Source organism: Mobula hypostoma, chromosome 29 (assembly GCF_963921235.1).
Source record: "Mobula hypostoma chromosome 29, sMobHyp1.1, whole genome shotgun sequence".
Lineage (NCBI taxonomy): Eukaryota > Metazoa > Chordata > Chondrichthyes > Myliobatiformes > Myliobatidae > Mobula > Mobula hypostoma.
This window is the reverse complement of record NC_086125.1, coordinates 14496304-14568392: the sequence shown is the minus strand read 5'-3', so window position 1 is coordinate 14568392 and position 72089 is coordinate 14496304. Positions and strand designations below refer to the sequence as shown.

The window sequence follows — 72089 nt, the reverse complement described above, 5'->3', positions numbered from 1 at the left end:
GAACTTGTAGGTCCTCACTACTTCTACGTCCTCACTACTTCTACATCCTCACCATCACTAGTAAGAGGGAGCAGTGCAGGTTTAGTCTTCCTAAAGTCCATCACCATCTCCTTTGTCTTAGAGATGATGAGCTGCAGATGATTCAGCTTGCACCATTTGACAAAGTCCTCCACCAGGGCCCTGTATTCATCCTCCTGTCCTCCCCTTATACACCCAACTATTGCTGAGACATCAGAGAATTTCTGCAGATGACACGACTCAGTATTGTATCTAAAGTTCGAGGTATACAGGGTAAACAGGAAGGGAGCCAATACGGTCCCCTGTGGGACCCCAGTGCTGCCTAGAGCCATGTCTGACACACAACTCTGAAGCTGCAGAAACTGTGGTCTGCTAGTCAGGTAGTCCATTATCGACAACGCACTAATCCCTCCACAATCTCTTCAGTCACCTCTTTCAGAACCCTGGGGTGTACTCCATCCAAGTGACTTTTCTACCTTCAGACCTTTCAGTTTCCCAAGCACCTTCTTGCTAGTAACAACAATTGCGCTCACTTCTGCCCCCTTACACTCTGGAAGTTCTGGCATACAATACTACTAGTGTTTTCCAAAGTGAAGATGGATACAAAATACTTATTTAGTTAAACCAGTATTTTCTTGTCCCCCCACTACTACCTCTCCAGTGTCATTTTCCAGCAATCTGATATCTACCAGCACCTCTATTACTCTCTAACCTCTGTATATCCTTTTTGAAATTATTGGTTAGCTTACTTTCATATTTCATCTTTTCCCTCCTTATGGCTATTTTAGTTGCCTTCTGTTGGTTTCTAAAAGTGTCTTAAACCTTTAACTTCCAACTCTTTTTTGCTCTATTATATGCCCTCTCTTTAGCTTTTACATTATTTTTGACTTCCTTTGTCAGCCACGGTTGTGTTGTCCTGCCTTTTGAATATTCTTCTTCTTTGGGATGTATCTATCCTGCAACTTTTGAATCCCTCTAGCCCTTGCTGTTTTGCCGTTACCTCTGCTAATTCTGGCCAACTGCTCTCACTTGCCTCTGTAATTCCCGTTACTCCGCTGTAAAACTGATACATCTGACTTTTGCTTCTCCCTTTCAAATTGCAGGGTGAAGTCCATCATATTATGATCACTGTTTCTTAAGGGTTCCTTTACCTTCAGCTCCCTAATCAAATCTGGTTGATCATACAACAACCAATCCAGAATAGCTGATTCCCGGTGGGCTTAACTACACTCACAACACACTGGAGGAACTCAGCAGGTCGGGTAGCATCCGTGGAAAAGATCGGTTGACATTTCGGGCCGGAACCCTTCGTCAAGACTGTAGAGGGAAGGGGCAGAGGCCCTATAAAGGCTTAACTACAAGTTGCTCTGAAAAGCCATCTTGTAGCCATTCTATTAATTCTCTTGGGATCCAGCACCAACCTGATTTCCCCAATCCATCTGCATATTGAAACCCTCCGTGACCAACATAACATTACTCTTTTGACAAGTGTTTTCTACCTCCCATTGTAATTTGTGGCCTATTTCCTGGATACTGTTTGGAGGCCAGTAAATAACTCCCATCGGAGTCTTTTTACCCTTGCAGTTTCTTAATTCTATCAGAATCAGGTTTATTAACATCAGCATGTGGCATGAAATTTGTTAACAGCAGCAGCAGTTCAATGCAATATATAATATAGAAGAAAAAATATATTATTATTATTATTATAATAAATAAATAAAGTACTGTGTACGCATATTGAATAGATTAAAAATTGTCCAAAAAACAGAAATAATATATATGTATTTAAAAAGTGAGGTAGTGTCCAAGGGTTCAATGTCCATTTAGGAATCGGATGCCAGAGGGGAAGAAGCCGTTCCTGAATCACTGAGTGTGTGCCTTCAGGCTTCTGTACCTCCTACCTGATGGTAACAGTGAGAAAAGGGCATGCCCTGGGTGCTGGTGGTCCTTAATAATGGACGCTGCCTTTCTGAGACACCACTCCCTGAAGATGTCCTGGGTACTTTGTAGCCTCTTCTACCCACAAGGATTCTACAACTTTCGATCCTATGTCACCTCTTTCTAAGGATTTAATTTCATTTTTTACCAACTGAGCTGCCCACCCCCTCTGCCTACCTGTCTGTCCCTTTGATAGAATGTGTATCCTTGGATGTTAAGCTCCCATCTATGGCCTTCTTTCAGCCACGACTCAGTGATGCCCACAACATCATATCTACCAGTCTTTAACTGTGCTACAAGATTTTATTCTCCCATTTAGTCCCACTCCCCCGCCTTCTTACCATAACCTTTGATGCCCTGGCTACTCAGATACCTATCAATCTCTGCCTTAAATACACCCAATGACTTGGCCTCCACTGCTGCCCATGGCAACAATTTCCATAGATTCACCACCCTCTGATTAAAAAAATTTCTTCGCATCTCTGTTCTGAATGGGCACCCTTCGATCCTTAAGTCATGCCCTCTCGTACTAGACTCCCCCATCATGGGAAACAACTTTGCCACATCCACTCTGTCCATGCCTTTCAACATTCGAAATGTTTCTATGAGGTCCCCCCTCATTCTTCTAAACTCCAAGGAATACAGTCCAAGAGCGGACAAGCGTTCCTCAAATGTTAACCATCTCATTCCCGGAATCATTCTAGTGAATCTTCTCTGTACTCTCTCCTTATTCCTATTCCTTATTCCAGATGCTGCATACATTCAGATATAATACCTTCAGGCCTGTATTCTTCACCCTTTTCGATTTTGCCCCCATGTTACACTGCAACTCATCCCAATGGCTGCAATTTTGCCCCATCATCTGCCTGTCCTTTGTGACTCCCACTTCATACAACATCTAGTTATTTCTGCACTGCCCCATCCTCAGCCCCAGCACTCCAGTTCCCAACCCCCTACCAAATTAACTTAAACACTCCCGACAGCTCTAGAAAACCCCACCCACAGGAATATTGGATCCCCTGGGTTCCAGGTGTAACCCATCCCTTTTGTATTGGCCATACCTGTCCAGAAGAGATCCCTTTGACCCAGAAATCTGAACTCCCGCCCCGGTACCAGTTCCTCAGCCGCACATTCATCTGACAACTCATCCTATTCTTACCCTTACTGACACGTGGCACAGGCAGCAATCCAGAGATTACCACACCGGAGGTCCTGCTTTCCAGCTTTCTGCCTATTCTCTCCACAGGACCTTCTCCCCTTTCCTACCCCTATCATTGGTGCCAATATGTACCAAGACTTCTCGCTACTCACCCTCCTTTAGAATGCTGTGGATCCGAAACGCACCTGAGCCTGGCACTTGAGAAGCAGCATACCATCCACAGAGGCCCGTGTCTACTACTCCACCCATGGAATCCCCTATCACTGTCGCAGTCCTCTTCTCCTCCCTTCCCTCCTGAGCCATAGAGGCAGAGACCCAGTCGCTGCAGCTCCGTCCCCTCGACAGTGTCCTAAGTGGTCTACTTGTTATTGAGGGGAACGGCCAAGGAGCTACTCTTCCTGTGTTAGCTGTGAGGAGGATGCTAAGAGGATGCAGGGTGACTTGGATAGGTTAGGTGAGTGGGCAAATTCATGGCAGATGCAATTTAATGTGGATAAACGTGAGGTTATCCACTTTGGTGGCAAAAACAGGAAAACAGATTATTATCTGAATGGTGGCCGATTAGGAAAAGGGGTGGTGCAACGAGACCTGGGTGTCATTATACACCAGTCATTGAAAGTGGGCATGCAGGTACAGCAGGCGGTGAAAAAGACGAATGGTATGCTGGCATTCATAGCAAGAGGATTCGAGTACAGGAGCAGGGAGGTACTACTGCAGTTGTACAAGGCCTTGGTGAGACCACACCTGGAGTATTGTGTGCAGTTTTGGTCCCCTAATCTGAGGAAAGACATTCTTGCCATAGAGGGAGTACAAAGAAGGTTCACCAGATTGATTCCTGGGATGGCAGGACTTTCATATGATGAAAGACTGGATCGACTAGGCTTATACTCGCCGGAATTTAGAAGATTGAGGGGGGATCATATTGAAACGTATAAAACTCTAAAGGGATTAGACAGGCTAGATGCAGGAAGATTGTTTCCAATGTTGGGGAAGTCCAGAACGAGGCGTCACAGTTTAAGGATAAAGGGGAAGCCTTTTAGGACTGAGATTAGGAAAAAACTTCTTCACACAGAGAGTGGTGAATCTGTGGAATTCTCTGCCACAGGAAACAGTTCGGCCAGTTCATTGGCTATATTTAAGAGGGAGTTAGATATGGCCCTTGTGGCTAAAGGGATCAGGGGGTATGGAGAGAAGGCAGGTACAGGTTTCTGAGTTGGATAATCAGCCACGATCATACTGAATGGCAGTGCAGGCTCGAAGGGCCGAATGGCCTACTCCTGCACCTACTTTCTATGTTTCTATGTTTCCCTGGCTGCCCATTTCCTTTCCCTCTCCAGACAGTCACCCAGTTACCTGCCTCCTGCAACTGTTTTGGTGACTATTTCCCTGTAGCTCCTATCTATCACCTGCTCAGTTTTCCGTTTGAGCCGAGCAATATCGAGCTGCAGCTCCATTTCCTTGTCATCTCCTCTGGGGAGCTGCAGCCCGATGCATTTTGTGCAGATATGGTTATCCGGGAAGCTGGGGATCCCCCAGAATTCTTACGTCTCACACAAACCCCCTAAAGCCACTCTCACTGCACTAACAGACAAAGAATGATGAAGCTGAAAGCCCATGAAAACTCCCTTTTAAATCTCTCACCCTGACTTGTGTGCAGCCTCCTCTGCCGCCAGAAAAAGCCGAAATCCCGTGATCACTCCTTTTTAAATCTCTTGCCCCAACCTACGCATAGCTTCCTCTCTCAATTCGATTTGTACTGTCAGAAGAAGTCTAAAGTCCACAAAAGCTCCTTTTTAAATCTTTTGTGTCTTCTCTTGATTCAAATAGGCACCAGAAAAAATTCCTTCTTAAATCTTTTCCCTCTCTCCCTGAACCTCTGCCCTTGATTCGCCAACCCTGGGAAAAAGACTGGTTGTGTTCTCCCTATCTATGCCGCTCACAGTATTAAGGCATCCGTTAGTCTTGCGAGACCATGGATCTGCGCCTGGAAAGTCTTCACTCTCCAGGGCACAGGCCTGGGCAAGGTTGTATGGAAGACCGGCAGTTGCCCATGCTGCAAGTCTCCCCTCTCCACGACACCAATGTTGTCCAAGGGAAGGGTAAGGGCCGATACAGCTTGGCACCAGTGTCGTCGCAGAGCACTGTGTGGTTAAGTGCCTTGCTCAAGATAACAGCACGCTGCCTCGGCTGGGGCTCGAACTCACGACCTTCAGGTCGCTAGTCGAGTGCCTTAACCACTTGGCCTCGTGTCCACGGTATTATACACCACTGTAAGATCACCTCAGTCTCCTGTACTCTAAGGAATAAAGTCCTAACTGCCTGACCTCTCCGTATAACTGAGTCCCACAAGGCCCAACAATACCTTTGTAAAGTGATTCTGCACTCTTTCCAGTCTGATAATATTGTGGCGAGCGCTCGGTCCTTGACAATGGACGAGAAAAGCTCGTTTATCTCAACTGACATCTTTATTACGACAAGCACAAAAACAGACCAAGTGTTATGACCCAGGGAGAGAACTCACTCAATCATACACAGACAGGGAAGATGATTATTACACACCCTGGTTACGGTCAGAGTGACTCACAAGCAAACATGCAAATCACTGTATAACCAGAGCTAAAGTGTAACAATAAGTGAACTTGAACATCCCACCATAATCCCACAAAAGCATTTTAAAACAAGAACAATAAATAGCGCTGGCCACTAGGAATGCTGGGATGGACTGTCGACCACACCATCCCCACCCCCCCCGGAGAACCACGCGACCCCCACCCTGCGGCGTCAGCCATCCCCAGCAACCCCAGAGTCCACACAAGGTCCAAAAGCCCCAGAGGTGGTCGATGCCGCTGGCTGGGGGCACTGTGGGGTGTTGTAGCCCCTCCAGGGAGATGCACTGTTTAGTGAGGCTGGAGGCAGGGCAGCCAGGGTGTCACTTCCTTCCTTCAGCCTCGCTGGGCCGATGGTCGAGGGCCGAGACAGTGCCTGCCGGTCACAGTGCAGCACAACTGCCTCCCGCACCCAGTATGCCACATCAGAGATGTGGTTGAGCACCTCGCCCAGCCCCTTCCAATGACTTGCAAGCTTGGGGGATAGTCCATTCTTCGGGGTGGGGAGTAGAGCCATACTGGGCCCCCACCAGGTACTGCTGTATTGGTGCCCTAGAATGGTGGCCCAGCCCCTTCTGGGGCATGCCAATGTCGCGTCAGCGCACGAACAGCTCCATGCCCTACCTGTACCCAGGCCAATAGAAGCGTTCACACAGCTTGCCCAACTTCTTTGAGACCCCAAAAAGGCCAGCCCTCCCCCCCGAAAACCGGTGCACCGACAGCAGCCCCTGGGGGACCAGCAGCTGCAGGAGATGACTGTCATTGCTGGAAAATGGCCACCGCCAGAACCCCAGCCCAACGTGTATCTCCAGCATGCCCCACTGAGGGTATAGGGCTTTGGTCTCTGGATTCGGGGCGGACCCACCCGGGTCAGCGCTGATCCCCTCACCCAGGTCAGCGCGGGATCCCCCCCACCCGGGTCGCGCTGGATCCCCCCACCCGGGTCGCGCTGGATCCCCCCCCACCCGGGTCGGCGCGGGATCCCCCCACCCGGGTCGGCGCGGGACGGCCCACCTGCTGGCTGCACCGTTAAGGTCAATGGCGGGAGATCCACCTGAAGCGACTCCTCCGCCGCTGGCCCTGGTTCCGCTGCATTGCGTTGGGCCGCTGCAGGATGTGCTGCCATGCGGCGGGCCTCCATGAGACTGGTGGTGGCTCTTGCTATCCCCGCCGGGTCCGCCTGCTGGAGCTGCCCTGCCGAGAGCCACGGCTTCAGCACCGAGGTAGAGTGTCGCACCCCGGGTACATCCACGCGGGCCCCCCAGCGAGACAGCAGGTCCAGGCGAGTGATGCGGGACTCCCAGATGTCGACTGGCCACACCTGGTGATCCTCCGTGTTTCTCCCCACTGGGATGCGCGGCCTCCTATTCCCTCTCATCGCCAGTGACCGTAGCCAGCTGGGCCGCTGTCAGTCTTCACCAAGGCGGAGAAGACTGGTCTGTGCTGGGGAGGACACCCGGATGGATGGTGGTGATGGCTGACCCCCGTGACCATTGCCCCTGGCCATGCAATCTACACATAAGCCTTGCTCTTCGCTCAAATGACCCACCCGCAGAGGCGAGGACGGAGGAATTCTGTTGGAGGTCTTCGACGGTGCCACCCACTTGGTGTTGCCCGCTGGCTGCGCCAGGCTGTGACATGGCACTGGTACGGGGCAGTCCCAGGCCTCGCGGCCTGCCTCGCCACTCCAGTAGCAAAGATTTCTCCGCAGCAGGGCGGATGAGGTGCTGGTCGGGCCTGTCTCATGGGCTCCTCCTCGTCAGTTTCCTCCCCCGCCCCGGCGACACAAGCCCGGGCTCAGTGTGCAGGGCGGTGCTGGAACTCCTTGGGGGGGGCTAAAATTGCTTCTGCCTTCTCCGTCTCGGCCAGCACCTCAACCATCAAGGACGGTGATGTCAGGCGAACGTGCGCCGAAGGCGCTCCTGCGCCAGTGTCTTTACAAAGGGGTAAAGGGCAAGCTCTTCACTGGGGGCAGCTGCACCGAGCACAGTGGCAAAGATCTGCTGTGAATGCCCCCAGGCTTTCTCCCACACAGCGAGACCTGCTTCCCAGTTCTTCCCTCGTTACTTCCTCCACTGGCCTCCGCCCGAAGCATTGCTCCAGCGTCACTATGTGGGCCCTGTAGTCACGCTGCTCAGATCGAGGGAGGCCCACAGGGCATCCTCCTCCAGCGCCGGGCAAGGTACACCGCCATCTCGGTGGGGCTCCCTCACCCCCCACCCCCCACATCATTGTGCCTTGTGGGAGGTAAGGCTCCATTGTACCTGGGGAGCTTCAGGGTGGACCTTATGGCCTGAACTGCCGAGGCCCCTTGGTGTTCCTGTTGCTCTGGCAGCGTCGGGGTTGCCTGCCATGTTGCCCATCCCCTCCATGGCCGTGGTATCTTGGGTGGACCACGAGGGAGGTGGGTGATGCACTCCGCAGTCAGTGCCCCTGGGTACGCTGGCTCCGTTGGGGTTCCCTGGGAAGGCACGATGCTGTTCCCTTCAGATTGGCGTCACGTCTTGGGGAGCCCGGCCCAGGGGGAGGTGTACTGCTCGGCCCCTTGACTTATTCCCTGGGTCTTAGGGCGCTCCATCCGACATCGTAGCTCTTCAACCACGCCGTCAATTTCTAATCCCACTCCTGACACCAGTATGGCGAGCATTCGGTCCATAACGACAGATGAGAAAAGATCGTTTATCTCAACTGGCGTCTTTATTGTGACAAGCACAGAAAGAGTCCAAGTGCAATGATTTGGGGAGAGAACCCACTCGGTCACATATAGGCGGGAGAGGTGATTACTACACACCCGGTTACAGTCTGGATGAATCACAAACACGTACGCGCATAACTGTATAACACGAGTTAAACTGTAACAATAAATCGCTTCATTATTGTCTCTTGAAATTCTTCTTTTCCAGGTAACCATGAAATCTAGAAAGAAAAGAAAGATAGCACGATCATCAACCCCAAAATCCCTCCTCCTGCACAAAAAAATAAACAAAAATGGAACAGGCACCTTATCCCCCAAATAACACCTCCCACACAAAAAACAAACAAAACGGAACAGGCACATTGACCGCCAAATCCCCCTCCCCACACAAAAAAAAAACACAAGAAAGATTGGGTGAAAAACACGGAATCTAAAGAACTATCATTTTCTGTCCCAAACAACAGGAATTCTGCAGATGCTGGAAATTCAAGCAACACACATCAAAGTTGCTGGTGAACGCAGCAGGCCAGGCAGCATCTCTAGGAAGAGGTGCAGTCGACGTTTCGGGCCGAGACCTTTCGTCAGGACTAACTGAAGGAAGAGTGAGTAAGGGATTTGAAAGCTGGAGCGGGAGGGGGAGATGCAAAATGATAGGAGAAGACAGGAGGGGGAGGGATAGAGCCAAGAGCTGGACAGGTGATAGGCAGAAGGGGATACGAGAGGATCATGGGACAGGAGGTCCGGGAAGAAAGGGGGGGGGGTGACCCAGAGGATGGGCAAGAGGTATATTCAGAGGGACAGAGGGAGAAAAAGGAGAGTGAGAGAAAGAATGTGTGTATAATAATAAGTAACAGATGGGGTACGAGGGGGAGGTGGGGCATTAGCAGAAGTTAGAGAAGTCGATGTTCATGCCATCAGGTCCCATGTAGTTTCCTGTGGACAGTCTCCATTCATTACACTGCAGGCTGCTTCACCACAGGTTGTTGGTGCTTCTCTCCACGCCTTGCGCTGCATCGGGCGGAAACCTTGCCATTTCTTTCACATTTCTGTCTGTTTCTTACGAGGCCGAGCACGCTCAACGCAGCACGGGTGGAAAGCAAGCAAGGAGCCGGCCGGATTCGAACCCGGGACTGCTCATCCTGAAGTCCGGTGTGGATGCCGCGACACCACCAGCCAGCCTCTACCATACATAGAGATGTTCAAATTTTATGCCTTCAGGCTTCAGTGAGCTTCTTATCAGAGAGCGATCTGCACAGAGTGGGTATAGGAACCAAGCTGAACTATTGCTCATTCCTAAATCTAACAATGGGTCAGGAATATAATATTAAAGGAAACCATTCTAAATGCACTCAAGTTCCTGATCAGATTGGATTTGATTGGATTGATTAGACTGGAATCGGATAGGGGGTTGAGCTGGGAGCCAGGATAATCAGCAGGATTTGTCCAGAGACCTAACATATGGCGAGGCTGATACCTCAATTTGCTGGTGATGTCAGTGTGGGTGGCTCAGTCAAAACTGTGTGTTGCAGCAAGAAGTTGCAGGATGACTGGGGTAGATATTGAAGCTGTTAAGGTGGGTGTGGGCACATGGAAATATCAAGGCAGCACTTTGGGTGGATGAGTTCATCAAAAGACCAGGACCAAGAAAAGCAAGGTAGATATCACCTGTGATCTCGCTGCATGATGGAACAAACTTGAAGGGCTGAACGGACTCCTATTTCTAAGCTTCATTTTGAAGTCCCGCAGATGTGGGACGGGGCCCATTGCTCGGCGGGTATCAAAGCATTGGTTCTCCGTGCCGAGCATTAAAGCCAATTTCATGCAAATGAAACCACAATTTAATTTTTTAAAAGGAAGGAGGCAAGGTGGAGAGACTGAGTGAGGGGAAAGAATGAACACTGCTAATCTGTGAGCTTTGTTTTGTGGTTAGAGTGTACCACAGATGATTTTATGTCTGCCTACATCCTACCACAGCTATATCTAAACAGATCAAACGCGTTGAGTCATTGGGAGGTATGTCAGTGTACAGATCTCACCGATCTTAATCACCTCATTTTATTTTTGATAAATCAGTGTCACGAACATGAATCTGTGCAAAAACAAGCCCCAGGAAGCTGAAGAGAATTGGTGAGTGCTGAGAATATCTTGGTGAGACATAGAAGCCTTAGAAAATGTCATGGGTAATGAGCTAGCTCGCAGTGTTAAAAAAAACCAAACTTCCTGCAGACTCACTGTCCCAAAAGACAAGCATCACTGCTTGTCACGGCCCCTCCAGAAATGTCCCTGATCCTCCCCTTGACTGATCACATAGGATTTATTTATAGCTTTCCCGTCTTTCAACAGCCTGTGTTCAGAAAATTTTAAATTTCAAACTGCTCTCTCATTGACACACTTCCCAATTGTCTTCCATCTGTGATTGAAACCTGATTTCTTGTATTATTCTCGCCGAAGTTCATAGCCACTGGCTCCACCGCGAGAGCTCATTTCCTGTTTTCCTGATTGAACCTTGCTCCTCCTAACCTCGTTCTCCCATCACTGACCACGTCCTGTACACTCCCTCCCTCTGACCAATGCTCTCCCCAATACTCCCTCTCTCTCACTTGCCCCATCACTGACCACCCCACTCTTTCACCCATCTATGCATACTCATCATTCTCTCTCTCACTCTCACTCCATTCCCCTCTCTTTCCCTCTCACCCTCTCTCCTCTCTCTTTCCTCTCTCTCTCTTCTCTCTTTTTCTCTCTCTCATACCTTTTCTCTCCCCCTCTCTCCCTCTCATACCCCTCTCTCTCCCCCTCTCTCCGCTTTCTCTCTCTCCTCTCTCTTTCCCTCCCTCCCTCCACTCGTTCACTGTTTCTGTACATAACCCCCCTCCTCAGTACCTGCCCATGAAAGGTAACCCTCCTCGTAGCATAAGCAGTGTGGTTCTGCAGGACTCATTTTTGGTCTCCATGATTCCAAAGGAATGTCCAAGTGATTTGGGCTCAGCTGAGAAAACCCACTGAAGATGTCTGCTGCGGGACTGGCAGAGTGGTTCGCAGCGATAAAGCAACTCTCGTCTGCAGGAAGGTGTCAGCTGGCCATGGAAGCACCGAAAGGAATTCAGTCCAAAGATGGTACATTTGGAGAAGGCAATGAAATACAGAATAAGTGTGTTGGAAGAAGATGATCTCGGTGAGTTTTGCACCATTTTTGGACTGAATTCCATCTGGTACATTTTTATGTTCCAGCTGGCACCTTCCTGCTTCCTCGCCTTCCATCAATCATACTGAAGGCAGCACTCTGGTCACGAAAGTGGTTCAGAATGCTGGACTTTATCACGTGAAGCCTGAAATGGAAGAGCAGTGAGACTTTACACAACACAGGCCACGGGTAGAGAACAGTCCAAGAAAGATGTGACAACACACTGGGAAGGTATGAGGGGGCTACCATGGTTTGCCAGTTCTGCATAGTTTTAGCTGTGAGGAGAACGATCCAGACTGGGGTTTACTTTGAAATACACACAAGGCTGATGGGAGATTTGATTGACATGTAGAAAATGCTAACAGGCCCCAACGACTGAACAGGACTCACTATTTCCTTTGGCAGAGAGGGGTGAAGATTTAAGGTATTATAAGGATTAGAGAGGGGCTCAGGGATCTGGAAATCTGATTGGGTGTAAGAGAAATCCTGAACACATTTGACATGGGCCTGGACAAGTACTTGAAAAGATGTCATCTTCAGGGCTGCAGACCCAATTGTTGACCATTCATCAATGTAACCAGGTTAGGAAACTCACTACACAACTCTTAATTAATCAAAGATCGCACTTTATTGTCTCTGCACAAACAACAACATAACTATGTAGACCCTAGGCCAACAACTTAGAACTGGTAATCTACCAAAATGGGGTATCTCTCATTGACTAGACAATTCATCCTTTCTTCTCCAAGCCCCTGGCATGGGCATTCTTCCTTACAATGGTTAATCCACAGAGCTGTTGTGCCTTTGCATTTGAAGCTCCTTTTTTTAAACCCTTCTTACCAGCTTAAATGATGCACTTCATTCCTGTTAGCTCAAGATCATCTAACAAAATTATATCACCTTCTCATTAGCTCTCGTCCAAGCCAGCATTCATTTATTGCCCTCTTCCTCAAGTGAGAACTGGTAATTTATGGGTCTTTATTGTAAACCAGTAACCAGCCTGAACCACTCAGGGCAGACACAGACATCACCATTCACAAACCTGCAGGTCATATCATACCAAAGAACACCTCACAAATAACTCCTTATTTGAAAATGATCTCCAGTCTGGCAGATTTGGAACATCATCGTGTCTATTTTAAAACACTGATTCAGCCAAGAAAAACCAAGTTCACAAAATAGAGGATGCAGAGCAGCTTCACAAAATGGCAGCCTCCATTCTTTTGACCTCATAGCAAGAACAAAGACAAATGGTTTGTCTTCTTCCACTGTCCTTCACCCATTTGAGTTCAATGTTTTTTTTCCATATTTTAATTCCCTGATGGCCAGCATAAGAATGGGTAAGGTAAATGACCAAACTGTTAACCCAGAGGAGCAGACTAATTCAGAGACCCAAGTTCCAATCTCACCACAGCAACCTTAAATGAAAATTCAGTTAATTTGGAATTTGTCAAAGTTATTAGGAATGTTGATTGTAAAACAACCAGGTTGTTAGAAAAACCCATAATGTTTATTCATGTACTTTTGATGTGAAATCCAACATCATTGCTCTCTCTGGCCTGTTTGTGACTTCAGAGCCATTGAACCATAGGAAATGACTGAGCACATCAGTCAGCTCAAGGGCCCTTCAGGAAGGACAACACGAAACACAAAAAAAAGCGGAATGTAGTTTAAAAAGAGATTAAACAAAACTCAATTTTTGAAAAAAGATCTAGTGTGTGTGCATGCGTGTGAGTGCGCGCGTGCCTGAATTTGTGTGCAAGTGTGTTGCATGTGTGTATGGGTCTGGTGCGTGTACATGTGTTTATGCACATGTGTTGCATGGGTGTGTGTTTTTGTGTGTGCAGTTCAGTATAAGTGCCAGTACAGCGTACAACTGTGGATGAAATATTGTGTGGGATCCAGGCAAGGAGTACAAGAACAAGGAAGATGTAGTACTGAAGTACTGTCTTTAAATCTTGGTCAGGAAAGATGCAACAGATTCAAAGCTGCTGCTGAAATGAGTCCAGTGGTAGGGGACCAGTTCTCTGGATGGAGTGGAGAGCCTGGGGTTAACCTCCTTGAACCAGGAGGTTGGGAGACAATATTGAGGTATTTTACACATTGATGTAATTATAAAGAAGGAATGCCAGTTGCCATATTTCATTAGGAGTAGGAGCCGTATTTCCTGGCGGAGCAGACTTGATAGGCCGAATGACCTGCTTCTGCTCCTATATCTTATGGTCTTATGGTCTTTAAGGAGATTTGGTATGTCACTAAAGACTCTGGCGAATTTGTACAGATACACCACAAAGAACATTCTGATTGGAAACACCAATGTCCTTGAATGGAAAAACCTACAAAAAATAGTGGACAGAGCCCAGCCCATCGTGGGTAAAGCCCTCCCCACCATTGAGCACATCTACATGGAGCACCGTCGCAGGGACGCAGCATCCATCATCAGAGACGCCCACCAACCAGGCCATGCTCTCTTCTTGCTGCACTCACACCGCCAAGTTCAGGAACAATTATTACCCCTCAAGCATCAGTCTCTTGATCCAGAGGGGATAACCTCACTCAACCTCCCTCGCCTCAGCACTGAACTGTCCCGCAACCTCTGCACTCATTTTCAAGGACTCTTCATCTCATGTTTTTGATATTTATTTATTGCTTATTCATTTATAATTATTATTTTAATTGTATTTACTCTAAATGTCTGCATTTAGTGAAAATTAATCTCAGGGTTGCATATGTTTCATATATTTAATTTGATTTAAATTTATTTTGAACTTAGAGCTTTAAACACCAATCATAATTGGACCCTATCCTTCCATGCCTTGCCTAGTCAGGTGTCTGTCTAAATGCCTCTTAAATGTTGTCATTTTCTCTGATCATTAGATCTTCCACCAGCTTTCTAAATGGACAATGAACCGTCCCATGAATACTACCTCAATAATTTTGTTTTCTTCTTTTTTTATTTCATTTTTTAAAATACATTTCTTATTTTAAAATAGCTTTTTCTTAAGTTATGGGTTAAGCACCCCTTATCCGAAAATCCAAAATCTGAAAACCTCCGAAATTTGATATTATTTGAGTGCTGACATGATGTCGCCAATGAAAAATTCCACAAGGCACTGGGAAGGTTCCCAGAGGATGCACGGCTCCCTGCGCACCGCAGACAGTTCTGAGAAGTGACCTCACATATGTAATCAACAGAAGTTAATAAAAATAGAAAAAAACACTGCATAAACTGAAAGATGAAGATCTCAATCGCGTTTCATCAGCGCCAGAGTGAACATATGCTGCCTCACAATACGCTAATCATGAAATAAGCTAAGATTTATCACGACACACTTGAGGGTAAATTGAGGGTAATTGTGAATATTCAGCAGGCTGCTTGCATAAATTTAAGAAAAGGCACCGCGTTAATTTTTAAAATGTCTGCTGATCGTGAAAAACTAGCTCCAGAACAAGTCTACAATGATGATTGTTTTTTATAGTTTACATAATGGTATTAAATTTTTAAAGCATTTGCTGATGAAAAGCTAGCACCAGAACAAGTCTACAATGCTGATTGTTTTTATATCTTACATAAAACCATAAAAAAGTGAAACTTAAATACTGCAACCTGTTAATCTAAACATGACATCATAGGAGGAGTCTGAAACCTGCCGTTGTTTGTTGTTAAACAGCTGATTCAGGTATTCTCCGATGCTGCAAAACTGCTTTTGTTACTCTGCATGCATTATATTCTCATTATGTTAATGGTATGTAATAATTGTTACTGTTAAGTACATATGTGTGATGAACAAGTGCAAGAAAAAGACTGCTTACCAGTAGCACATGAATTTAGAGTCAGAAATGATGGCATTCCCAAGCTATTTTATTATATATTCCAAGATCTGAAAATTAGAAAATCCAAAGCGTTTCCGGCCTCAAGCTTTTCAGATAACATGTATTGTGTGTTAAAAGGTACTGCTACCACAAAAGAACAAAGTTCAAAATTCTCATTTTGACACCTCTGTCATGGGAAAAGAATTTTGACTACCCACTTACTTGTACCTCTCATAATCTTCTACTTAATCTGTAACCCGTACGTTCCTTCCTGTTTGCCTGTGGGTTTCCTCCCACAGTCTAAAGTCATAGCGTTTAGTAGGTTAATAGGTTACTGTAAATTGTCCCATGATCAGGTTAGGGTTAACTCGGTGGGTTACCGGGCCGCACGACTCAAAGGGCCAGAAGTATCTGTTCTGCACTGCATCTCTAAGTAAGAAAGTAAATAAAAAATTATTCTTCTATCAGGCCTCCCGTGCACCAGGGAAAACAAACCCAGCCTATCCAATCTCTCCCCTTAACCAAAATGCACCATGCAGGTGAATTCCCAGTACAGCTTCTCCAGTGACATAACATTCTTTCTATAGTGCAGTGACCAGAACTGCACACAGTACTCCAAATGCAGTCTAACTATTTTTATGCAAGGCAGCTTTGGGAGAGTTGATCCAGTGGGAGGTTTGTATTGAAATAAATAGATTTGGGAGATTGAAGCAGAGTAGAAGTGTTGCTGTCACACTGAAGACAAGACAGGGCGTTTTGGGGAGGTGGGGTGTCAGAACAGTGTTGCAGTAGAGGAGTGTTTGTGTGTTGCTGGTGGAATACATGTAGATCCGTCTCATGCTGGGTTGGGGCTTCGAGGCCATCCCATGTCAGATCAGGCTGGAACGACAGCAGCAGTTGGGAGCACCGTGGGCGGGATCAGTCCCTTGCCGGTGCAGAGTTGAAGGGTGCTGGGCCAGTTCTCTGGTGGGACGACGTAGACGCGTTGTGGACAGGTCCAGGTAGAGTTCACAGTCAAAGCCAAGTTCACTGTCATATGCACAAGTACAGGTACCCAGAGATGTAGTGAAAAACTTACATGCAGCAGCATCACATGTACACAGCATCAAATATGCAACTTCCCTAAGAGAATATAAGTATAAATCGTACACTATTTTTACAAGAAAGAGCATAATTAGGACAAAAAAGCATCAAAGTCCATTGTAATGCAAAGTGATCATAATGTTGCTATACTGAGATAATGGTTGGGGTCGTGCCAGTTGTTCCCGAACCGAACAGGTGAAGGCAAGTAGCCTTGGTAGTGTGGGACTTCCAGCTTCTGTACCTTCTGCCCAAAGGTAACTGCAGGAAGATGGCATAATCTGAACGGTGGGGGTATTTGATGATGAATATTAGCTTGTTGAGGCCGCATCTCATGTATTTACCACCGATGCTGGGGGCTGTGCCCGTGATATATTGGGCCGGTATAGCACTGGGCTGTTGGAACAGCGTTGTAGGTTTGCTGCAACGCTGGATCGACCGGGAGCAAAGGTGGGGTGGGGAAGGTTCTGTTAAATGGGCTGTGTGGCTATTGTTGGTGTGCTGATGCAGGAATTCATGTCAGGTCGTGAGTGTCAAGGGAGTCGGTGTTGGGATGAGTTCGCTGCTACGTTGAGGGATATTGGTGTTTTGTTCTGGCCTAGTCAGTGCATTGTGGGGGCTCAGTGTATTATTGGGGGGGGGGGCAATGCATCTATACACATGGTATGTCCTTCCCTACAGCTGGGAATCCACAGAACGTGAAACACCGGCCTCCGAGTGCAAGATATGACCCCCTCTGGTATGGGTTGGGAATATGGTTCCTTCTCACATATTCACCCTCCTTGAGCAACTGGATCCTCAGACTCGTCACCTGCAGAGCGCGGTCAGGTCGGTGTGGCAAGACAGTCTCCTCCGCAATCACCACCAGCAGAAGTGCATCGCAGGCTACGTGCTGAGCCCACTGTGACACTCACTTTACACCTACGACTGCGAAACTCCAATGCTATATTTCAGTTTGCTGACCACACCGCTGCTGTTGGCTGAATCAAAGGTGGTGATGAATCAGCATAGAGGAGGGAGATTAAAAGTCTGGTTCAATGGTGCCACAACAACAACCTCTCACTCAATGTTGGCAAAACCAAAGAGCCAATTATACAGGAGGAAGAAACCTGGAGGAGGTCCGTGAGCTCAATCCTGCTCAGGGATCAGGGATAGAGAGAGTCAGTAGCTATCAATTCTTTGGAGTTATCATATCGGAGGATCTGCCCTGGGTCACAAGACAGGAACCGCAGCACCTGTATTTTCTGAGAAGTTTTCATTGATTTGACAAACTTCTATAGGTGAACAGTGGAGAGTATCCTGACTGGTTGCATTACGGCCTGGTATGGAAACATCAATGTCCAGGAATAGAAAATCCTACAAAAATATAGTGGATACAGCCCAGACCATCAAGGGTAAAGCCGTCAGCTCCATTGAGCACATTTTCAAGGATCCCACAAGAAAGCAACATCCATCACCAAGGACCCCCCACCATCCTCTCTTCTCACTATTACCGTCGGGCAGGAGGTACAGGAGCCCGAGGTCCCACGCCACCAGGTTCAAGAACAGTTATCAACCTACAACCATCAGACTCCTGAACCAACAGATAACTTCACTCATCTCAACGCTGAAGTTATTCCACCAACTACCGAATCACTTCCAAAGACTCAGCAACTCATGTGCTGAATATTCTTTGTGCTGTTTGTCTTCTTTTGCACTTTGGTTGTTTGTCAGTCTTTGTGTATAGAGTCGTAGAATCATAGAACAGACCCTTTGGACCAATAGTCTATGCCAAACCATTTAAACTGCCTAGCCCATCGACCTGAACCAGGACCACAGCTCTCCATACCCCTACCATCCATGTACCTATCCAAACTTCTCTTAAACATTGAAACCCAGCTCACAGGCACCACTTGCCCTGGCAGTTTATTCTGCACTCTCACCACCCGCAGAGTGAAGGTTTCCCTTCACAGAGAGGATGTTTCCTATGACAGGAGACTTTAAGGCCAGAGTATGCAGCCTCAGAATAGAGGGCTGTCCTTTTAGCACGGGGATGAGGAAGAATTTCTTTAGCCAGAGATTTGGTGAATCTGTTGAATTATTTACTACAGGCAACTGTGCAGACCAAGTCTTTATGTATATTTAAGGTGGAGGTTGATAGATTCTTGAAGGGATATGGGGAGAAGGCAAGAGATTGGGGCTAAGAGGAAAATTGGATGGGCCATGATGAAATAGTGGAGCAGACTCAATGGGCCAAATGGCCTAATTCTGCTTCTCTATCTTATGGTCTTATATTCCCCTTAAACCTTTCACCTTTCACTCTTAACCCATGAACCCTAATTGTAAACCACACAACCTTAATGGAAAAAACATGCTTGCATTTACCCTATCTATACCCCTCATAATTTTGTAAACCTCTGACAAATCTCCTCTCAATCTTCTACGTTCTAAAGAGTACAATACAGTGCTAACGTGTTCAATCTTTCCTTATAACTCAGGTTCTCCAGACCTGGCAACATCCTTGTACAAACGTAAGTTTTCTCTGTACTCTTTCAACCTTGTTTACATTTTTCTTGGAAGTAGGTGATCAAAACTACACACAATACTCCAAATTAAGCCTCACCAATGTCTTATACAACTTCAACATAACATCCCATCTCCTGTACTCAATACATTGATCTATGAATGCCAGTGTACTAAAAGCTTTCTTTATGACCCTATCTACATGTGACGCAACTTTCAACGAATTATGGACTTCTATTCCAAGATCCCTTTGTTCCACCACACTCCTCAGTGCCCTACCATTCACTGTGTAAGACCTACCCTGGTTGGTCCAACCAAAATGCAGCACCTCATACCTGTCTGCATTGAGTTCCGTCTGCCATTTTCTGCTCATTTTTCCAGTTGGTGCAGATTCTGTTGCGGGCTCTGATAGTCTTACTTGCCCCAGTCTTGGTGTCAGCCACAAATTTGCTGATCCAGTTAACCACATTATCATCCGATTCATTGATATAGATGGCAGACAACAATGGACCCAGCACAGATCCCTGTGGCACTCCACGAGTCACTGGCCTCCAGTCAGAGAGGCAACCATCTACTACCACAATCTGGTTTCTCCCACAAACCCAATGTCTAATCCAACTTACCGTCTCATCTTGAATGCTGAGTGACTGAACCTTCCTGACCAATCTCCCATGTAGAACCTCATCAAATGTCTTGCTAAGGTCCATGCAGACAACTTCCAATGCCTTGCCTTTATCAACTTTGTCGGTAACTTCCTTGAAAACTTCTGTAAGGTTGGTTAGACATGACCTACTACACACGAAGCCACGCTGACTATCCTTAATCAGTCCCTGTCTATACAGATACTCATATATCCGGTCCCTTAGAGTACCTCCCAGTAAGTTTTCCACTACTGATGTCAGGCTCACTGATCTATAATTTCCTGGTTTATATTTGGAGCTTTTCTTAAACAACGGAACAACATTAGCTATCTTCCAATCCTCTGGTACCTCACCTGTTGACAAGGACAATTTAAAATCTGTGCCAGGGCCCCTGCAATTTCTGCACTTGCCTCCCACAAGGTCCGAGGGAATGTCTTTACAGGCCCTAGGGATTTATCCACCCTAATTTGCCTCAAGATGCCAAACACCTCCTTCACTGTAATCTGTATAGGGTTCATGATCTCGCTGCTGCTTTTCCCGAGTAAATAAAGATGCAAAAAATCCATTTAGGATCTCCCCTACCTCTTTCGGCTCCATGCATAGAGCACCATTCTGATTATCCAGAGGATTGATTATGTCCCTTGCAATCCTTTTGCTCTTAATATATCTGTAGAATCCCTTAGGATTCTCCTTCACCTTGTCTGCTATAGCAACCTCATGCCTTCTTTTAGCCCTCCTGATTTCTTACGTGTTCTCTTGCATTTTTTTTATTCCATAAAAATTCTTTTGTTCATACCTGTCTATATCTGCTATGCATCTCCTATATTCTTTTCTTAACCAGAGGCTATTATCTTTTCTTTTTATTCTGACAGGCATATACAAGATCTGTACTCTCAAAATTTCACTTTTGAAGCCCTTGCCTTCCCAAGTACACCTTTACCTGAAAAAGCCTTTCCCAATCCACACTTGCCAGATGCTTTCTGATACCATAAGAACTGGCCTTTCTCAAATTTAGAATCTCAACCCATGGACCAGACCTGTCTTATTGCATAATTACTTTGAGACTAATGGAATCATGATCATTAGATGCAAAGTATCTCCCTACGCAAACTTCAGTCTCCTGCCCTGTCTAATTCCCTAAAAGGAGATCCAGTATTGCATGCTATCTCATTGGAACTTCTATGAACTGACTAAGGAAACTTTCCTGAACACATTAGTCAAACTCTATCCCATCTCGTATGGGTGTTCCAGTCAAATGTGGAAAGTTAAAATCACCTACAACAGTCTTATATTTCTTACAACAGTCTGCGATTTCTCTACAAATCAGATCTTCTAAAATCTCACAGACTTTTGGTTGCTCTATAATATAGCTCCTTAACGTAGTCATACCATTCTTATTCCTCAGTTCCAACCATAAAGCCTCGCTAGATGAGTTCTTCAACATGTCCAGACTGAGCACTGCCATGACATGTTCCCCGTCTAGTAATGCCACCCCTGCCCTTTAAATCCTCCCGCTCTGTCACGTCCAAAACAACGGAACCTCGGAATATCGAGCTGCAAGTCCTGCTCCTCCTGCCACCAAGTCTCACTTGTTCTGGCACTCTGGTTCCCATCCCCCAGCAAGTTTAGTTTAAACCCCACCTCCCCCTCCCCAACCAATGCAGCACCAGCGAATATTTCCCCTAGGTTATTAGTCCCCCTCCAGTCCAGTAACAAACCATGACCTCTGTACATGCCCCACCTTCCCTTGAAGAGAGCCCAGTGACCCAAAAATTTGATACTCTCCCTCCTACACCAACTTCTTAGCCTCATGTTAAACTGTATGGAAAGCTTTTCATAAATTCTATCCTATTTCTTTATCTTCTTGTAAACGCGTTCAAGAGAATGAATCTCAAGGTAGTACGCGGTGACAAATACATATTTGGTCAATAAATTTACTTTGACTTTGACATTGATTTTGACACAGTCTAAACTAAAACCATTGTGTTTTGTCCCTCGTCTGATTTGGAGAGTTTACGAAGACGCAGTGGTAACCAGACAACATCACCTCGTAGCAGCTCGATCCAGACGTGGGGGCTGCTTTGTCTGTCACTGTGCTATTTCCCTCCCTCACAAGAAACAGATCATAGGCTGGAAAGTGTCAGACACAGGAGTCTGTGATGATAGAGTCAAGCTGTGGTACCTCCAGAGCTGGAGAAGCTACCAACAGTGAGTCAAAGTGGATTGGTTTCTAACTGAATACAAATCAACAGGAAATGGTGTCAGCGGAGACCAGCCATCTGCAGGTTCTGAACATTTTCTTTGTTATCAAATTTTGTGCCTGCAGCACTCTTTTACTGATCTTGCCAGTTCCTTACCCCCGTATCCAACTTCCCACCTTCTTTGATCAATGTCCTCATCAAATCCCAAAACCCCCATCTCGAAGACCTCATCAATTTCCCACTGGTATCACTGACTTTTTTTCATTCTCTTTTCTAACAACTCTCTACAATCCGTCCAAATTCCCAAACACAATTCCCTATTCTCCCTCTGTTCTCCTGATCAATTCCTTACTTTCACTCTCCAACCTCTAATCCACTCTCTTATCTGCCTCGAACATCTAATCAAATTCTCTGCCAGCCTTCTCATTAACTCTTATCTATATAATTCTGATCAAGTGCCTGCTCTAGGACTGTTAGCATTTTCTCAAATTTATCTGCTCTCTATACTCTTTACCCTGCTCAGCGTTTCCCCACGTTTCTGTCTGACCTTCTGCCAGAAGATCAGAGAAATGTGGGGAAAAGTCGATGCCGATGGAGAGTATAGGAAGACAGAGTGGTCACTTCTCAAGTGGAATAAATCACAATAGCCTGAAGTGATGGCAGCGAAACTACACCTCACCCCTCCCAACTCCTGGTCCTGGGTCCTGGGTCAAGATGGGTGTCCGATGTCTCTAATGTAATTGCCCCAGTCCTCTGCAATGTATTCTACAACCTGCAGAGAGTAGCTGCTGATAACTGTGCGCCTTGAGGGTGGCAGGGAATGTACCAGCAGGTAAAAAACTAAAAGGGATTATAGACTGAGATTAAATTTAACACATCTAGCAGGAATGACTCACAAGTTTAACTTGTTACAGGGCCACACTAATAAAAGATGTTGCATTAATACTAAGCTGGTTAAAGAAATGTATTTGCTCTGCTAACATCAAGCCACAACCTTGTGCAGTGAATTTAATGTGAACTCAGAAATAATAGGGAGATTGCCTTCAGTGTTCAATCTGTGAAACTAAGGTTAATCAGCCAGAAAGATCTAGAGATTCACAGCTCTCAGAATGTCTCACTGGAAGCTGCAGAGACTTTAACACTAACAGGGGTGTGGAGCATGACTTTTTCCCAGCAAGATTTTCCCCAGCACATTCGCTCTGGGTTTCAGTGTTAGGTCAGCTGACTCATGATGCCAAAACCTCCAACAGCTTCCCACCTCCTGGTCTGAGAAAAACTTACTCAAAATGTCAACAGCGCATAAGGCCATAGTCGCAAAGTGTTGAGGCCTGTGCTAATTTGGTTCTGATTTTCTGAGCGTGAGTCTCACTATAGAAACAGCCCCTCCTCTGCTCGGCGTTGGCCCACTGTGACTGACTGAGAAGGGAAACTGTGGTTTCAGAGAGGGCCGGCGCTGGGAGCAACAGTCTTCCCTTCTCCCTGCTCGGCGGCCAATGCACAGAGCTCGGCTCAGGCTGCTCAACAACGCCCGTTATGTTCCAACTGGACTCCCTGCCTCACCCAGGATGAACGGCGTTCACTTTCACTGTAAGTAGACGTACACGCGAAAATTTGTTTGGCGTCTGAGGTATTTCTGAGAACTGGTGTACATGCGACAGGCTGCGTTATTTATGGTCTGCTGTGGCTCAGCCTGCTCGTTCGGTGATCAGGCTAGAGGCGAGAACAGGCACGGCGCAAAGACAGAGGCTCACACTGGGGCGCGATGCATAAGACACTAACCCTCACGGGGACACAGCGCGTAGTCACTGATCCTCAAAGGGGCATGGTATGTGGATTCTCACAATTCACTAGAGGATTGTCTCTCGCTGAGACACATACACGAACACTGGCCGTCACTGGGGCACAGTGCACAGTCACTGACTGCCCACAGACATGGTGTGTAGACTCTGACATTTACTGAAGGATTGACTCTCTCTAGAACACTGTACACTGTTATTAATTCTCTCTGGGACGCTTGCTGGTGCACGTATGTTTTTCATTACACCTGTGCGTACGCGTGCATTTCAAAATAAACTCGACTTTGACTTTGACTTTGTACACAGTCACAGACTCACACTGAACTCTCCTTGGCAAGTCAGGACGTTACATGTTTCCCGAGGAGAAGAAGCCGTGGGAAACTCCCCACAGTGACAGAGACTGGCATAGACTGCTCTCCTGCGCACACTGACAAGGTGGTCCATTCACAGGATTTGGGTCTGCGTGCAGGGCAGTTCATCTCGGTCATTTTTCTCCAGTGTCTCGAAATGCTCACCAGGGACCTCCACTGCTGTGAGTCTGTCATTAGGTTTGAGGTCTTAGTGTTTGAACTCAGTCGTCTCCAGCAGGTGGCTGTGTGGTGCAGGGAAGGCAAATGACGGGTTTTCGTCAGAAATGAAGAAGAGTCTCGGCCCGAAACATCAACACATTGCTCTTTTCCATAGATGCTGCCTGACCTGCTGAGTTCCTCCAGCATTTTGTGTGTGTTGCGTGGATTTCCAGCATCTGCAGATTTTCTTGTGTTTGTGAAAGGTTTTGGTTTTGCTGAGGGTAGCTCCTGAGGAATGAAAAGAAATTCATGGGTTCTGGGGGTGACAAGAAGACCATAAAACCATAAGATATAGGATGAGAATTAGGCCATTTGGCCCATCAAGTCTCTCTGCCATTTAGGATTTAATTTTCCTATCAACCCCATAATCTTTGCTGCCATGACTAAGCAAGAGCCTATCACCCTCCACTTTAAATATACCCAATGACTTGGGATCCACAGGCATATGTGGCAATGGATTTGACACTGGCTAAACAAATTCTTCCCCATCAGTGTTCTAGAGGAATGTCCTATTCTGAGACTGTGCTCTCTGCTCCTAGACACTCCCATAATTAGAAATATCTGCTGTACTTCCACTCTATCTAGACGTTCAATATTTGGTATCTTTCACTTAGATCTCCCACTCATTCTTCTAAACTCCACGAATGATGCAGAAATCGACCTTTGGGCTCCTGTTGTGAGGAAGGGGAGGAAAGAAGCTTTTGCCTTTTGAGCACTCATTTCAAGTCCTGGTCTTTGGCGAAGGAGTCAACAATGTTGGAGCTTGGCTTCTGTGTCTCTTTCTGGGGGAAAGGTGCTCTGGGATCCAGGGTGGATTTAACAGAGAGTGAACAATTAGTTCCCTGTCCACGCTGTTGGTGAAGCAAGAGGGAGCTGGGCTGCTGACCTGCAGTGGGCACAGCTGCGGAGACGGTGGGAGCACAGACACAGCCTCGTTCAATCTGAGTCTCCCCGGTGCCCGGACCGGTGGTGGACACGCTGGTGAGGGTCACAGCCTGGTGGCAGCAGAATGGGAACAGAAATCAGCCCAGAGTGCGATTACAATTCCCCACCAGCCCACTGGAGTTTGGTGGGGTGGGTAAACACTTTCCCCAGTGGTAGGAGCTGCTCTCCACCTTTTGTTGTATGCATTGTGCAGTGAAGCTCATGTCACTGTCCTTGTTTGTGAGGGGATCATGAGAGTATGGTTTACCCACGTGAATACTGTGCACGTGTACTGACTCGCACTGGAAAACAGTACAGAGGCACTGGTCCCAAATGGAAAGTGGTGTACTCCCCACTGGATACGGCACACAGGCACTGCCTTGTAAGAGATCAGTGCACAAGCAGAGCCCAACGGAGTCGCAGACACTCACTTTCACTGGGGCTTGCAACACTGGAACAATGACTCTGGGGGAAGAACAATGGCAATGAGTCAGAATCAGAACCAGGTTTAATATCACCAGCGTACGTTGTGCAATTTGTAGACTTTGCAGCAGCAGTACAATGCAATACGTAATAATATAGAGAAAACATGAATTACAGTAAATACATATACAGCTAAATTAAATTAGTAGTGCAAAAATGGAAATAAAAAAGTAGTGAGGTAGTGTTCATGGGTTCATTGTCCATTCAGAAATCAGATGGTGGAGGGGAAGAAGCTGTTCCTGAATCGTTGAGTATGTGCCTTCAGAGTCCTGTACCTCCTTCCTGATGGTAGCAATGAGAACAAGGCATGGCCTGGACGATTGGGGTCCTTAATGATGGACCCCGTTTTTTGAGACATCACTCCTTGACGATGTCCTGGATACTGTGGAGGCTAGTGTCCGGAATGGAGCTGACTGTTTACAACTCTCTGCAGCTTACTTCAGTACTGTGGAGTAGCACCGCCAGTCTCCATACCAGAGGGTGACACAGCCAGTTAGAATGCTCTCCGCAGTACACCTGTAGAAATTTGCGAGCGTTTTAGGTGACATACCAAGTCTCCTCAAACTCCTCATGAAATATAGCCGCTGTTGTGCCTTCTTTGTCGCTGCATCGATATGTTGGGTCCAGGTTAGATCCTCAGAGATGTTCACGCCCAGGAACTTGAAACTGCTCACTCTTTCCACTTCTGATCCCGCTATAAGGACTGGTGTGTGTTCCCTCTTCTCACCCTTTCTGAAGTCCATACTCAAACTGATATGGTAATGGACAGTGATGTTCATGAGTACCAACTCACTCTTGTTTAAAAAGATATACATCATTTTTAGAAATACATTCAGGAACTGCAGTGCAATTGGTACACTTCTCCCTACATTCATTGTACCCATAAGCTAGTTTGCTGACTTAGAGGGAATCAATGCAACTCATGTTTCCTATTAAACAATGCACCCATAACCTGGTCAAATACAGCACCAGGACAGCCTACAGCCCCAAAGCATATATATATATATATGTGTGTATATATATCAGAGTTCCTTGGTGCACGCAGCTATGCTGGCATTATATGTACCAGTTAGAACATTGCACATTTACCACATGCTCTTTAATGGTTAACATCATCATGGACACAGAAAAAGGGTAATGATTCTCACTAGAGCAGAGTTCAGAACCTCTCACCGAGACGTGGGACACTGGTGTTGACCCTCACTGAAGCCTGAAGGCAGACACTCAACGATTCAGGAACGGCTTCTTCCCCTCTGCCATCCGATTTCTGAATGGACATTGAACCCATGAACACTGCCTCGCTACTTTTTATTTCCATTTTTCCACTACTGAATTACTTAATTTAACTATTATATATACGCACTTACTGTAATTCATCTTTTTTTTCTATTGTTCTGTATGCATTGTGTTGCTACCGCAAAGTCAACAAATTTCACGACAGTTGCCGGTGATATTAAAACTGATTCTGATTCTGGAAGGCAAGACACTGGCATTGACTCTCAGTGAGACACTGTCTTGAGACAATGCTGTACTGACAGTTTTTGCCATTATAAGCTGTTCAAAGAGGCTTTTTTTCGTATAAATACTGATTATCTGCAGGAATAGGTTGTTTATCAGAAGATATTCCTTTCGCTGTACAACAGAACTGGCTCTCCATCCCCCCCTAGGGTTCAGATGAGCACACTGCATGATTCCTGATTAACGCACACAAAATGCTGGAGGAACTCAGCAGGTCAGGCAGCATCTATGGAGAGGAATAAACAGTCAGCGTTGTGGGCTGAGACCCTCCTCCAGTCAAGGTCTTGGCCTAAAATATCGACTGTTTATTTCTCTCCGTTGATGCTGCCTGACTTGCAGAGTTCCTCCAGCTTTTTGTGTGCGTTTTTCTGGATTTCCACCATCTGCAGAATCTCTTGTTTTGCAGATTGTTGGCTCAATGCTTCAAATTACTGCTCAGTTCCCCAATCATCTGCATTGACACAAGACCTCAGTATGTTCCCTTTCCACTTAGCTGAACGTACACGGCAATAATGATACTGAGGTTTTGTGTCAATCTTTCTTGGGGCCTGTAGATGTCACTTCTGTGTTGGGTCAGTATTATTTAAGACTTGCAAACTTTGAAGAGCCCCAGACTGAGGTGGGATTGCGAGTGTGTGCTGGGGTAGATGTGAAGGGGCTTCAGGGAGACAGGGGAAAGTAAAATGAGAATATGGCAGATGGAATAGAGGGCGGGGAATGTGGGCTCACCCACTCGGAAAGTGAAGCGGAAAAGCGAAGGGTCTCATTCATGGTGACAGAGTGGGAAAGCTCAAGGATGAAGAGAGAATGACCGGGAGTGGGAGCAGTTCTTGATTATGTCTTCTGCTTTCCCAAGGCAGTGGGGTGTGTAAATGGAGTTAAGGAGGGGTGGCTGGTTTTCATGGTGGATTTGACCGTGTCTGGACTGACTGAGGCAGAAGTCATCATTTTGTACGAAAGGGTTTAGAATGAAGGTAAGGAATTTCTTCACAAACGCTGAATCGCTGGAGTGCTCCCTGTCTCTTTGCAGGCTCAGCCACTTAAAGCAGTGAGGCACATGTTTGTGGAGATGAAGGGAACCAAGGGAAAAGGGGAAATAGCAGGAAAATCTCACTGAGGTGGACAAGCAGCTGTGACTGTGATGAGCGCCTGGTAACTGACACCTGCCCCTGGTTCGAATAGAAGGTCAAACGGCTCCTGTGGGAGGAAAGCGGTTGTCGACACTTCAGATCCAAACCCCGAATGAGGGCCTGGGGTCTGATTTTCCCTGAAGCATCAACAGTTGCTTCCCCGCCCTCCCACGCCCACAGATGCAGCCTGGCCCACTGGGTTGCTCCAGCAGATCGTTTGTCGCCCCACGTTCCAGCATCTGCAGTTCTGTGCGTCTCCACATCAGTCAGCACAGCACAGTCACTGTCGGCGACACAGCTCAGTGACCGCACATCATTTTGGCTGCAGTAACTGCACAAAATGGTCCATTTTCTGCAAGATTCCCAAGCTTCATGCTCTCAGGTCCATGTGTAGAGTGCCACCAGCTAAGGTGGCTGCTGGTACCTCAGTAAAACACCCAACATAATCAAAAACCCCGCCCATCCAGAACGTTTCACCTTTTCCCCACTTCCATTGGGCAGAGGATGCAAAAGCCCGAAAAGGCAAGTACAATAAGATTCAACATTGTTTAACTTCATTTCCAGCACGGAAGTGTAAAGGTGAACGAAATAATTGTTACTCTGGATCGAGTGAACACAAAAAAAAATGTAATAGGATAACGACCACAATGTTTTTTTTAAAAATCACAATAAATATAAATACATTATGTAGCTTATATTCATAGATTGATCGTACATGCATAAAGTGACACTAGGCGCAGGTGTGTCTGTACATAAGGTGACTCTGACAGGAAATGATAAAGCAGTGGTGGTTGGGAATGTGGAGGGGTGGAGGTGTTGTTTAGCCTTACCGCTCGGGGAAAGTAACTGTTTCGGTCTCGTGGTGCTGGCGTGGATGCTACATAGCCTCCTCCCTGATGGGAGTGGGACAAACAATCCATGAGCAGAGTGGGTGAGATCCTTCATGTTGCTGACCCTTGGCCGACACCTCTCTGTATATATGTCTTTGATGGCACATAGGCTGTTGCTGGTGGTACTTTGGACAGTTTTGACTACCCATTCTAGAGTTCTCCAGTCCACCATAGTGAGGTCTCTGTACCATTCAGTGATGCCGTACGCTAGGATACTCACTACAGTGCGTCTGTAAAAGTATGTGAGCATAGATGTGCATAGTCCATCTCTCTTCTCCCTCATCGGAAAGAAGAGACGTTGGTGAGCTTTCCTCATTGTGTCGCATGTGCTTTGGGACCATGAGGAACGTGCAATATGTGCAATCCCAGGAGTTTGAAACTCCTCAGTTTCCACTGCTGTGCCGTTGACGTAAAGGGGGGTGAGTTCTCCTAACGTCAATAACCATCCCCTTTATCGGGTTGACAGTGAGGAAGAGGTTATTTGCCTGGCGCCAGGCCTCGAGCTCTTTCACCACCTCTATGTAGGCCGTCTCATTCTTGCTGGTGATGAGCCACCACTATTCCCCTGTCACTCACAAACTGAACGATGTGTGTTCTCGGGTGTTTGGCCGTGGAACCATGTGTGAGCGGAGTGTACAGAAACGGGCTGGGCACATGGCCCTTGGCACTTGGCACGTGTGTGGAGGATGATGGGGAGGGAAGAGCGGTTGTGCATTCAGACTATCTGAGGTCTCTGGATGGACTCTTGACCTCACAATCAACCTCATTATGATCTCGCACTTTGTTGTTAACCTGCACTGCACTATCTCTACAGCTGTTACACGTCATTCTGCATTAGAACATGGAACATTAGAGCATAGTACAGGACCCCAGGACCTCAATGTTGTGCCAACATTTTAACCTTCTCTTAGACCAATCTAACCCTTTCCTCTATATAGCCCTCCATTTTTCTATCAAGCACATGCCTATCAAAGAGTTCCTCAAATACTCTGAATGTATCTGCCCCTACTATCTTCCCTGGAATTGTGTTCCACACACCCACACCACTATGTAAAGAATCTACCTCTGAAACTACGCCCCCCCCCATATTTCAATCGCTTTAAAATTACATCCCCTTGTATTAGCTACGTCCACCCTGGTAAAAGGCCTCTGGCTACGTACTCTGTCTATGCCTCATATCATGCTGTACACCTTTAACAAATCACCTCTCATCCTCCTTCACTCCAAAGAGAGAAGTCCTGGCTCACTCAGCCTATCTTCATAAGACATGTGCCCTAGTCCCAGTAAATCTCCTCCACGCCCTCTCTAAAGCTTCCACACCCTTCCTCCTAATGAGGCGACCAGACTTGAACACTATATTTCAAGTGTGGCTAATGAAGATCAACACATCATACACCTTCCTAACAATCCTATCAACTTGTGCAGCAACTTCGGGAGATCTATAGATGTTTAGTCTAAGATCCCTCTGTTCCTCCACACTGCCTAGAATCCTGCCATTGAGTCTGTATTCTGCCTTCAAAATTTGACTTTCCAAAATGAATCACTTCTAATTTTTCGGATTGAAATCCAGCTGCCACTTCTTAGCCCAGTTCTGTATCCTGTTGAAGCCTACAACGTTCCTCCAAATCATTCACAACTCTGCCAATCTTCATGTCATCTGCAAACCTACTAACTCATCCTTCCACTTCCTCATCTAAGTCATTTATAAAAATCACGAAGAGCAGGGGTTACAGAGCAGACCCACCATTGGTCACTGAGCTCCAGGCGGAATACTCTAATCACTACCACCGTCCGTTTTCCATCGGCAAGCCAATCCTGTGTCCACACAGCCAAGTCTTCCAGGATCCCATGCCTCCTGACTTTCTGAATGAGCCTATCATGGGGGAAAACTTATCAAACTTACTAAAATCCATAAGCACCACATTCAGTGCTCTAGCTTTATCAATGTGCTTTGTCTCATCCTCGAAGAATTCAGTGAGGATCATGAGGCATGACCTACCCCTCACAAAGCCATGCTGACTATCCCTAATCAAACTACGCTTCTTCAACTACTTGTAAATCCCGCCTCTACGGATACTCTCCAATATTTTGCCCTCCACTGAAGTAAGACTCACAGGTCTATAAAACCCAGGATTATCCCTACTGCCTTCCTTGAACAATGGAATGGCGTTTGCGACCCTCCAATCATCTGATACGATTCCTGTTCCCAGTGAGAATGCAAAGATCAGCGCCAAAGGCACAGCAATCTCTTCCCTCGCGTTCCATAGTAACTTGGGGTATATCCTGTCCGGCCCAGCAACTTATCTTTCCAGATGTTTTCCAAAATTTCTAGCCTATCCTCTCCCATGACATCAAACTATTCCAGCGTATCAACCTGCTTTATGCTGTCCTCAGTTTCAGCAAGGTGAATACTGAAGCAAAGTATTCATAAAGGACCTCACCTACCTCCTTCGACTCCAGACTCAGTTTCCTTTTCTATCACGGGTCGGTCCTACCCTCACTCTGGCCACCCTCCGTTACTATTTACCTGAATGCGCTGTGAAATGGTCGGATCTGTATGAACAGTATGCAAGACAGGCGTTTCACCGTATCTCGGTACGTGGGACAATAATAAACCAATTCCATTTCCGTGACAGCGCACACTCACAGCTTCCACAGTGATGACAATCAGCATGCAACCCTTACAAAAATTACCTTTATCTGCCTTGCCTCCTCATAATTTAGTACAGTATCTGCCAGTCAGAATGGGATGGACAAGATTCCCACACTAGGCCCATGTTGGGTTATTGATCTCATTATAAATATCTTCCAAGGAATTATAGTGGGAGGTTAATACAGGAAAACTTGAGTCTTTTCAGAACAAACAAAATCTGCAGGTAACAACAGGAATTCTGCAGATGCTGGAAATTCAAGCAACACATATCAAAGTTGCTGGTGAACGCAGCAGGCCAGGCAGCATCTCTAGGAAGAGGTACAGTCCTAACGAAAGGTCTCGGCCTGAAACGTCGACTGTACCTCTCCTAGAGATGCTGCCTGGCCTGCTGCGTTCACCAGCAACTTTGAAAATCTGCAGGTGCTGGGAATCCAAGCAATGCACACCGAACGATGGAGCAACTCAGCAGGTCAATGGAAAAGAGTAAACAGTCAACGTTTCAGACTGAGACTCTTCACCAGGACTGGAGAATAAATAATGAGAGGTTACAGCAAGACGATGGGGGGAGGGAAGGAAGAAGTGCAAGGCGGTAGATGATTGGTGAAACCAGCTGAGGGGGGAGGGATGAAGGAGAGATCTGGGAAGTCGATTGGTGGAAGAGATAAAGGACTGGAGACGGGGGTATCTGACAGGAGAGGGCAGAAGACCACGGAAGAAGGGGAAGGGGGAGGAGCACCCAAGGGAGCTGATGGGCAGGTAAGCAGATAAGGTGAGAGAGGGAAATGGGAATGGGGAACGGTGAAGGGGGAGGGGGCAATTACCAGAAGTTCAAGAAATTGGCGTTCAGGCCATCAAGTTGGAGGCTACCCAGACAGAATATAAGATGTTGCTCCTCCAACCTGAGTGTGGCCTCATCGCGACCGTAGAGGAAACCACAAACTGTCATGTCGGGATGGGAATGGGAAGTGGAATTAAAATGGGTTGCCACCAGGAGATCTGGGAGACAGAGCGCAGTCTCCCAGTTCTCGCCAGGTCTCACCAATAAACAGGGTGCCACACCAGGGCTATGCTGCCAACCACCCGGAGTACACCACAGAGAGACCAATTTGAACAAGGATTTGTACATATGTTACATTTTTCAGCAGTTTCCAAAGCGTCTGACAATTGACAGGGTATCTCCGAAGTGGATATCTTTTAGAATGATTCCGTAAAGGGGGACCTGTGGTACTGCTTCAAATAAAGCTGTAATAATTAAGATATGAAGTACAGATCATAATTTCGTAGAGGTCTTAGAATCAGAATCAGGTTTAGTATTATCGGCATATGTTGTAAAATTTGTTAACTTTGCAACAGCAGTACAACGCAATACATAATAATAGAAAAAATGGAACTACAGTAAATATATATATATATTTAGTTAAATTAAATAAGAGGTGCAAAAATCGAAATAAAAAGTAGTGAGGTAGTGTTCATGGGTTCAATGTCCATTCTGAAATCGGATAGCAGATGGGAAGAAGCTGTTCCTGAATCGTTGAGTGTGCGTCTTCCTCCTTCCTGACAGTAGCAATGGGAAGAGGGGATGTCCCGCGTGGTGGGGGTCCTTAATGATGGATGTCACCTTTTAGAGGCAGCTCCTCAAAAATGGTTTGTGGCATGATTTGTAGCAGTTATAGATAGCCAGGCGTGTGTGTGTGTGTCTCCTGGGACCCAGGCGCAGTACGTGTGTATCCTGAGACCCTGAAATATGTATCCTAAGACTCAAGTGTGATTATGTCAGGGGATCTGTGTATGTGTGTATCCTGCAACCTGGCTGGGTGTCCTGTGTCTCTGAGTATTTATTTAGCCTAGGAGTTTGTCGCAGTCTGGACATGGTGCTTTAGAGTTTCCAGGTAATGGATGTTGATAACTGCAACTGTAGGGGTAACAGAGTGATTGGACATAATTAAGGACTGGAAAAACAACTGGAGAAAAGGAAAAGGAGATAGGCTTAACAGCTGCAGAGAAAAAGACTTAGAAGTGTTAGTTCTATCAGGAATGATTAAACAGTTTAATTTGTTCCTTTTATAGCCAGGTTAATTAACTGATGTTACATTAACTGGAAGGTGTTTAAAAAAAATGTTTTTGCACTGTTGCTGTTACTTACCAACTGTAACCCTCTACAGCAGGCTCCTAAAAATAACAGGGAGGTTTTCTCTGTGAGACCAAGGGCAGAATGGTGTTAATTAGCCAGCGAGATCTAGAGATTCGCAGCTCTCATTTCATCTCACGGGGAAGCTGCTGTGACTTTAACACTGACAGGGATGTGGGGCTGTGAACTTACTGACACTTTCCCGGCAAGATTTTCCCCAGCGCTCTAGCTCTGGGTTTTGGTGTTAGGTGGGTTGACTCTAACAATAGCAGAATCTTCAACAGCTTCCCACCTCTTGGTGTGAGATAAACTTGCTCGAAATGTCAACTTAATTCACAGGGTCAGATTGCAACATGTCGAGCCCTGTGCTAATTTGGTTCTGATTTTGTGGGGGTGAGTCTCGCTGAATGTACAGCCCCTCCCTGCTTAATGCAGTTCTGTTGCTTGAGAAGGGAAATTGTGGTTTCAGTGCTTGCTGGGCACTAGGTCTACAACACGGACACTTTGTACTTAGGCCTGTTACTTGTCATATGGCAAACTTGTTGCCCTCGCTTCTCAAAGCGCACAAAATGCTGGAGGAACTCAGCAAGCGTGGCAGTATTAGTGGGTAGGAATAAACAGTTGACGTTTCAGGCCTAGAGCCTTCATTGGGACTGGAAAGGAAGGGGTCAGAAGCTCTGGGCCTGGAACATCAATCTGCCGCTTGACTTGTTGAGTTCCTCCAGCATGTTGTGTGTGTTGCTGCAGATTTCCATCAAATGAAGAATGTCTGGTGTTTACCACTTTCTGCCTCTTCTGTGCGTGTGACACACTGGATCACAGTGTCCATCAGATGTTTACCATCATGCGTCCATCATGTATGAGGATTTCAACAGAATGGGCCTTAGACTTGGAGCTGCTTTGGGGCAGTCTGTGGCCTGATTCTGATTATTGCTCGGTCTGAGAGGTCCCCAGTCTACCTTGCTGCAGGAGGGCGCATTTTCCACCATTTCCTCCCCTTCCTCTATTCAATTCTTCTCACCTGCTCATCACTTCCCCCGAATCCCCTCCGCCTCCCCTTTCTCCTATTGTCCACTCTCGTCTCCTATCCGATTCTTTCTCCTCCAGCCCTTGACCTTTCCCAGCCACCTGGCTCCACCAAGATGGCCTCTTTCCCCTCCCCCGCACATTTTTACCAGGGCATCTTCCCCCTTCCTTCCCAGTCCTGAAGAAGTGTCCTGGCCTGTAACATTGGCTTTTTATTAATTTCCATAGATGCTGCCTGACCTGCTGAGTTCCTCCAGCACTTTGTTTCTGTTGCTCTGGATTTCCAGCATCTGCAGAATCCCTTGTGTTTGTGATTTAATTCTCCAACGTTGCTTCCTTCCCAGCCAACTGTCATGTTCACTTTCCCTTTCCCAAACTGCTAGGCTAAATAAATACTCAGAGACACAGGATACCCTTTCCTATGTTTCCTTCATCCTGCACCCTGAAGATTCCCACTCCAAATCCCAATCCCTTGTCGGTCACCGCCCCCTCCGTATCTCAGTCCTCTGCCTGATCTGCCGAAGCCCAGTGTATGATCTCAAATTTCACTGTAGTCTCCCATTCCCTACAACACCATCATTCCCTCTCCATATCCTCACTCCACAAGCTGTCACGTAGCCCTCAACGCCGCGTCCAATGTGTACTCACTATAATGGCGGTCACTGCAGTCATTGTAAACACAAAATAATCTGCAGATGCTGTTGTCAAAGGAACACTCACAATGCGCTGGAGGAACTCAGTAGGTCAGTCAGCATCAGTTGAAAAGATTAGTCAACGTTTCGGGCCGAAACCCTTCGTCAGGACTGAAGGAAGAACTTTGGGGAGGGTTTGAAGAATGCTGGTAGTCGAAAAAAACAGTAATGTGAAAGATAAAGGGGTGGGGGAGGGGAAGCAGGGAGGTGATTGGCAGGAGAACAATGCGCAGTAGTAGAAGGAGGCGGAACTATGAGGGAGGTGATGTGAAATAGGGATAGAGGAAGGGAGGGGGAAGTTGGAGAATTCTAAGTTCATACCAAGGGGCTGGAGACTACCTGGACGGTATATGAGGTGTTGCTCCTCCAACCTGATGCTGACTGACCTGCTGAGTTCCTCCAGTGCATTGTGAGTGTTCCACTGCAGTCATTGTCTGAGTGGTCCTATAGACAAAGCAGTCACCATACAAGAAATAAATAGGAGGGATTCTGCAGGTACTGGAAATCTTGAGCAATGCATGCAAGATGCTAGAGGAACTCAGCAAGTCAGGCAGCATCTACGGAAGGTCTCATTTTGGCTGAGACCCTTCATCGGATGTACAAGGTAGTGTAGATCACAACTTCATTTCTTTTTTCAGCACAGTTATTTTAAGCAAAATGACCTTGGTGGTGTTGCAACTGCACAGTGGTTATACACAATATCATGATTTTTTTGCAGAAGCTGCTATACTTACACTCAGTAACTGAATGTATCAGCTCGCAGACTCATTCACTTTACGCCGCATCTTCACCGCCTCTTTAAAAGTGACCATGAATAGCCACTGGTGAATCTGTTCACTTGACAACTAGGTCACTACTCCGTGCACCGCGACACCCCAATGGCCCCTGCACCCTTTTTGATCAAGCAACCATTTTGACAGCATGGCCATCACATACAAAGTGCAAAGGTTCCGTTTAATGTCAGAGAATGTATACAGTACACGACCTGAAATTCTTACTCTTCACAGACCTCCACGAAACAGGGGGAGAAAACCCAAAGAATGAAAGACAGGAAAATGTTAGAAGCACAAAATCCCCCTCCCATGCACAAACGACAGCAAAGTATCAACCCTCCCCCTGCGTTCCAGCAGGAAGCGCCAGTGCCCAACCACCAAGCAAGCAGTTGCAAAGCCCTCAAATAGTCCAGGATCTGCAGTCCAACAAAAACTACAGTCCATAGCCCAGCATTTCAACATGCTGCAGACTCTCTCTCCCACTAACAGGGGGGGCAGCTCAGACAATAATATTAGTGGTTCGTGTAGTCGCTGTAGATAACAGAGTTGTTATACAGCTTGGGAATCAGGCGACAGGCTCTCAGCACACAAAGCAGCCACAACCCACTCTGAGGACAGTACTGTGGCCCGGGCTACTAGATCCGCTGCCTCACAGAATCAGGTTCAACCCTGACCTCTGGTGCTGCCTATGTGGAACCTGTGTTTTCCACTTGTCGCCACGTGGGCTTTTGCTGTATGCTACGTCACAGGAAGGTTACTTGGCTGCAATAAGCTGTGTGTAGGTGAGCGGTTGGATGGGAGGGCAGAGCTGATGATAATGGGAGGAGAAACAGAGAATGAGATTAACGTAGAATTGGTGTAAATGTTGTTTGGTGGCCACCACAGAATCAATGGGCTGAGGGATCTGTTTCCCTCCCGTTTCCCTGTACGAGCACAGTACAGTCACTGTACTCAATTAAGATACACATCTCCATCGATTATGTGAACAGTTACAAGACAAGGTGATCACAGTATCATGATCACAGTATAACAATATCAGGTGCCACTCAGGGCCGTGTACTGAGTACCCTCCTTTACTCTCTGTATACCCATGACTGTATCGCCACCCACAGCTCCAATCTGCTAATTAAATTTGCCGATGACACTACATTGATTGGCCTTATCTCAAACAATAATGAGGTGGCCTACAGGGAAGAAGTCATCACCCTGACACAGTGGTGTCAAGAAAACAACCTCTCCCTCAATGTCGCAAAAACAAAGGAGCTGGTTGGGGATTACAGGAGGAATGGAGACGGGCTAACCCCCAATGACATCAATGGATCTGGGGTTGAGAGGGCAAACAGCTTCAAGTTCCTCAACATCACCGAGTGCCTCACTTGGTCGATACACACCAGCTGTGTGGTGAAAAAGACACAACAGCGCCTCTTTTACCTCAGACGGTTGAGGAAGTTTGGTAAGGGCCCCCAAATCCTAAGAACTTTCTACGGGGGCACAATTGAGAGCTGACTAGCTGCATCAGTGCCTGGTATGGGAACTGTACCTCCCTCAATCGCAGGACTCTGCAGAGGGTGGTGCGGACAGCCCAGTGCATCTATAGTTGTAAACTTCCCGTGATTCAGGACATTTACAAGGACAGGTGTATAAAAAGGGCCCAAAGGATCATTGGAGACCCAAGTCATCCCAACCACAATCTATTCCAGCTGCTACCATCCAGGAAATGGTACTGCAGCATAAAAGCCAGGACGAACAGGCTCCGGGACAGCGTCTTCCACCAGCCCATCAGATTGATGAACTCATGCTGACTTAAGTGTACTGTATATTACATTGACTGTTCTATTTATTATAAATTACTATGATTGCATGTTGCACATTTAGATGGAGATAGAACGTAAAGATTTTTACTCTTCATGTATGTGAAGGATGTAAGAAATAAAGTCAATTCAATTCAATTAAATACAGTAAGAATACCGTATCCAGCATGGTCCATATTCAAAACGCAAGGTAAATTTAAAAATTCAAACTTAGAAGTAAATTAATTATCAAAGTGGGCATTTGTTACCATATACTATCTTAAGATTCATTTCCTTGCAGGCATTTACAAGAAAAAGAAAGACAATACAATAGAAATTTACAAGAAAACAAAGTTCAAAGTAAAGGTATTATCAAAGTATATGTATGTCACCATATACAACCCCGAGATTCATTTCCTTGAGGGCATACTTGGTAAATCCATAGAATCCTACATGCTGTCTCTTCTCACTGCCATCAGGAACCTCAGGACTCACACCACCAGGTTTAGAATTAGTCCTCAAGCTAGTCTAGTGGGTGTCGTGGGTGAGGATGGGTGCTGGAAATCCGGCTATTCATCACTTACTCTACATCCACAGAGATTATAGATTAACATGTGCATCGAAACATCAAAATGTGTCACTCGTGCCAACGACCTGTGCTCGGTCCTGGTCGCCTCACTACAGGAAGGACGTGGAAACCATAGAAATGGTGCAGAGGAGATTTACAAGGATGTTGCCTGGATTGGGGAGCATGCCTTATGAGAATGGGTTGAGTGAACTCGGCCTTTTCTCCTTGGAGCGACGGAGGATGAGAGGTGACCTGATAGAGGTGTATAAGATGATGAGAGGCATTGATCATGTGGATAGTCAGAGGCTTTAACCCAGGGCTGAAATAGCTGGCACGAGGGGGCATAGTTTTAAGGGCTTGGAAGTGGGTACAGAGGAGATCTCAGGGGTAAGTTTTTTACACAGAGAGTGGTGAGTGCGTGGAATGGGCTGCAGGCGACGGTGGTGAAGGCAGATACAATAGGGTCTTTAAAGAGGCTCCTGGACCAAGTACATGGAGCTTAGAAAAATAGAGGGCTATGGGTAACCCTAGGTAAATACTAAGGTAAGGACATGTTCGGCACAGTCCTGTGGGTCGAAGGGCCTGTATTGTGCTGTAGGTTTTCTCTGTTTCTATGTTTCTAACCTACACAGTCCAAGAACGTGCTGGGGCAGCCCACAAGTGTCATTGTGCTTCAGGAGCCAACGTGGCACATCCAGAGCTTGGTAACCCCGAGCAACGCACACAAAATGCCGGAGGAACTCAGCAGGCCAGGTAGCATCAGTGGAAAAGAGTGAACAGTCGACATTTCGGGCTGAGACCCTTCATCAGGCCTGGGAAAAAAAGATGAGAAGTCAGAGTAAGAAGGTGAGGGGACAGGAGAAGTACAAGTTGGGAGGTGATAGGTGAACAGAGAGGGGGAAAGGGGTGAAGTAAAGAGCTGGCAAGTTGATTGGGCTGGAGGAGGGGGAATCAGATAGGAAAGGGTAGAAGCACTTTGTGTGCGTTGCTTGGATTTCCAGCATCTACAGATTTTCTTGTGCCTCGTGTTTTTTAGTAACCCTCGCGTGTACATCTTCAGAATGTGAGAGGAAACTGAGGAAACCCACATGGGGAGAACGTACAAACTCCTTACAGACAGCCACGGGAATTGAACTCTGATCGCCGGTGCTGTAGAGCGCGACACTAACCACTACGCTGACCTGCTGCCATGCACTTCGCGGTGGACCAATGATGCAAACCTAGCGGAGACTGTGAACACAGAGGAGGGCGTCAAGTGACTCTAGGATGGCACAGCCAAGATGACTCAATGGATGAGAGCAAGGCGGACCGAACATCACTTGGAAAAACGTGAGATCGCGCACTCTGGTGCACATCACAGTAAAGTTAAGCATCAGTAAAATGATGAGGACTAGGCAACACTGATGTCCATAGGGATCTGGGTGTGCTTATACACAGGCCACTGAAGGCCAGCATGCACTGAGTTGCCGGAGACAAATGGTCTGATCACCTTTTTTCCACAAGGGTTTTGGTTATACGGGGCTTTAGCGAGGCCTCACCTGAAACAATGCATGCAGTTATAGACACTTCACTTAAGCCGCGAAGGGAGCAAAGTGTAGGTTCATCAAATTGATTCCAGGGTTTTTGGATTTGGTCCATGAAGAGAAACTGTGTGAAATGGGGCCGGTTGCTTGGGAAGATTAGGATGAAAGCAGATGGCATTGAAATATACAAAGTTGTTTCAAAGCTCTACCGATGGATGCAGAGGGAACGTTTCCCTGTCGGAGGCATTTCCCAGAGTAAGGGGTGGAAGAAAAAATATTCCTTGTCTCAAAGGTGGGGGAGCTTGAGAACTCTCTACCCCGGACTGCCAAGGAAGATCAGTCATGTCCATTCTGTACAGAGGTGGACATGTTTCTGGACATTGAGGAAATAGAGGGATAGGAGGGTAATGGAGGGACCTGGTGTGGAAGCTGGAGATCTCCTGTGACTTAAACGCATGTGCAAGTTTGAAGGGACAGTGTGGACGACTCCTGGTCCAAATTCTAATGTTCTCACAAAATATGTTCATTTCTCAGTTTGGTCACTCTGCATGGGTTCATCACCTACTAAATATGGCATGTGTGTCTCTGTCGTGTCACAGGTGTGGCTCAGGGTGCAGGGAGTGTGGGGGTGGGGTGTGGAGATTGTATTGTGTTTGGTGCTGTGTGTCCAGTGGTCAGTGATCTGTGCCCAATGGTCAATACCCTGTATCTAGTGGTCAATGCCTTGTGCCCTGTGGTCAATGCCCTGTGCCCTGTGGTCAATGCCTTGTGCCCAGTGATGGGATTGTTTAGAGTTTGGTGCTTCACTCTGTTGCTGAGAGCTTGACACCATTTTGTTTCCTCGCTTCCTCTACCTTACCACTCTACATCCGGTGCTCCCTTTCATCCAGCCCATTTCCGGCTCAAGCTGACAATAACCTGATGGGTTCCCCTTCACAGGACGCGGTGACCTGAGGCGCGACACTTTCACGATGCCTCGTTCTTTTCTGGTGAGGAGTAAGCGGTTCAACAGTTATCAGGGCCAGCGGTTCGATGAAGATGATTATGTGATCAGCCTGGCAAACCCTTCAGGTAAGGAGCAACCAGCGATGTCACCTTCGCCTGACCGTGTGGTATACATACGTCAGCAGGCCATTCAGCCCATCTTTCCTGCACCTACCACATCCGCCGCAGTGTCCTGAATATCCAAACGCTATTAGAATCAGGGAGTGATACGGCACAGAAACAGACCCTTGAGCCCAATTCATCGGTGCTGATGAAGGACCGACTTTGTCTTAAATATACTCAGCAAGCCATCCCGGAATTCCCATCCCAGTCTCCACACCCTGGTGGGATGGGAATTCTGAACATCCAATGCCCTCTGGGTGATTCCCATCTTGGTGCTGGGCTGGATTATAGGGAGAGGTTAGGTAGGCCAGGATTTTGTTCCTTTGTACAAAGAAAACTGAAGGGGTGGGGGGTGATCTTATAGAGGGGCACAGATAGGGTAAATGCACACAGTCTTTTTCCCAGAGTCCGGGGGATCAAGAACTAGAGGGCATAGGTTCCAGGAGAGAGGGCAAAGATTTAATAGGAAAATGAGGAGCCTTTGTTTTTTGTTTCAAAGAGTGTGTGATGTATGTGGATGGAGCTGCCAGGGGAACTGGTTGAAGTGGATATAATGTCGACATTTGGACAGGAAGGATTTAGAGGAGGATTGGTCAAACGTGGACCCACGAGACTAGGTCAGGTTGACATGTTGGTCACAGATTAGTTGGGACCAAAGACCTGTTTCTGAGCTGAATGGATCCGTGACTATGATTAGATCAATAAGATTGATAGGAATGCTCTGACAGCTAGCATCATTCAGTGGGCTGAATGGTCTCCAACTGTAAATGCTAATGTGAGAGCTCCCTGTGCAATGATCTAGATGTGCCCGTGGACCCACTACTGACTTACTTTCTTCTCTCTGCAGTGACTAGACAAGTGGAGACCACAGCTCAGGAAATGCCGTCTCTTGTAATTAAGTTAGAGGAGTCCTCGCGGAGCCTCAAACCCATCGAAAACTCCACCTCAGTCTGCAGCTCCAAGTCAAAGTGCTGGAGAGCCCCTCAGACGCATGCCAGCTCAGGAGACACAAAGGACGGCCACTCAGTTTCTCCAGGAACGGAGGAGGAAGCATGCGAGAGAAGTCCCAAATGTGAGGACCTCTGGGGACCCCGCTCCCCTTCAGGTACGACATCGAAACCCGGAAAGACATTTGGGGAGAGAAGAATAGGTTGGTCAATAATTATAACCTCCCCTCAAAATGTAGAGAAGGACTCTGTGGCCCTCTGCCTGAAGGCTGGTTCCAATAATCCAATCTGGCATTCAGTGCCGTATTGAGAGGGAGCTACAGTGCTGATGGTCAAAGTTCAAAGATCAAAATAGGTACACGTCTAACCTATCTACCGGGACCAGAAAACTGCAGATGCTGGAAATACCCAGCAGCTCAGACAGCATATGTGTGAGAGAGACAAGAGTTAATGTTTCAATTCACTGATAAGGACCAGAACATTAACTGCTTCTCCTTCTGCCGATGCTGCCTGACCTGCTGAGGGTTTCCAGCATTTCCTGTTTGCTTCCCTTTCAGTTCACGCAATGTTCCCTCTAATTTGGGCGCACTGAGTAATTTGTTCAATTGAAAACTTTATAAGTAAGCCAGTTCTAAAATCTGCAGACAAATCATCACAAGCTCACGTTGTCAACACCGTCTGCATCAGAAACCTGGAAGAGGAAATGTGATTGTGTACGATTGTGAAAAACACTTAATATGCCAATGAGGTAGAGGGTGACAACCTTTTGTGCACAGGTTAAATTCCTTTGTGCACTAGTAGCAAAAGATGTGTGTGCACGCACACCTTAAGGATGATTTATACTTGTGCGTACTGGCTTACGCTGTAGCCTACGCAAGTGGGCTACGCCGTTCTATGCATTTATACTTGTGCGTTGGTGTGTCTGCGTCGCTCTGCAATTCATTGCCAAAATGCTAGTTGGTGGTGGGGTTTCTATGCCAGTGTTGAGTTTCTTCGCGTTGAAACTTAACACAAAGAAACTCAAACTTCAAACAATGGCGACTGAAACTGGAGGAGGGTGAATTTTCTGTGCTTGTCCGGCCACTGAGAGACATGGACGAGGAAATGCATTTCAAATATTTTCGGATGTCGGCAGGTAGATTTGATGATTTGGTTCATCGTCTCCAACCATTTATTTTGCATCAGTGTACGCACAGTATACTCAGAGACTGGCAATCACCATTCGAGTCTCAGCTTCGGGTGGAAGTCAACAGGCTGTAGCAGCGAGCTACAAACTGGCGTCAAGCACAGGTTCCTCCATAATTTCGGAGGTCTGTAAAGCTTTATGGAAAGTATTGCAGCCAGAGTTCCTTCCCTGCCCTTCAGTGGCCCAATGGGAAGCTATTACAACGCAGGAGGAAATGTGAAGCTACCAAGCAGACCAATCACAGTTGTTGTGGTCTGCGTCACCACAACTCGTAGTTACACTTTTGGGGAGGTGCGCATCAGGCTACGGGGTAGACTATGGCGTAGGGTATGGTGTAGGGTACACGGCTGCACCGTACCTACGGCGTCGATTTGCCACACAAGTCTAAATTGGCCTTTAGAGGGAACATATAGTCCACAGTCATTTTGTGTTTCATCAACCTCTAATCCATGTCCATTTCTTATTCTCAGTACACAACAGAACCTACATCAGTGGCGGAGCGGTTAGAATGATGCCATTACGGCTCAGGCTGTTTCAGAGTTCAGAGTTCAATTCTGGTGTTGTTCTTCTGACTTTTAATGGCGGTTGGCAGTCCAACTTAAGGTGCATTACTGCCACCAACTGGACTGGAATGGTACTGTTCTGTAAGGAATCTCTGTACGTCTGTCCTGAAAAATGCATTGTTTTTCCCAGGGTCCTCCCATTTCCTCCCAAAGTCCAAAGCTGTCCCAAGTAGGTTAATATAATAGGCCATTGTAAATTGTCCTATGATTAGGTTAGGGCTAATTGGTCATTGTAAATTTTCCAGTGATTAAGTTACGGTTAATTGGCCATTGTAAATTATCTTGTGACTAGGTTAGGGTTAATTGATCATTGTAAATTGTCCTGTGATTAGGTTAGGGTTAATTGGCCATTGTAAATTGTCCTGTGATTAGGTTAGGGTTAATTAGGGTTGTGATGTTGGGGCTTTGGAACTGAAGGCAGCCTTGTGGGACTGGATGGGGATGGGGATGGGGATGGGGATGGGGATGGGGATGGGGATGGGGATGGGGATGGGGATGATGGATGGGGATGATGGATGGGGATGATGGATGGGGATGATGGATGGGGATGGGGATGGGGATGATGGATGTGGATGATGGATGGGGATGATGGATGTGGATGTGGTTGGGGATGTGGATGTGGATGATGGTTGGGGATGTGGTTGGGGATGTGGATGATGGATGGGGATGATGGATGTGGATGTGGTTGGGGATGTGGATGTGGATGATGGATGGGGATGTGGTTGGGGATGTGGATGATGGATGGGGATGATGGATGTGGATGTGGTTGGGGATGATGGATGGGGATGATGGATGTGGATGATGGATGATGGATGATGGATGATGGATGATGGATGAGGATGATGGATGAGGATGATGGATGGGGATGTGGTTGGGGATGTGGATGTGGATGATGGATGGGGATGATGGATGTGGTTGGGGATGATGGTTGGGGATGATAGTTGGGGATGATGGATGGGGATGATGGATGGGGATGATGGATGGGGATGATGGATGTGGATGATGGATGGGGATGATGGATGTGGATGTGGTTGGGGATGATGGATGGGGATGATGGATGTAGATGATGAATGTGGATGATGGATGGGGATGGGGATGGGGATGATGGATGATGGATGAGGATGATGGATGAGGATGATGGATGTGGATGATGGATGGGGATGTGGTTGGGGATGTGGATGTGGATGATGGATGGGGATGATGGATGTGGATGTGGTTGGGGATGATGGTCGGGGATGATGGATGGGGATGATGGATGGGGATGATGGATGTGGATGATGGATGGGGATGATGGATGTGCATGTGGTTGGGGATGATGGATGTGGATGTGGTTGGGGATGATGGTTGAGGATGATGGATGGGGATGATGGATGGAGATGATGGATGTGGATGATGGATGGGGATGATTGATGTGGTTGGGGATGTGGATGTGGATGATGGATGGGGATGTTGTTGGGGATGTGGATGTGGATGGATGGGGATGATGGATGTGGATGTGGTTGGGGATGATGGTTGGGGATGATGGTTGGGGATGATGGATGGGGATGATGGATGGAGATGATGGATGGGGATGGGGATGATGGATGATGGATGAGGATGATGGATGGGGATGTGGTTGGGGATGTGGATGGGGATGATGGATGTGGATGTGGTTGGGGATGATGGTTGGGGATGATGGATGGGGATGATGGATGTGGATGATGGATGGGGATGTGGTTGGGAATGTGGATGTGGATGATGGTTGGGGATGATGGTTGGGGATGATGAATGGGGATGATGGATGGGGATGATGGATGTGGATGATGGATGGGGATGGGGATGATGGATGATGGATGATGGATGAGGATGATGGATGTGGATGATGGATGTGGATGATGAATGTGGATGATGGATGAGGATGATGGATGAGGATGATGGATGTGGATGATGGATGTGGATGATGGATATGGATGATGGATGTGGATGTGGTTGGGGATGATGGTTGGGGATGATGGATGGGGATGATGGATGGGGATGATGGATGGGGATGATGGATGGGGATGATGGATGGGGATGTGGTTGGGGATGTGGATGATGGATGGGGATGATGGATGTGGATGATGGATGGGGATGATGGATGTGGATGTGGTTGGGGATGATGGTTGGGGATGATGGATGTGGATGATGGATGTAGATGATGGATGTGGATGATGGATGGGGATGGGGATGATGGATGAGGATGATGGATGTGGATGATGGATGCGGATGATGGATGGGGATGATGGATGGGGATGATGGATGTGGATGTGGTTGGGGATGATGGATGTGGATGATGGATGTGGATGTGGTTGGGGATGATGGTTGGGGATGATGGATGTGGATGTGGTTGGGGATGATGGTTGGGGATGATGGATGGGGATGATGGATGTGGATAATGGATGGTGATGTGGTTGGGAATGTGGATGTGGATGATGGTTGGGGATGATGGTTGGGGATGATGAATGGGGATGATGGATGGGGATGATGGATGTGGATGATGGATGGGGATGGGGATGATGGATGATGGATGATGGATGAGGATGATGGATGTGGATGATGGATGTGGATGATGGATGAGGATGATGGATGTGGATGATGGATGTGGATGATGGATGTGGATGATGGATGTGGATGTGGTTGGGGATGATGGTTGGGGATGATGGATGGGGATGATGGATGGGGATGATGGATGGGGATGATGGATGGGGATGATGGATGGGGATGTGGTTGGGGATGTGGATGATGGATGGGGATGATGGATGTGGATGATGGATGGGGATGATGGATGTGGATGTGGTTGGGGATGATGGTTGGGGATGATGGATGTGGATGATGGATGTAGATGATGGATGTGGATGATTGATGGGGATGGGGATGATGGATGAGGATGATGGATGTGGATGATGGATGCGGATGATGGATGGGGATGATGGATGGGGATGATGGATGTGGATGTGGTTGGGGATGATGGATGTGGATGATGGATGTGGATGTGGTTGGGGATGATGGTTGGGGATGATGGATGTGGATGATGGATGTAGATGATGGATGTGGATGATGGATGGGGATGATGGATGAGGATGATGGATGTGGATGATGGATGGGGATGATGGATGTGGATGTGGTTGGGGATGATGGATGTGGATGATGGATGTGGATGATGGATGGGGATGATGGATGTGGATGATGAATGTGGATGATGGATGAGGATGATGGATGAGGATGATGGATGTGGATGATGGATGTGGATGATGGATGGGGATGGGGATGATGGATGAGGATGATGGATGTGGATGATGGATGCGGATGATGGATGGGGATGATGGATGGGGATGATGGATGTGGATGTGGTTGGGGATGATGGATGTGGATGATGGATGTGGATGTGGTTGGGGATGATGGTTGGGGATGATGGATGTGGATGATGGATGTAGATGATGGATGTGGATGATGGATGGGGATGATGGATGAGGATGATGGATGTGGATGATGGATGCGGATGATGGATGGGGATGATGGATGGGGATGATGGATGTGGATGTGGTTGGGGATGATGGATGTGGATGATGGATGTGGATGATGGATGGGGATGATGGATGTGGATGATGGATGGGGATGATGGATGTGGATGATGGATGGGGATGTGGATGTGGATGATGGATGGGGATGATGGATGTGGATGTGGTTGGGGATGATGGTTGGGGATGATGGTTGGGGATGATGGATGGGGATGATGGATGAGGATGATGGATGGGGATGATGGATGGGGATGGGGATGGGGATGATGGATGAGGATGATGGATGGGGATGATGGATGAGGATGATGGATGTGGATGATGGATGGGGATGTGGTTGGGGATGATGGTTAGGGATGATGGATGGGGATGTGGTTGGGGATGTGGATGTGGATGATGGTTGGGGATGATGGATGGGGATGATGGATGGGGATGATGGATGTGGATGATGGATGGGGATGGGGATGATGGATGATGGATGAGGATGATGGATCTGGATGATGGATGGGGATGTGGTTGGGGATGTGGATGTGGATGATGGATGGGGATGATGGATGTGGATGTGTTTGGGGATGATGGTTGGGGATGATGGATGGGGATGATGGATGTGGATGATGGATCTGGATGATGGATGGGGATGTGGTTGGGGATGTGGATGTGGATGATGGATGGGGATGATGGATGTGGATGTGTTTGGGGATGATGGTTGGGGATGATGGATGGGGATGATGGATGTGGATGATGGATGTGGATGATGGATGTGGATGTGGTTGGGGATGATGGTTGGGGATGATGGATGGGGATGATGGATGTGGATGTGGTTGGGGATGTGGATGATGGATAGGGATGTGGTTGGGGATGTGGATGTGGATGATGGATGTGGATGTGGTTGGGGATGATGGTTGGGGATGATGGATGGGAATGATGGATGTGGATGATGGATGTGGATGATGGATGGGGATGGGGATGGGGATGATGGATGATGGATGAGGATGATGGATGTGGATGATGGATGGGGATGTGGTTGGGGATGTGGATGTGGATGATGGATGGGGATGATGGATGTGGATGTGGTTGGGGATGATGGTTGGGAATGATGGATGGGGATGATGGATGTGGATGTGGTTGGGGATGTGGATGATGGATGGGGATGTGGTTGGGGATGTGGATGTGGATGATGGATGTGGATGTGGTTGGGGATGATGGTTGGGGATGATGGATGTGGATGTGGTTGGGGATGATGGATGGGGATGATGGATGTGGATGATGGATGGGGATGATGGATGTGGATGATGGATGTGGATGTGGTTGGGGATGATGGTTGGGGATGATGGATGGGGATGATTGATGGATGTGGATGTGGTTGGGGATGTGGATGATGGATGGGGATGTGGTTGGGGATGTGGATGTGGATGATGGATGTGGATGTGGTTGGGGATGATGGTTGGGGATGATGGATGTGGATGATGGATGGGGATGGGGATGGGGATGATGGATGAGGATGATGGATGTGGATGGGGATGTGGTTGGGGATGTGGTTGGGGATGTAGATGTGGATGATGGATGGGGATGATGGATGTGGATGTGGTTGGGGATTATGGTTGGGGATGATGGATGTGGATGATTGATGGATGGGGATGATGGAGGTGGATGTGGTTGGGGATGATGGTTGGGGATGATGGATGGGGATGATGGATGGGGATGATGGATGGGGATGATGATGATGGATGGGGATGTAGATGGTGTTGGTGATGTGGATGTGGTTGGGGATGTGAGTCAGGTTTGGTCAAGGGTGTCAGGAGGAATGAGGGCCTGTGTAGCAAGAGTGAAATTGATGGCTCTTAGAGGAATGGATCATGGAAACATAGAGTATCATATTGTTCAGCAAAGAAGTGGACCTTTTGCTCCACGTTGTCAATACCAACCATGATGCTTCTCAACGCTAATCCCACCAGGCTCACTCCTTCCTGTACCTTTCCTATCCAAGTGCATTTATGAATCCTGTAATTGTATTTTCCTCCACCACATCCTCTTACATATAATCTCCACTCTCTGTGTGAAAACCATACCATTGGATGCTCTTTAAATTTCTCCCTTTACTCCTTAAACCCACGCCCTTGAGTTCTAGAATCCCCTGTCTTCTGAAAGGCCTCTGGCTATCTGTTAAACCTATACCCCTTGTAATTTTATAAACTTCTGCATATTCACCCCTCGGCCTCCTACGTTTGGGAGGACAAGTGCAGCCTATAAAATCTCTGCTTATAACTACAGTCCTCCTTCTTGGTGGCAGAGCATGAGCCCATGTTCGGCTCCACTACTCCCCGCCAATTAAAGTGTCAAAACAAGATTAAAATCGACAAGAACAGAAGTGGAGATTGAGCGGGTGTTCAGCGCCATCTGCTTGCGTTTGCATCTTTCTCCCGCTGCTGCTGGGAGAAGGTGCAGCTTCGATCTCCTTGGCGGTGTGTCTCAGGGCTGTGGGACTCTTGTCAGGGGACTTTGCAGTTTGATGTTTAATGTCCTCAGCGCTGTGGTTGTGAACTCGTTTGTGGAGGACTCTGCGATTCATGTTCCATGGGTTTCTGGTTACCCTTTTTCACTAATTGTGCAATTTAATTGCGGCGCTTTGATGTGGAACTGGGTCTGCAGCTGAGGCCTGCTGTTATTGACACAGCGCTAAACTGAGCTGACTCTCCTGGACTGTTTCGAGGACTCTGTGGTTTGATGTTTGATAATCTGTGTGTTAATTGCCCACTTTTTGATGTTGCCACAATTTGTTCTTTGTTTTTGGCGGGATGGGTGTTTGATTTTTTTCTTTTTTGTGTCTGCCTGTAGCAGGACAAATCTCAGGGTTGTATACTATATGCATACTTTGATAATAAATGAACTTTGAAAGTTGACATTTTGATTTGAATGATTTGATGTGTTTCAGGTTCAGATAAAGTGTTTCTCCCTTCGGAAGCCGGGACACCGGGATTACGGTGCAGGCCATACCCCTGGACCAGATACGCCACAGGCAGACTCAAACACCTGGTTGTGGATTACCTGTCACCGCTGCTGGAATCCAGAGCCACTGTCGAAAAGCAGGTCAACACACAAGCCATTGAGGATAATGGACACATCCTCTTCACTCGGAGAGGCCGATACAGAGCTCCGTACGACTGCACCAAATGTGATAAGGTAAACCACCTCACGTGGAGTGAGACTCGCCAGGTACACACACCTGTGCATATCCAGATACACGCACCTGTATACACAAGTACACACACCTATATACGCCTGTAACACAGGTACACATAACTATACACACAATTACACACACCTATATACACCTGTAACACAGGTAACTCACCTGTATACACTTGTACACATAGGTACACACATCTGTATGCGTCTGTGCACACAGGTACACACACCTGTACACACCCAGATACACATGCTTATACATCCAGGTACACACACCTACACACACAGCTACACACACCTATGCACACACATGTACACACTCCCAGGTACATACAATTATACACATACAGATAGATACACAGGTACACACACCTACACACACCCAGATAGTCACCCAGGTACACATTCCCAGGTAATCCAGGAACCAAACCAGATACACACCCAGATACACCTAGGTGCATGCATCCAGGTACACACACTCAGACACACCTAAGCACACACACCAGCTACACCCAGAAGTACTCGGATAGATACCCCCAAGTACACAGAGGTACACCCAGACACATTCAGGTATACACTCAGATACAGCCAAACACACACACCAGCTACACCCAGGTGCGCTCAGGTACACCCAGGCTCACCTAGGTACAGTACACACTCAGACACAGCCAAGCACACACATCCAGGGACAGACGCAGTCACACCCAGGTACACATACTCCAGTATACAAAGCAGGGTACATCCAGACACATCCAAGTACACGCACTTGGTTACGACTGGTATACACAGGTACACAAACCCAGACACATCCATGTACAAAAATGCCAAGGTACACCCAGAGAAAATCAGAGAATCAGAAAGAGAGAGATAGAGAGACACACACACACACACATGCACACCATGGTCACACCAAGTGAGAGGTGAGAGAACCCCAGAGAGATTTCCCTCATATCCAAACAGACACCATTGTAATTACAAAGCACAAGTGAGACAATAGACCTTGAAATCTAGGAGGACTCACTTCCACTCTCATGTCCCAGGTTCTGGGGTGACTGATGAGGCCGATGTGAGATCATAGACTTATCTGGAGGTGGGGCAGGAGGTGTGTGATAGAGGGTGAGGTAGCTGTTGGTGGTTTGACAAGTGATATCTTCCGCCTTCTATTTACACCGAACCTCTACACACTTCCCATAGTCTTGGTCCTTGGTGACATTCCAACAGGTCTGATCACAAGTCAGGGAATCTCTGAGTTAGTGGTGGGAGGGGCAGTTTTCAACCATCTTTGGACTGCTAGCTGGTCATCTCTTCCAAGGACAGGGATCAGGGTGGAGTGTTTGCCTGGGACGTCTGCTGTCAGGCCGCCTCGTCAGAGTGAGCTGAATGTAATGAGGCCTCCACTGACGGAAGAGTGGCTCTGGGAGAGAACGCTGACATTGGCGCACTCCTCTCGCAGTGGACTTGTAGGTTTGGTGGGAGCTAGTGCTGGTGAAATCTCCCAGAGCCCTGGGGAGAAGAAAGACAAGCAGGAAAGAGCAATCACTCAAGGAAAGCGGCTGCTTTACCACACACGCATCTGGCATACCCTTCACAAAGATATGGCGTTCCCTTTCCCAGTAGGACAGGGATATTACTGGTCATGTGTTTAGTGAAGTGTTTGGCCATAAATGGGAGCACTGCTGCTGAATGACGTGAGTGGTCAGTGTCTATTGGGATTGGGTCAGTGGATAGTTGAAGAGCAGATCTTTGATCAGTTGAACGTTGACTACATATGTGTGATGGGACAGGTACTAGTGCAGTGGTTGGATAAAGGGAATGATAACTGTGATGTAGGGCACCCCCCTCCCCAGTCTGGCCCACTGTGGGTGGCACTGCCCTCCTTGTATTCCATGGCAAGCTAGAGTCACAGACCTTGGGCCTGGTCCTCCTCCCACCAAACCCATGGACCTTGTCACTGACAGGCTCCGTTGTAAGATGCTGGACCGAACTTTGATCAATGGGCGCAGCACCAGTGCTGCACATCAACCCCTCACCAGCAGGGCAATCCTCCAGCTTTGCCCTCCCGTCCCTGTCTGGCCCTGACAGGGTGACGCTGGTTCGGAGGCAGGTTTTGGGCTTAGCAGACTCAGCCACCTTCTGCTGGGTCCCTGTAAGAAGGTTCCACTTCGTCTCCCCATGATGTCTCCTCCCCCCTCAACAGCGCAATTGCTGGTCCGAACGGATCGTCGCCGGAGCTGTAACCCCATGGTTTCTGTGGCCCGGCTCTGCTTTGTGACAGAGTCCAGTGCCGCACCGCCTGTTTGAGCGAAGTCTGAGACTCAGCCCAGCACGCCACCAGCTGAAAAATTTAACTAACTGATTCAACGTCCCGTCACTGGTCTCCTGGGTTCCAGCACAACTCAGAAATGTACTGAGCTCAAGGCACTGAGGGCAGAACCGTGCCTCCTGATCCAAACAGCACTGTTTGTTGGTCAGGTTTGCACGTCCTCCCTGTGAATGCGTGTGTTCCCTCTGGGTGTTCCCCACATGCTGGCTGATAGTTTAATAAGCCACTGTAAATTTCCCTGGGATTGTAGAATCAGTGGGGGGGAGTAGGTAGAATCAATGGTTCCATTTCATATCAGAGAATGTATACAATTTACAACATGAAATTCTTACTCTTCACAGACATCCACGAAACAGAAGAAAAGCCCCAAAGAATAAAGGACAGGAAAAACATTAGAACCCCAAAGCCCCCCTTCCCCCCTCCCACATATAAGCAGCAGCAAAGCATCAAATCAGCCCCCTTCCCCCTCCCCACATTCCAGCAAAAGCATCAGCCTCCCCTTCGCCCACCATGCAGAGCCCCCAAAGAGTCCAGCATAAACCGCTGTTCACCCAACAGCTCGACGTGCCACACGCCCTCTTTCTCCTTGATGGGAATGTGAGACAAATACATTGGATTAGGGTAGGATTGGCATAAATTGGATGCTTAATGGCCAGGGTGAGTTGAGTTATATTTGTGTCTAAAACTCTCAAAATCTTAACTAGTGATCAGCCCCCAGATAACTAGAATGCAGTCCGACCATACAGCAGTCTTCACCATGAATACTTCTTACGTAGGGCTTCTCAACTCCACATGGGTTGGAGGTTCACGTCCGAAGATCACACAGTGGCAGCCAGCTCTTCACCTGTGAGATGTGTGGCAAAGCCTTTGGCCACTCTGCCAGTCTGGAACAGCATCAAGCCACACACACCCAGACCAAGGTAAGGGCCCAGTTTCTGCACACTCCTGGCTGGGGACTATACTCTGCAGAGACCAGGCCCACCGTTTGAAGGTACTGCAATACAGGCTGTGAGGCTAAGAAGTTGGGCTACAGTGCTGCTTTTAGGCTGTAACATGCATTGTGACATATCTCAGCAGTCACCACATCCAGATAGAATACTGATGAATGGTCCAGCCACCGGGGTCCATCCGAGGAACAAGATAAGAAAGGGACAGGGTGACCTGTTGGGAGAGATTCAAGAACAAAAAGTGAATTACAAAGCCAAGCCCAGGAGATTTCTTCCATGGTTGCCTCTCCAATTTAGAGTGTAAGATATAGAAGCAAAATCGGGTAACTTGGCCCATTGATTCCGCTCTGCTGTTCAATCATGGCTGATTATTCTTTAACCGCATTCTCACGCCTTCTGCTGTCATCTTAACCCCCTTACCAATCAAGAACTCATCAATCACTGCCTTAATCCAATGACTTTGTCTCTGTGGCAACGAGTTCCAAATTCACCACCCTCTGGGTGAAGAAATTGCTCCTCATCTCAATCCTGCAGAGAAATTCCTTTATTCTAAGGCTGCCTCCTTGAATCCTGCCCTCACCTACTAATGGGAGTATCCTCACCCACATCCACTCGACCTAGGCCTTTCAGTGCGCAGTAGGTTTCAGTGTCCAGTAGAGGCTCTTAGATAGGCATATGGATGAAAGAGAAATGCAGGGCTACGTGGGAGGGAAGGGTTGCATTGATCTTAGAGAAGGTTAAGAGGGTGGTCCATCATGGGCTGGAGGGCCTGTGAACTCCTGTACTGTTCTATGTTCTTGCTCTCCAGGTTGAGTGCCCTGGTGGGATCCTCAGAAATCACCGGGGGAGGTTCCTCCTTTTCAACAAGACTGTGAACGTGCCAGAATCCATTTCTTCGTCCACCTGGTCATCTCTTATTGTAACAGAACGTAGAGCATACTGTCTGGTGTCAGCCAGTGGGATTCCATAATATAGATAGATTAAAATCGGCATCGGGCTCACTCATTAGTCTGAAATGAGAGGTGGTATTTCAGGCCGCGAGGCTGAGGTTGGGGTCCAGAGTATCATTGCAGACCAGAACACAAGTCGTCAGAAACATGTGGGGGTTTGCAGTCACAGTATATTAATGGATCCCTTTAAGCTCACTGAAGTCAATGGAAATGTTATTGTATAATAGTGTAACATGTAAAAAATAGTGAAATAGAAGTGTGTTATGCTACTAATCGGACTAATATCCTGTACCCTGGAAAATCTACCAGTCCAGCACTGCCAAAGGCCTAAGGATGCTGGATTATCAGTCTATCTGTGGTTTGGATTTACTCAGGTCTGCGGAGAGTTGTGAGTGCTTTGGGATAATGGGGTAGGGTCAGACAGTAGGATTTGTTTGGGATTAGCCAATGGGATCATTTAATGGGGGCAGTGAGTTAATCTGAGAATACTGAAGAGGCAAGAGGAGAGAATGGAGCAGTAGAATTGGTTTAGCGTTGTCAGAACCATAGAGAGAATAGATTTATATATTTGTTTTGGATTGGTCCTGGGTTTGGGGAGAGAAGAGTCCTGTCAGTGTTTTTTATCTGGTTGATATTTAATTTTGGAGAGAGAGCACGACATTAACCACAGTGGGCTCGCAATGTGATGTTCTCGGATAGTGTGGTGGTTTCTAGAGATCCTCTTTTATCCCCATGGGATAATTGGGTGAGGACTGGTCTCCGGAGATCTGGAATGTGACTGAGCTAAAGTCAGTCCCTCCAGGAGAGGAGCTGTCTGACAGACGAGTAATTTCACAGTCTTCCTTCTGTATCTACAGGAAAAGAGTTTCAACTGCAAGATTTGTGGGAAGAATTTCAAACGCTCCTCCACATTGTCCACGCACCTACTGATCCACTCGGATACCCGGCCATATCCGTGCCAGTACTGTGGGAAGTGCTTCCATCAGAAATCCGACATGAAGAAACACACCTTCATCCACACAGGTACACACCTGCACCAGCACACTCCCCTTGACTACTGGGATCTGCACCAGTACGCTCCCCTTGGCTGCTGGGATCTGCTCCAGCACACTCCCCTCGGCTACTGGGATCTGCACCAGTACACTCCCCTTGGCTACTGGGATCTGCACCAGTACACTCCCCTTGGCTGCTGGGATCTGCTCCAGCACACACTCCACACCACTGGGATCAACTACAGTGCACTCAGCTAGCATCCTGGCTATGAAGGAATTCTCCTTGATCCTACTTGCCAAGGAGATTTTTTGGCCTTCCTAGTCACCTGAGCCCATTACATTCCCCAGTGTTCCAGTCTGATTTTAGTTTTCTAAAACTTATATATGTTTCCTTTTTACTTCCTGGCTAAATTTAGGACATTTCAGGTCACCCAAGGTTCCTTTACCATCCTTGTCCTTCCTCCTTACAAGAACATGCCGTTCCTGAATTTGAGCAACTCACAAATATTAGGCACGTATTTCTCTGACAGCAGCTGCTCCCAATCAATTCCCCTTAGCTCCTGTCTTATCCTGCTGTAACATACCTCCACCCAATTGAGTATATACCTGCAAGATCTGATGTTATCCTTATTGGCAACGATCATAAAACATCCCCCCCATCAGGGCTGGAGCTCCTCTTGTCCTCACCTACCATTCCACAAGCCTCTGCATTTAACACATCATTCTCTGCAACTCCTGCCATCTTCAACGGGACCTCACACCAAACGTATCTTTACCTCCCCTTCCCCCTTCCACTCCCCGCTTTCCATAGGGATTGCTCCCTCCTAGATTCCCTTGTCCATTCGCCCCTCCCCACTAATCTCCCGCCCGGCACGTATCTCTGTGTCAGAGATGCCGCACTTTCCCATTCACCTCCTCCCTCAGCTCCATTCAGGGCCCCAAATTGTCCTTCCAGGTGAGGAAGCACTTCATCTGAGAACCTGTTGGGGGTCATCTACTGTATCCGGTACTCCCGATGCGGCCTCCTCTACACTGGTGAGGCCCAGCATAAATTGGGGGGGGGGCCACTTTTCGAGCACCTCCATTCCATCCACAAAAAAATGGCCAACCGTTTTAAATCCTAACCCCATTTCCCATTCCGACATGTTGGTCAGTGCTCTCCTCCTGCCACAATGATGCCACTCTCAGGTTGGAAAAGCACCTCATGCCCTGTCTGGGTAGACTCCAACCTGATGGCATGTACATCGATTACTCATTCTGGCAATCTTTTTCTCTCCCGTTTCCTCATTTTCCCACTCTTCTCTTCTGCCTACCTATCAACTCCCACTGCTGCCCCTCCTCTTTCCCTTTCGTGGTTCATTCTCCTCTCCTATCAGATTCCTTCTTCTCCAGCCTTTTGCCTTTTTCATCTATCATCTCCAGCTTCTTCCTTCGCGCCCCCCCCCATCCCCCACCCACCTGGCCTCACCTATCATCTTCTAGCTTGCCCTCCTTACCCTCCCCCCACCTTCTTATTCCGGCATTCGTCTCCCTTCCTTTCCAGTCCTGTTGAAGTGTCTCTACCCGAAACGTCGACTGTTGATTCATTTCCGTAGACGCTGCCTGACCTGCTGAGCTCCTCCAGCATTTTGTGTGTGTTACTCTTGATTTCCAGCAACTGCAGAATCTCTTGTGTTTATAAAACATAACGAGTTTTGGTCACTATTCCCAAAATATGACACCACTACCAAGTCTGTTACCCGGCCTGTCTCCCAAATTGAGGTCCAGTATACCTGGACTCAACATACTGTTTCAAGAACCCTTCCTGGATGCACTGTCTTAAGGAAATTCCAATTAATACTGGGGAAGTTAGAACCCCCAACTGTGACAACTGAGATGAATAGATTTTTGGGCTCCAAATGAGTTGAGTATTGATGTGAAATTCTCCCATGAGCTAATTTGAATGCTGGCACAGGTTAAAGAGCTTTCAGGATCACCTACAATTCTTTCCCCCAAATGAGAAAGTCTGTGCTATAAGTAGTCAGTTTGTCCCTTTGCTCCCTTTTCATCATATGGGATCGGAGATCATATCAGCAACCGTCCAGACATCTTAGATTAGAAAGTGATCATCAGATCCTCTTCTATTTCTTCCCTGACTAACAACCTGGGGTATATTTTACCAGGGTCGAAGGGTTTACCTCATCATCTAAAACTACGTTCAAACCTATCCCTTCTCCTGTCAAGTTTACACATGGATTTCACAAGTTCCACCAACTGCATTCTAAGAATTTCACTCTCTTTGTTCTATTTCTGGTCTACTCACTGGTAGATATACCATCCTGTTCTGGCAGTTCTACAACGCCTGCCCCAGAATATGCTTTTCTATCACCACTGGGCCATTTTTGGGGCTGGTAACAAGCTATGTGATGTGAGCTACTGTTTTCCAACCGACAGTTCAACCCCCTTCATTGATCTTTTCTTATCCTTGTTACATCTGTGTTTCAATTCCCGCATTCCATCTTTTCTTACGATATAAAGGGAGGCCGTTCGGCCTAATGGGTCTATGCCAGCTCACAAAGCAATCTCAACCCCCCCTCCATTAACTTCCCCTATAACCTATTCAACTCAGATTTCCATTAATTCTATTGCCTGCCTGCACAATCGGAGTAACATAGAGCAGCCCATTAACCTACCAATCTGGTAGGGACTTGGAGCATCCCGGAGAAATCAAAACAGCGACAGTGAGAATGTGTGAACTATATATAGATATTACCAGAGGTCAGGATTGAACTTGTGTTTCTAGAACTGTGGTAATAACTGCATCACTCTGCCGCCCATCTCTGACTCCAGAGGAGTCAAGCTGGAGATGGCACTGTCATTGGAAGCTTTGCCGTGAGAGGATTAGTATTACTATTGATGTTCTGTTCCAGGTGAGAAGCCTCACAAATGCCAGGTGTGTGGAAAGGCCTTCAGTCAGAGCTCCAACCTGATCACCCACAGCAGGAAGCACACAGGCTTCAAGCCTTTCATGTGTTCCAACTGTGGGAAAGGATTTCAGCGGAAAGTCGACTTGCGGAGGCATCAAGAGACACATATTGATTTTAATTCGGCTGGTTTATAGTTCAAATGGAGCGGAGTATTCCCTGCAATTGAGCCCATGTGAGGCATCCTAGTTCTCTGTTTCAGACAATAAGCAACAACCCAGCTCTCTAACTCAACCAATGAGTGAATCCTGCTCTGAGATTAAGCCGGTGAATGGCGAACTGGTCCCGAAGACAGCCAAACGGAAACATCCTTGCTCTCCAGTCCAATCAATCACAAGTACCATACCATTAACCTCTTCTCTAACTGAATCAAAGTGGCATTGTTGCCACTCAACCAGAATTGATGAGCTGTTCTAGATGTTTTTGGAATTGGTACAGGGATGGTTTGCCAATGGTTTGGAGCTTTACTGGCCATTGTACAGGGAATGCTGTTCCTTCTTTCATTCTGGTCCAGATGGAAAACCATCAAAACAAGGCCAACCTCCCTGCAAAGTCTTTTTAACGTATTTTCCAAAAATGTTAAGATGTAAATAGTGCCTTAACCTGGAATACCAATGAACACTGATCAGTGCTTTCTCTGAACCTCATTGGACAATGGCGAAGATCTATGTCTGTTCACAGGGAAACATTATTTTGTCTGTAGCTCAGTCCTGAGCTCAGTGCAACAATGTTTTGTAAGCACTATCCTGGTGGATGAGAGAATCGTGGTATTTCAGGTTTCCGTAGTTGTAAATGTGTGTATGATATATTTTCATTAATAATAAAGATATCCCCATTTACAATGAGTGCATTACAATGTAAGATGGGAGTTGGCTTCACTGTTGGTACCAAGTTTGCTCTTGATTATGTAAAGTCCTTGGACTCGGTGGTGCAGCTATTTACAGACACAAGAAACAGGTGAAGATACCCACATAGTTTGCAATGCCAGCACAACAACTTAAGGAAAGTTACACCATGTGACACACAAAATTCTCAAAGGCATACAAACCCTCATAGATACTCCTTCCTTCAAAAAAAAAGTCTAACCAACCCATACAAACTAACAACTATTATATGCATAAAATAAAACCATCAGCTACAGATGTTAAGTTATACAGTCCACTAATTATTTACAATAATATGTAAGTTGCCTGGTGCCTTTCACCATTGACATGCTCTGGTAACTAATAATGCAATTTAAAATCTCTTAACTCAGCGGTGAATAAGTGTGATTTTTCTCAGGACAGAACCTTGGGCCTGCCATAGGAGTCAAGATGATGATACCAAGAAAGTGCAGCAAGGTCCCAGGTTAACACAATGTCTGCATTGACTAGCATGTGCTGGGTATCTGGGCTCTTACTGTCAACGTCAAGGCCAAGTTTATCGAATTTTCCAGAGTACGTGTCCGTACTTGCAGCAACGTCACAGGTACATGGCATCATATATTCAGTGGCCACTTTATTAGAAACCTCCTGTACCTAGCAAAGTTCAAAGTTCAAAGTAAAATTTATTATCAGAGTACCTGATAATATATACAACACTGAGTTTCTTTCTCTGCAGATCTATAGAACAGTAACTGTCAACAATGGACACAAACTGAGCAAGTGCAGATAAATAAATAACAATAAACAATGAGCATGAAATAAGAAGATGAAAGAGTCCTTAAGTGAGTGTAGCTATCCCATTTTGTTCAAGAGCCTGATGGTTGAGGGGTAGTAACTGTTCTTGAACCTGGTGGTGCGAGTCCTGAGACTCTTGTACCTTCTACCTGATGGCAGTAGTGAGAAAAGAGCATGGTCTGGGTGGTGAGGATCTTTGATGATGGATGCTGCTTTTCTATGGTAATGTTTCATGCAGATGTGCTCAATGGTTGGGAGGGTTTTACCTGTGATGTACTGGGCCAAATCCACTACTTTTCCACTCAAAGGTATTAGTGTTCCCATACCAGGCTGTAATGCAACTTTCCACTACACATCTGTAGAAGTTTGCCAAGCTTTATAATGATATGCCAAATCTCCGCAGACTCCTGAGGAAGTAGAGATGCTGATGTGCTTTCTTCACAAATATATTATGGACTTGAGGCACAGTTACAGATTGGCAGGTCTGATGTTGTGGGCATCATAGCTGAAAGAAGACTATATTTGGGAGCTTAATGTTCAAGGATGTGCAAAGGACAGGCAGAAAGGCAGAGGGGGCGGCACGGCTCTGTTGGTAAAAAAATGAAATTAAGTCATTGGAACGAGGTGACATAGGGTCAGAAGGCATTGTGGATGGAGCTAAGGAACTGCAAGGGTAAAAAGACCCTGACGGGAGTTGGATACAGACCCCCAAACAGTAGTCGGGATGTGGTCTGCAAATTACAATGAGAGATAGAAAATGCATACCAAAAGGGCATGGGGGATTTCCAATTGCAAGTAGATTGGAAAAATCAGGTGGGTGTGGGATTCCAAAAGGGGGAATGTATAGAATGCCTATATTAGATGTTTTTTTAGAGCAGCTTGTGGTTGAGCCACGGGGGGTGGGGTCAGCTATTCTGAATTGGGTGCTGTGCAATGAGATGGAATTGATTAGAGAGATTAAGGTAAAAGAACTCTTAGGGGAATGTGATTATAATATGATCAAATTCACCCTGAAATTTGTGGAGGAGAAGCTAAAGTCAGATGTATCAGTATTACAGTGGAGTAAAGGGAATTACAGACGCATGAGAGAAGGGTTAGCCGGAATTGATCGGAAAAGAACATGGACAGGAATGAAGCAGAGCAGCAATGGCTGGAATTTTTGGAAGCAATTCGGAAAGCACAGGACATATACATTCCAAAGAGGAAGAAATATCCTAAAGGCAAGATGACTCAACCGTGGCTAACAAGGGAAGTCTACTCCAACATAAAAGCCAAAGAGAGAGCATATAATAGAGCAAAGATTAATGGGGAAGTTAGAGGATTGAGAGCTACTAAAAACCTACAAGGCAACTAAAAAAGTTAATAAGAAGGTAAAGATGGAATATGAAGGTATGCTAGCCGATAATATCACAGAGGAGTCCAAACGTTTCTTCAGATACATAAAGTGGAAAAGAGAGGTGAGAGTGCATATTGGACCACTGGAAATTGATGCTGGAGAGGTGGTAATGGGGTCAAGGAAATCGTGGACAAACTGAATAGGTAATTTGCATCAGTCTTCACTGTGGAAGACACTAGCTGTATGGTGGAAGTTCCAGGTGTCAGGGGGGATGAAGTGTGTGAAGGTTCTTGGGAAACTGACAGGCCTGAAGGTAGATAAGACACATGGAGCAGATGGTGTACACACCAGGGTTCTGAAAGAGGTGGCTGAAGATATTTTGAATACATTAGTAATGATCTTTCAAGAATCGGTAGATTCCAGAATGGTTTGGAAAACTGGAAAATTACAAATGTCATTCGAAGGAGGGAGAGAGGCAGAAGAAAGGAAATTATAGGCCAATTAGTCTGACCTCAGTGGTTGGGAATATGTTGGGGGTAATTGCTAAGGATGTGGCTTTGGGGTACTTGGAGGCACATGATAAAATAGGCTATAGTCAGCATGCTTTCCTCAAAGGAAAATCTTGCCTGACAAATCAAGTGCAGCAAGTGTTCTCCAGCCAACCCTGACCAGTGCCCTGAGGAGACCCAATGGATAAACATTACCTCCACTTATCCCATGTGGGCTCCTTTCCCAATGTGCCTGTTTCTCCAACTCAGAAGCTGCATTTGTACCACTAATTTGTGACGAATGCTTTGATGAGCAAAACTTAAATAATCAATAAGTCCGTTTTCACTTCATACCTTTTTATCAATAATTTAATTGATTATAACCTGGTGTATCATATCTGGCTATTTTGTTATGGCGGCAACCTGAAGCTAGTGATAAGAGTCAGGAATAGAGTGAGCCTGCAGAGGGCGCTATAGATACGGTGAAATGGATGGTAGCCAAAGGTGTAATGACAGTGAGGAACTTAAATCAATATCTCCTCAACGGAGTACCTGTACTGGAAAAACTAAGAGCATCTTCTGCATTCTAAACAGGTGGGTATGAAGAAACTGGAAAGTCTTCCAGTGTTTCCTAAATTCCACAATAATACGAGCAGACTGAATGGTTGCAAATGTCACAAATGTATATGTTCATGTTTATTTAGAGATACAACATAGTAACAGGCCCTTCTGGCCCAACGAGCCCACACCACCCAGTGATATCCAAGTGACCAATTAACCTACTAACCCATACGCCTTTGGAACATGGGAGCAAACCTATGCAGTCACAGGGAGAACGTATAAACTCTTTGCAGACAGCAGCAGAACTGAACCTGAATCACTGGCACTGTAAGAGCATTTTACAACAACCACTGCACTACCATGATGCCCTAAGAAGGTGCGTTTAGTTGGAGAACTATGGACCAAGTTAACCTGATTATATGTTATGACCAAAATGTCATAATCTATCAAGATAATCAGAATTGGGTATTTAAAAAAACTAGCATGATTAGGCAGAGTCAATATGGTTTAATGATATGAAATAGTGCTCAACAAACCTGAAGTCAAAACAAGCAGTGTGAAGGGGAGCTATAGTGCTTATAAAAAGTATTCACCCCCCTTTGAGGTTTTCATATTTTATTGTTTTACAACAATGAATCATAGTGGATTTAATTTGGCTTTTTTTGGTCAACAGAAAAAGAATCTTTTGTGTCAAAGTAAAAACAGATCAAAATTCATTACCAATGTAAAACACAAAATACTGATTGCTTAAGTATTCAGCCCCGTCAAATCAGTATTTAGTAGATGCAGCTTTGCACCTCTGGACACTGCAATTTCTCACCATTCTTCTTTACAAAACTGCTCAAGCTTTGTCAAATTGCATGGAGATCATGAGGGAACAGCCCTTTTTAAAGTCCAGCCACAAATTCTCAATTGAATTGAGGTCTGGACTCTGACTTGGTCATTCCAGTACATTAAATTTGTTGTTTTTAAGCCATTCCTGTGTGGCTTTGGCTTTATGCTTGAGGTCATTATCTTGCGAGAAAACAAATCTCTGCTCAAGTCGCAGTTCTTTTGCAGACTGCATCAGGTTTTCCTCCAGGATTTCCCTGTATTTTGCTGCGTTCATTTTATCCTCTACCTTCACCAACCTTCCAGGGCCTGTTGCAGTGAAACATCCCCACAGCATGATGCAATCACCACCATGCTTCATGGGGGGGGGGGGGGTTGGTGTGTTTTTGATGATGTGCAGTGTTTGACTTAAGCCATTTTATCCAATTAACTTTTGTGACCATAAAACATAGGTGCAGAATTAGGCCATTCAGCCAAGTCTGCCCCACCATTCCATCCTCTCAACCACATTCTTCTTCCTTCTCCCAGTAACCATTGATGCCCTGACTGATTAAGAACCTATCAATGTCGGCTTTCAATACACCCAATGACTTAGCCTCTTCAGACATCTGTAGCAATGAATTTTCAGAATCACCAGCCTCTAGCTAAAGAAATTCCTCCTCACCTCTGTTCTAAATGGATGTGCCTCTATTCTGAGGCAGTGCCCTCTATTACGAGACTTTCTTGGCTCACTGTTATGTTGAGAGCTGAAAGCTCTCAGCCCTCAGCCCTCTATCATGTTACCTTTGTTGGAAGTGTTCATTATACCTTTCTTATGCAGAGATGCTAATAGTTTCTTTCTAATTGTTATTTAGTTTTATTCAAGTTAACTGAAGAACAGCAAGTTGCATTTTAATTCACAAACATGTTATCTACCTTTCTTTCATGACTTTTCAGTTAGTAAGTATAGACTTAAATCAATATTAGAATAAAATCCAGATTCCATGATTGTCACATGCAGGTCAGGTGAATGTTGGGAGTTATCTGAATATTGTCTGTTTCAGAAAGTAGATATTCATCTATTAAGAAATTGGCACTTGAACAATTTGAACTGTCCTTATTAAAAGGTTTTCTTCCATTGGATTAACAAGGGTACTAATTGTAGTTTCAGAGGTTCTATTCAATTTTAGATCCTTAACATAGAGCTTGTATAATTCTTCAAATTCTTAAGAGATTACAACCAACGGGCTTATTGTCATCTTAATCAAAAATTGAAATATTGCCAGAAATGATAAACCTGTGGAGAATGTAACCCTTTCCATGTGCAGTTCTTCTATTCAAGTTATTTAATTTTAACTAGGTGACTAAAAAACCTAGGCTGTTAAAATGAACCACAATGGATTTTTTTTCTGAAGTGGATGAGCTTTGCATTGCTAAAGGTCTGGCAGTTTTTAAGAATTTGAGCACTTATCTGATAAACTGCAGCACATCAAATTTAACACTTTTCCAGTCAAGAGTTGTCTTACATTAGTGATTCGTATTTTCTGGAACAGGTGCATAAAAAAATTTACCTTAACTCTAAGGGAATACTTAAATATTCATGGCAACTTTTTTTTCTTCTTCAAACAAAAGAGAAGCACTTTCTGGCACTTTGCTATGTGTTAAAGGAATAAAGAATTGATCCAGTTGAACTTTAACCAAACCTGTCAGTTCATCAAAAAGTTGTCTAGTTAAGAATGTGAAAAATGAACATGCATGGTTATTTCTGGATGTTTTGAAATGAGTAAATAAGATTGTGCTATTCAGAGACAGACTGCAGATACTACAACGTACAAGATGCTGGAGGAATTCAGCAGGTCAGGCAACACCTACTGTGGCAAGTGAGTGGTAAACATTTCATGTCAAGATCCTTCACCTGGACTACATTTAACAGGTAAATAGGGTTTATAGGAAATACTGCAATGGATATGTAAGTTTTCCACAGCTCCTGAATAAGCCAAAAATGTTAACTTCCAAACACATGGTAAATTATCAAAACCATAAATGGATTAAATTACCTAAATATCTGGGTTAAATTCAAACTCAGAAATCAAAATGTTAATTGTTAATGACTGCAAAAGTATAACATACAATTATTTCTTCTTGATGCCCATTTCCTACCATTAAGAAAAATAAATTTGATAATCCGACACTTCAAAAAACCTTTTGAAGCACTCGTTAGCCTACATCTATGGGGGAAAAAAAACGAGTTAACGCTTCATTATGATTGAGTACCAGTTGGGCAGAAGACTAAGACATAAAGCAGAATTAGGCCACTCAGCCCATCAAGTCTGTTCCACCATTACATCAGGACAGATTTATTATCCCCATTCTCCTACCTACTCCCTGTAACCTTTGATGCCCTGACTAGCCAAGAACATATCAACTTCTGTTTTAAATATACTCAACAACTTGACCTCCACAGCAATGAATGCTACAGATTCACCACCCTCTGGCTAAAGAAATTCCTTCTCATCTCTGTTCTAAACGGATATCCCCCTACTGAGACTGAGGCCTCTGAACTTAGACCTTCCAGTATGCAATCAGTCATTCTTCTAAACTCCATCGAGTACAGGCTCATTGATTGGCCAAGATGCAGATAAATGTTTGTACATTGGTCAAGAAAATTCTCCTCTTTACTGTGCATTCTTATAATTAGACGATACAGGTCACATGTAGTTGTTTAGGTCACAGAACCGAAACTCATACAGTGATCAAGTCATCTAAACTCTACCTGGTGGCTTCCTTCAATGCCCCCTATTAAACTAGTGGAAAAGGGAAATTTTAGTTTTAACCAATTATTGTAGGGTGCAAAGGATGACTGAGCTCCCACAAGTTCCCTCCATCTATGTTAGATAATGTTGAAACAGAACAATGGAAAGCAAAATTAATATTTCTTGTCTATGGCTTGTCATCAGAACTAGAAAAAAGATATTTTTGTTTTGAAAAATCTAAAGTTGTAGAGAAGAGGTGGCTGGAACAATGGTAACTTCTACAATACGGTGGGGAATAAGAGAAAAAGCAAATTATGCAAACATTAGGGATGCTAGTTGAGATAGGGTGGTGAAGACTTATGAAATCATCGCTTTCCTGTCTGGAGGTGTTTGAGAAGAAACAGGACAAATAAACTTGAGCTCTGAAGAAAAAATGAAAACTGAAAGTACAAGGTCAGGCAATATCTGTGGAGATAAAAATAATGCAACTGTTTGACGATATTTCTCCAGAACCTGTCAGTTTTGACACAGACTGGAAAGGCTGGTTATCTGACGTTTGTCAATGTAGTATTAAGAACTCCAGTAGACATAACAGAAACAGAAGCAAATCAAGCAGCTTCATACCAGCCATACTGTACAATTCACTGCATTTCTTAATATTTTATCTATTTTACATAAATTAACTCTGCAATTATTTTATTAGAACACGAGTTCATCTGCAGTAAAAGACTGAGCAGTCAGGTGAAAGAAGCAAACAAATTAGCTGACTTCAACAGTGAAAGTTTTTTTTTAAATCTCCTAAAAATTCAAGCACAAAATATTCGTGAAGTTCTTTCAAAAACAGTTATAATTGAGTGGTTTCCAACATACAGGCTGACAATCGCACAGAGTACGTTATCCTAACTACAGAGAACGAGTTTCTAAATCGTTCTAGGGGACCCTACTCTGTAAGGATCACAATGAGCTCTGGCAAAACTCTCATAACCAATGGCTACAAACCGGAGAGTGTGTCAGCACCAACACAGCAAAATGGGATTTTGTAATTGTTTTAATATGCATTGCTAATTTCCACATACAACAGATGTACCAGATTGCAAATCCTTATTCATATCTCCTAAAGCATTAAAGTCCAGGAACACCAAAAACCTGGTACAAGCAGAAATTGGGATACAGATAAACAACAAAATGTTGGAACGATCAACAGTCCTCAGTTGGGGAAAGAGTTGGGCAGGTAGTGACAAAGTTATCTTAACACTGCACATAGTCATGGTCTTGACATCTTTGGGTAGATCATCAGTGAGAAGTGCGATAGAGGGGGTGCATCCAGGCGTTTAGAGTGACGGCCATAAACTGTTCATCTTATCGTCCATCCAAAGTTTTGTCGCGTGCAATGACGGACTCGTCAAACTTGATCATCAGGGTAGTGCCCTTGTGCCAGTGAGCCGTCACCTTGGCGGGGAATCCACTGTAAGAGAGGATGGCCTCTACAATGCCTGCTGTGAAGGAGGCACAGTTGAGTGTGCTGTTCTCCTTGGGCACCGAGATGTAGGCATTGATGAGTGGCTCTTTCTCAATGATGTAATAGGTCTTGTCATCATCGTTGGCTTGCTCCAGCTTGTCTGCCTCCTTGCCGAACAAGGCTTTCCACACATTGACCTTGATAAAGAGCAGCACGTTAATGACCTTGGTCTCCCGCTTGCCGTTCTTTTCTCGCATTACCAGCACGTCCAGGATCCGCACCCCCACCTGCTGGCCTAGCTCCGACAGCTTGTTCTGTAGCTCTGATACAGAGTAGACGCGGTTCTGACAGTATTGGACGATCTCCGAGAACAGCAGGGCAAAGGCGCTCAGGCTGACCTCAGACTTGGGGCGAGTGATCGATCGCTCCAGGATGACAGACTTGCCCCTGGTGAACCGAGTATCCATGGCCATCTTTAGGAAGAAAAAGAAAATTAGAAAACATGGCAAGATCAAAGTCAAATCAGCACAGCACATTTATCCAGAGATTTCAGACCCCATCAATGAATCGTAATCGTACAGCAAAGAACTAGCCTGCTGGTCGCACTTTGTCCATGACACCAAGATACACTAATCCCATTTCCTGCATTAGACTCTTAGCTCACTCCACATTTCCTATCCAAGTATCTGTTGAAACCCCTTTTAAATATTGTAATAGGCTCTTATTTGGCTAAACAGAACCTCCTGGTATTACAGGAAAGATACAACATGGACAGAACATTGGCTGACTGGCAGGAGGCAAAAAGTGGGAATAAAGGGGCATTAAACACGAGGAATTCTGCAGATGCTGGAAATTCAAGCAACACACATCAAATTTGCTGGTGAACGCAGCAGGCCAGGTAGCATCTCTAGGAAGAGGTACAGTTGATGTTTCCGGCCGAGACCCTTCATCAGGACATTAATTATGTTAATATCCTGACGAAGGATCTCGGCCCGAAATGTCAACTGTACCTCTTCCTAGAGATGCTGCCTGGCCTGCTGCGTTCGTTCACCAGCAACTTTGATAAAGGGGCATTTTCTGACTGGCTGTCAGTGTTTAGTTGTGTGCCCCAGGGGTTGGTTCTGGGACCACTCCTTTTCACATTATACGTCAGTGAAAATGTTAAAATTCTCTGCCTTGTTTTCAACTTCTCCCCTTGACCCACAACGACAAATCTCAAAGAAGTAGGTAAAACTCCACATCACTATTCCAACAAAAAAAAATTCTCAATTTCCAACACATTTCTCTCCCAAGTGATTCAATTATTTAATGGCATTTGTGGCAAAGATGATGGTTTTCAATTCTATGCCAACGTTCGGGCCACTGCTCCACTTATCTTCCTATGACCTATTCTCTCTCAAATGTTCATCAACTCCCCCGAAATTCTCCTAGCACTTATTTAACTTGGCACTTAGATCTTTGGAATTTCAGGAAAAGAGAGCACATAGGTGCAGATAGAACGTGCAAACTCTACACAACCAGCAGTCAAGGTCAAGACTGAATTGGTGTTTGACACTGTGGGGAATCAACATGAACTACCAATGGGCAAATCAGATTAATTAACTACATAAATATTGCATTTTAAATTAATCTTTTGGTTAGTGATCATCTTCAGGAGCATTCAGTAATGACTCAAAGGTGGTAACAAATCACCATATAGGAGGGAGAATGAAAACCTGGCCGAGTGATGCCACAGTAACAACCGCTCGCTCAATGTCAGCAAGACCAAGGAGCTGATTCTTGACTTCAAGAGGAGGGAAGCAGAGGTCCGTGTAGAGTCCTCATCGGGGGAGAGAGTCAGCAACCTTCAATTTCTTGGCGTCATCATTTCAGAAGATCTGTCCTGGGCCAAGCACACCAGTGCAATTACAAAAAAAGCATGGCAGTGCCTCAACTTCCTTAGAAGTCTGTGAACATTCGACATGACATCTAAAACTGTGACAAACCTATAGATGTGTGGTGGAGAGTATATTGACTGGTTGCATCTCTGCCTGGTATGGAAACATCAAGACCCTTGAATGAAAAATCCTACAAAAAGCAGTGGATATGGTCCAGTCCCTCACAGGTAAAGCCTTCCCAACCATTGAGCACATCTGCACACAACACTATCTCAGGAAAACAGCATCTAATATCAGGGACCCTGACCACCCAGGCCATGCTCACTTCTTGCTGCTGCCAGCAGGAAGGTGGTACAGAAGCCTCAGGACTCAGACCACCAGGTTCATGAAGTTATTACCCCTCAACCTTCTTGAACCCAAGGGAATAGCTTCACTCAACTTCACTTGCCCCGTAATTGAAAGATTCTCACAACCAATGGACTCACTTTCAAGCACTCTTCATCTCGTTCTCAATGTCTATTGCTTATTTGTTAATTTCTTTTGTATTTGCACAGTTCGCTGTCTTTTGCACATTGGTTGTTTGTCCGACTTGTTGAATGGGTTCTTTCATTGACTCTATTATGTTTCGTGGATTGACTGAGCAAAGCAACAAATACAGATCTCACGCTTGTATATAGTGACATACATGTACTTTGATGACACATTTACTTTTGACAACACCATGTTTGTTAAAGGTCAGTCATTATGTTATGGTTGGTCAGTAACACACACAAAAGGCTGTTGGGACTCAGCAGGCCAAGTAGCATCTATGGAAAATAGTATAGTCAACATTTTGGCCGAAGATCCTTCACTCTTTTCCACAGATGCTGCCTGGCCTACTGAGTTCCTCCCAGTATTTTGTGCTTGGGTTTGCAGCATCTGCAGATTTTCTGTTGCTTACGGTATTTACAAAACACAGCTGACACCAGTCACCCAGGATTGCTTGCCTGCTAAGCCACGGGCACAAACTACATCATTATCCGAGGACTTCCAAGTGGAATAAGACAAACGTGCGTTCCTTTGAAACAAGGATGTACGGTGGGGAAGTAATAAAAGAACAAAGCAACTGAAGATGGTTTGCCTCAGGAGCTCCACCAGCTTGTCCCGGGACAAACAGAGCACAATTCTGCATCCACTGATTCCAAAGCGACGCAAGAGCCTGTAAAGACCTCGCGCCCGGTACAATATCTATGACAGTCGCTGCAACAGCTAACCACAAGCACCACATTGGCCCTTCAACTCTATCAGTACAAACGCCGGAGCCAGGCCGCCCGGGGCCCCTCAGCTCCACCCTACCGCCTGCACCTCCGTTACCTGCACCCTCGCCCAGGCTCCGCTCCCTCGGCCCGCTCTTCCGCCGGCTCGCTCCGTCTACTTCCGGGTCGCCGCCACTCCCCCCTCCCAGTACCCTTACTTACCCCGAATTGGAGACTCCTCACTCTTCAGTTTAACCCCTCTTCGTTCTCTCCGGTTTTGGGCCCCACTTTCCCCTCCCCCCGATAACGAACGGGCTGGCGGCTCTCCGCTCTTCCGTTCCCGGTCACCATGGTCCCGCCTTCTGACTCGGGGTTGCGTCTGATTGGATACGACTGGTCACGTGCCGGTCAGATCGACGTCACTGAGCGGATGTAAACAGAGGACAGGTGTGTGTACAATGATCACCTGGGAGAGTTGCTGCAGTGCTTTGGGTAATGACTGAGTTTGCATTTTCATTTCATTTTTAAAACCTTTTTATTGATTTATAATCTTCTACAGCTATAAAATACAAAAGTTCAACAAATTAGTATATATATCATTAATAAAGCTGAAAAAACTTGTATATGCTAATGGAAAAAAATTATATAAGAAAAAGAAGGGAAAAAAGAGAACCCCAACTAATTAAAAAGACCCACTAACTACAAAAAAAAACATTAGGAACCAACCTCCGGAGCAATACGTCTTACAATCATCTATATATATATAAAAAAGAGAAAAAAAAAACAACAACCGCCAAATCACATTCATATAACATAAAATTGTAAGGAAACCATATAAATTAATTCAAATTAAATGATAATATTTGGCAAAAGAACCCCACCTTCTCTCAAAATCGAATCGGGGATCAAAAGTTC

The 72089-nt window shown here is 46.2% G+C and overlaps 2 protein-coding genes across 4 annotated transcripts; one reads left to right on the top strand and one right to left on the bottom strand.

Annotated features, from left to right (window-relative positions):
• The first annotated feature begins 23285 nt into the window (after nt 1–23285).
• On the top strand, nt 23286–59860 carry LOC134339459 (zinc finger protein Gfi-1b-like). Of its 2 annotated transcripts, none has more exons than XM_063035991.1 (7): nt 23286–23424; nt 41240–41371; nt 42255–42512; nt 50569–50816; nt 53922–54065; nt 55900–56065; nt 58944–59860. In XM_063035991.1, the coding sequence occupies exons 2-7, from the start codon at nt 41272–41274 to the stop codon at nt 59132–59134; spliced, it is 1107 nt and encodes a 368-aa protein (XP_062892061.1). In that variant the 5' UTR covers nt 23286–23424; nt 41240–41271; the 3' UTR covers nt 59135–59860. The 2 variants fall into 2 exon arrangements, with proteins under 2 accessions (XP_062892061.1, XP_062892062.1); XM_063035992.1 differs by lacking the exon at nt 23286–23424 and adding an exon at nt 40032–40141.
• A 7562-nt stretch (nt 59861–67422) lies between these two features.
• Nucleotides 67423–71535, bottom strand: trappc5 (trafficking protein particle complex subunit 5). Of its 2 annotated transcripts, none has more exons than XM_063035813.1 (2): nt 71293–71344; nt 67423–68535 (listed from the first exon to the last, which is right to left on the bottom strand). In XM_063035813.1, exon 2 carries the CDS (start codon nt 68533–68535, stop codon nt 67963–67965), a length of 573 nt encoding a protein of 190 aa, XP_062891883.1. In that variant the 5' UTR covers nt 71293–71344; the 3' UTR covers nt 67423–67962. The 2 variants fall into 2 exon arrangements, with proteins under 2 accessions (XP_062891883.1, XP_062891882.1); XM_063035812.1 differs by lacking the exon at nt 71293–71344 and adding an exon at nt 71397–71535 and having other exon boundaries at nt 67424–68535.
• Nucleotides 71536–72089: the final 554 nt, after the last annotated feature.

What these genes read in the sequence shown, in the direction of transcription:
- LOC134339459 (XM_063035991.1), top strand. Translation starts at nt 41,272, where the DNA reads ATGCCTCGTTCTTTTCTGGTGAGGAGTAAGCGGTTCAACAGTTATCAG. An exon ending in ACTGCACCAAATGTGATAAG is followed by an intron (nt 50,817 to 53,921) that starts GTAAACCACCTC and finishes CTTCTTACGTAG; the next exon opens with GGCTTCTCAACTCCACATGG. An exon ending in CCACACACACCCAGACCAAG is followed by an intron (nt 54,066 to 55,899) that starts GTAAGGGCCCAG and finishes CTGTATCTACAG; the next exon opens with GAAAAGAGTTTCAACTGCAA.
- trappc5 (XM_063035812.1), bottom strand. Translation starts at nt 68,535, where the DNA reads ATGGCCATGGATACTCGGTTCACCAGGGGCAAGTCTGTCATCCTGGAG.